This window comes from Excalfactoria chinensis (assembly GCF_039878825.1).
Source record: "Excalfactoria chinensis isolate bCotChi1 chromosome Z unlocalized genomic scaffold, bCotChi1.hap2 SUPER_Z_unloc_4, whole genome shotgun sequence".
NCBI lineage: Eukaryota > Metazoa > Chordata > Aves > Galliformes > Phasianidae > Excalfactoria > Excalfactoria chinensis.
Genome location: NW_027315575.1, coordinates 152,973 through 223,710, shown reverse-complemented (window position 1 = coordinate 223,710; position 70,738 = coordinate 152,973). Strand labels below are relative to the sequence as shown.

General features: G+C 49.5%; 1 protein-coding gene across 1 annotated transcript; it reads right to left on the bottom strand.

The window, feature by feature from the left end:
• Positions 1–44,312: 44,312 nt before the first annotated feature.
• LOC140264753 (DNA-directed RNA polymerase I subunit RPA49-like) lies at positions 44,313–53,458 on the bottom strand. Its single transcript, XM_072360663.1, has 6 exons — positions 53,335–53,458; positions 50,323–50,377; positions 49,524–49,657; positions 49,031–49,106; positions 48,045–48,176; positions 44,313–45,861 (listed from the first exon to the last, which is right to left on the bottom strand). The coding sequence occupies exons 1-6, from the start codon at positions 53,456–53,458 to the stop codon at positions 45,702–45,704; spliced, it is 681 nt and encodes a 226-aa protein (XP_072216764.1). The 3' UTR covers positions 44,313–45,701.
• Positions 53,459–70,738: the final 17,280 nt, after the last annotated feature.

The window sequence follows — 70,738 nt, the reverse complement described above, 5'->3', positions numbered from 1 at the left end:
CTGTTGCTGTTCCAATTTCTGCTTTGTGTGTGGAAAGGTACGTCTGGGTTTCTTCTGCTTGTTTTCTCTTTTTCTCACTTTTAAGGAGAAGGGGTGGAGCAAGGGGAGACCCACTGGTCATTTGTTACCTCAAGAACAGGACAGATTCTGCATTCACCGTGGAAAACCTGGGCTAGTAGCATGGGCGTGTTTCAGGCTGGACTCTTCTTTTCCTGCTAGGTTTCCTTTTGGCTACAGGGAGACAGCTGTCTAAAGGTGTGTTTTCAAAGCCACTCTACAAAACCATGTTTCACTGTTGCAGGTGGTTCAGTGTGCTCTTGCAGCATAGATGCTTTTGCTGTAGAATCTTAGTGTTCCTAGGGGAGGACTGGGAGGAGGTAGTGAGAAGAGCATTCAATGCCTTGGGTGTATCTTAGTGAGAAATGTTGGCATGAGGTGCTGAAAGTCTTCAGCTGTAAAAGGACAGTGAGGCTCAGACTACTTAACGTGCTGGAGCAGGGTGGAAGCAAGGAGTGGGCACTGCCCTCCCAAGCGCAGGCTGCACTTGGTTATGGTCTGCCAGGTCTCTGCTGCCCTGGGTTTCTTCTGAGAAGTTTGTTGGAGCTGCTTGGAGTAGTGAAGGGTGGGGAAGAAGTGCTGTTCAAGAGCTAAGGCTCTGCATGATAATTTTGGATGGATTGCACCACGGCGTCTGAAGACATAGTTTCCATCAGAATGATCCCAGCATTGTGCAAGTGTCTCAGCTGAACCCCCTGAGCAGGTGTCTGAGAGCACCCGCCTCCTCCAGCTGAGCCATAGGAAAGCTAACTGTGCCCAGGAATGACTGCTTATGCAGACTGAATATGCTTCCAAGTGTTTTCCTTAGTGATAAATGATGTCCCAGCACTCTGATATTCCATCTCTGGCACAATCTGGAGCATCTCTGCAAACCATGGGTACCCATTCCCACCACCGTTTCTTCCTCTCTCTCTTTAGAATCAGCGTGGTGCAGTTCCCTGCGTTTGTGAGCAGCAGCCAGCAGGCTGCAAGAGATCCAGTTGCACCTTTAGCAGACAGAGGGATGTGATGGGGACAGACTGTCCTTACCGCCATGCAGAAGTGAGTTTTTCCCGTCCTCTATCAAGAAGTATGAAAGAATAGAGTTTGAATGTTACTTCTGAGCAGGTGCTGCACGTACGTGTTCCCAGGGATGGTTTGCACACGTCTGTGAATGCAAAGGAGGGCACAAGATGCAGTGCATGGGGGTGTGCAAAGCAGGCAGGGTGGCGCACAGGTGGGCGTGTGCACATGGATAGGGGAAGGCTGGGGTTACAGGTTGACCTGTGCTGAGGTGAGTGGGGGCTCATGGTGTTGCTCAGTGGTAGATTTGTTCACACTGAGTGCTACCAGGAAACTCGCACACCCTTTTTGTTTCAGCTGTGCCAGTGCTGTGATCCCTTGCTGCTGGGCTGGGGTGTTGAAAGGATGGTGTGCGTGCCGAGCTCCCATCTCTCTTGCAGGAATCAAGCACAGAGCCAAAGGGATGTTTGGGTCAGGTGACCGCAAGAAGGCTGGCTGTTCTGGATGGTGGCAGCTGATGGAAACAGGTGTTGTTGTGACTGTTCAGCTTTGATCAGAAGTCAGGGGTTTTGCAGGAAGAATGACTTGGTTCTCAAATGGCTTCAAACGTGCACACCGAGTACGTCTGTCCTGCCGTGCCATCTCTGTTTCTTTTTGATGCAAGCATTTCTACTACCATGTGTTGGGCCTGTTTGCTTGTAGAAGGAGGAATGTTAGGTACAGTTCTCACCTGGAACGTCAGTGTAATTTGAATCATGAGTGTTAGCACAGTGAAGCGAAGGAGGGCCCTGGAAGCAAACTTGGTGCTGTGGAAGCACTGTGCGATGAGAAGGTGGGAGGTAACACATGCTGGCAGATGTGGAAACCACTTTGGGATGGAGGTGTGGAGGAAAGGAAGGGCGATGGCAAAGAGCTTCCTGGGGCGGCTTGGTGCTTGCTTGGGGATGGATCTGATCAACTTCTTGTGTGCAGGTGTCCAGCTGGGTTTTGGGGAGCAGTCTGCATCCCAGGTTTTGTTTGGTACGACTGGGACCTGGGCCAGGCCAGGGCGAATCCAGTCTGTTTTGCTCTCATTCTTAGTGCTTGTTTTTGCTCAGGAGGGCAGGTGGCAGTCCTCATGGACCAAGGCCTGCGGGTGCGGTATGCGGAGAAAGAGATCCTGCAGGCCTGGTGTGACACCCATGGAGCTGCAGCGAGGCTGCATCGGTGTAAAACACGAGAAATCCACAGAGATCTGAAGGTGGGTTGTGGGCTCGAGTTATGCCGGGGAGGATGCGCGTGCTCCTTTACGTGTGCGTTGTCTGCCTACTGTATGGCGGGTGGGCTTGGAAAGCTGGTAACGTGTTTCTGTTGTTGGGAGAAGCAGATATAAACTCTTCTCTCTATTGAAAAATTTAACAAAAGAGCCTCTACTTGCTTCTTAGCATATGAATCATAGAAGCATAGAATCAACAGGGTTGGAAAAGACCTGAAAGATCATCCAGTCCAACCATTCTCCTATTACTAATAGCTTCCACTAAACCACGTCCCTCAACACAGCATTCAGTTGTTCCTTGAACACCCCAGAGTCGGTGACTCCACCACCTCCCTGTGCAGTCCATTCCAGTGCTTGGCCACCCTTTCTGAGAAGTCCTATTTCCTAATGTCCAGCCTGAATCTCCCCTGCCGCAGCTTGAAACCATTCCCTCTAGTCCTATCAATAACAACACGAGAGGACAGGCCGTCCTCCAGCTCACTACAACCTCCCTTCAGGAAGTTATATTGAGCAATGAGGTCTCCCCTGAGCCATCTCTTCTCCAGGCTGAGCATTCCCAGCTCCTGCAGCCTTTCCTCATATGGCCCCATTGTGCTCCAGAGCCCTCACCAGCTTTGTTGCCCTTCTTTGAACACGTTCCAAAGCCTCAGTGTCTTTCTTGCTTTGAGGGGTCCAAAACTGGAAACAGAACTTGAGTTGCAGCATCACCAGTGCCGAGTACAGGGGGACAGTCACCTCTCTGCTCCTGCTGGCAGTGCTGTTTCTGGTGCAAAATGTATGTAAGTGTGACATGTGTGACATGATAGAGCTCTGTGACGGGAGTCCAATGGATTTGAGACCTGACTTGAAGCCTGTGGGCATCACCCAGGAGTTGGGGAGAGAGGATTAGGCCAGGGAACAGGAACCTCTTTGGTCATTATTAACTCCCACATTTTTTGGTCAGGAATCTACGCGTGTGTGCTGTTTTTTTTTTTCCTCATGTAAAGAACAGACTGAGTGTGCAGCTTGTGAATGAATTCATTCACCCCTGCTGATTGGTGCTGTTCTCTACAGGGAGCTGCAGTGGAAATGGACACTTGTGGTCCCCTGTCTGGCCCCCTCCCGCGTGCTCAGATCAGCCAAGTTGTCAAGGCCTGGCTCTTGGTTGGTGAGTTGTGCCGAGGTCAGAGAGTTGGATTTTCTGGGCTTTGAGACACGTCTTCCAGTGGCATGTTGTGTTATTTCTGATGTGCTGACCTGTTGAGCTGCAGCCCCAAATGAGGATTCAAGTCCTACCACGGCAGGAATGGTTGAGATTGGAATTGGAATGCAGAAGGCTGGAGCCAGCAGGAGCAGGGAATCCATCATCCCCCTGTACTCGGCACTGGTGAGTCCTCACCTTGAGTTCTGTGTTCTGTTCTGGGCCCCCTCGCTGCAATGAAATGCTGAGATGTGTCCAGAGGAGACCAGTGAAGCTGTGAGGTGTCTAGAGCACAAGTCTTATGGGGAGCTTCTTATGGAACTGGGATGATTTAGTCTGGAAGAGAGGAGGCTCAGGGAAAACCATATCACTCTCTGTGACTAACAGAAGAGAGGTTATGTGGAGGTGAGGGTTGTCCTGCTCTTCTCCCATGTAACTAGTGACAGGAGTGGAGGGAACAACCTCAGGTTGTGTGAGGGGAGATTCAGCTTGGATGTTAAGAAAACCATCTCCAAATGGGTGCTCAGATGCTGGAGGCATCTGCTGGCTGAGCGCTTTGTTGGGTGAGCATCACACTGCTGGAAAGCACGCAGCTGTTGTCTCTGCGAATAGCCCCATCCGTGGGGACTGGTGGCTTTTTCATGTTACCCTTGTGTTTCAAGTCCTACATCCAGTTACTCGTGCTGTTTGAAAGCACCATCTTAGAGGCAGCCTTGATTTCTCCAGCCCCGAGCTTTGTGCCACGAGAGCTCCCCTGCTTCTCCCAGGGATGGGCAACCGAATGGAAGGCCCAGCAGAAGTCTGGGTAGGTGATATCACTTGCTGCTCCTTTCCCCACCCGTGCCAGGAGAAGCAGGGAATGGGACTGGGGGACATCCCAGCGGTGGGATCCTGCCTCAGCAGAACTGAATGGCTGTTCTGATCCACGTATTTGAACCTGAGTGGATCTGACACTAACGACAGAAGCGAGGGGCCTGTGGGAAGAAACTGCATGTGCCACAATTTGTGGTGCAAGGTGTTCTCAGAACTGCTGCTTACAGTGCCCAGAAGGCTTCCTTTTTGACGGGGAGAGGATTAACTAGGTTATTTTAATGAATCTATTTCCTTTCTGTTCATTTTTCATACTACCTCTCATAAAACTGGCTGTGGATTCTCAAGTAGTATTACTTGCTAAGGAGAATAGGTGTGCAGCCTGTGCTTTTGTCTGCGCAAAGAATCTTCTAATCATCTCTGTCTGTGTTTCTTTTAGGCACTTAGGTGGAGCAGAGTGGAGCACAGACTTGGGTGCATCTCCATTCAGGAGCAGGGACACGCAATGCTCATCTTGGGTGTCTGGCTGACAACAAGAGCAGAGAGGTAAGTTTCATAGGGTCGCGTGCCCATTTTATTTTCTTTTTCATTCATGATGCATAGAGGCGTTACCCAGACAAAGTGACATTTGTCAGCTGGACTTGCTAGAAATGACCTAGGCAGTGAAATGGGTTTGAAGCATCCCAAAGAGCCCTGCAAAAGAATGCTGAGAGATAACCTGGCACCCTCCTTTGGAAACGTCAGGTGTCTGCCAGCTCTTCAGCTGTGCCCAAACACCTCCCATTGCGCTGCCACACCAGGACGTAATTCCAACCCCACCCTGAGTTCTGGAATGTTGTGGTGCCGTGTTGGAATCAGATGTGACCAGGGGGTCTTGCCTCCCCCCCTTGTGGGGGGTCATGGTGGAGCAGGCTGGTGGCTGTTGGTGATGTCATAAGCGGCTGGCATGTGGAGAGGAGTGGTGTGTTCTATGTTCCTTTGTGGGCGTGTAGGAGTTCGGAGTGGTTGGTTGGCTTGTTGTTCTTGTGCCTTTAGTGCCTTTGTTTGAGTACCATCGTGCGCAGCATCCTGTAGGTAAGCTGAGCCGGTGTGGGATGGACGGGTGAGCAGTGAGGTGTTGAGAAGTGCTGGCTGTCGGAGCTCCCAGCACCGTATTGCTTACTCTTGAGCATCAGACGTCATTTTCCCCCGGTACACATGTTCCAAAGGGGGTGTCCATAAAGGTGGCACCCGTCCCATGCTTCTTCAGCCGTCTTCTTTGCTCAATTGTGGAAGCAGAGTAAAGCTGCTGGGCGGACAGGCATCACATAGCCTGAGACTCAGCATGTCTTGCAGCAAGTGGATGGGACGATTGTGCTGTGTGCGTTATGCCATGGCTGTCTTAGCCCTGCTCACTGACCTGCTCTTTCTCTCTCCTCTGCCCACCCTCTGCCCACTGCCTTGGTGCAGCTTTTGCTCTCATAAGATCTGAGCAGAGTGACCAGGAACTGCTGCAGATAGCCTGAGGTGATCTCGTTGCCAGGTACGTGCCATGTTTTGTCCCACCACGTCGTTTTGCATGCTGTGGGTTTCTTCACTGCCCTCCAGCTCAGCCCTCAGAAGGGTGCTGTCTAATGCCCTGCTGTCGCACTGTCAGAGCGCTCTGGGCGAATGCATCTGCTGCTCTGTGCCAGAGTCCCCATCTGCTGGCAGAGGGATAGCAACTTGGTACAGCGCTGCCTAATAGGCTGTCACGTTTGAATTTACTGAAGCAAGGGGTAGTTTCTCGAACACTTGCCTATGCCGCAGGGTATGCAAGGGTAGCTCTGAAGAAGTCCCTCCATACTGTGCTGGGTGAATAGAGAAAACAGAAGTGTGTTTCTGCTCTGTTCCAGCTTGTCACACCTGCTGGGATGGGCAACGCATGCAGCGAGATCAGATGTGAGCCCGAGGTGGTGGGCACGGAGGTACAGTATGAAGCTCTGACTTGTCTTTGTTCCCTGTGTTGAGCTAGCAGAGGGAGCCGCAGATGTACTCTCCTACAGGAAAGAGTGGGCCAAAGGGGGCCAGGCCACCTGTCCACGCCAGTGCCATTGCTGATGAGTCTGTGTAGAGAGAGATGCATCTTTGCATGGCCTGGCGATCCTGCTGCATGCCAGGAAGAGAAAGTACTGTCGTGAGACGTGCAGCTCCTTCTGAAGTGCTCCTGAGCAGGAGGGAGCGCATTTCCTGCAGCTTTCTCTGCAGATGTGCTCCTCACCTTGAAATCCTCCTGGTTTGTCCTCAGCTCCTGACCACGGCCTGTGCTCTGTTTTGCAGGCTGATAACATGTGGAAGCCGCAGCTGGTGCGTGCGGAGTCATCTTTCAACGTGCCAGCGATTGCGGCAGCCCATGTTATTAAGCGTTACGTCGCCCAGGGGCCGGATGAGCTCTCCCTGGAGGTAAGCAGTTACAGGCAATCCTTGTTGTCATGCATGGGAGAGTCTAGGGTGTGAATGCCTCAGGAATATTCTCAGACACCTTCAGAATGTCTCGTGAGGTGAAGCTTCAAAGGTTTGGTTCCAGCTTAGACTTGTGCTGGGTTGGGAGCAGTTCAGCCATCTCTCCAGTATGGTTTGACTGGGCATTTGAACCTCCTGATCAAGCAGATCCTGCCCAGTATGGGAGCCTGGTCTCTGAGCAGCAGCAGACTGGGTGTGAAGTGTGCAGATGTGTTCAGAAAGCCCTGCTTAACTGATGCCCGTGGTTCAACTGGAGCTCTTGCGTAGCCTTTGGCAGAGAGCCTGCTGGTTTTGAGACCCGTTTCCTACTGCACGGCTGTATTGTGTATGTTGTGTAACTCCTGTACCTCCAAGTTCAGTTTTAGAAGGGAAAATGCCTTGGGGGCTGCATTGGTGCAATGGCTGTCAAGCTTTAGGATATTCTGCATCGCAGAAGAAGGCAGTTATTTGAGCTGTGTTTTCCTGCCAGCTGTGCTGAAGCTAGGGTTGCCGTTTTGATCTCTTGCAGGTGGGAGACGTGGTGTGCATTATTGCTATGCCACCAAAGGAGCTGAGCCCCTGGTGGAGAGGCAAGCATGGCTTTCAGGTAGGCACATGCTTCCAACAGGAGAGCACAACTTCAGTAGAGTCAGGAATCTCAGCTTGGAGCTGCTCTGCCTGCACAGGATGGCTTCCGGATGCAAACGGTTGCCCTGTGTCGCTGTCAGAGGACCTTCCCTTTGGCTCTGGGCTGGGGCTAATGCCCAGCTGTCTTTTTGTTCTTGTTACAGGTGGGATCTTTCCCTAGTGAGTGCGTGGAACTCATTAGCGGAGAAGTTCCTGAGTCCCTGGTCAATTCATTGCGAAAGCCAGGTACACATGTTACATTTGATACTGCGGGTTAGTAAGCTGGGGTCAGAGCGTGGCTTTCAGGGGTTTCGTTAATGCCCGAGTTGAGCAAGATTAGCAAGGATGACTGCATTAAGGTCCATGGGAACACGGAGAGATCTGGCCCAACCCCACTGTGTTTATTCCTGGGCTTGGGGAAGTCACAGAATTCTCCTGGAATGGCTTGGGGTTGGAATAGGCCTAAAGGATCATCAGGCTCCAAGGCCCCTGCCTCAGTCTGGGTGGCCAGCCTCTGCATTTTGTAGGAGACGAGAGCAGGCTGTCCAGGGCCCCTTCCGACCTGACCTTGGGGACTTGCAGGGATGGGGAAATACCGTTCCTGCGTGTCCTTGTTGGGAATGTTCTTCCCATTGTTACGTGCTCGGTCGAATGTGTTACGCTCGGCCTCGTGCAACCGATCCAAGCCTGAAACGAACTGGTTTCTCTGTTTTGTTGCGCAGTGCCGAAGAAACGGGGCAAGCTCCCACCCTTCCTTCGTTCGGTGGTGAAGGCCCGCCCCAGGAGATCGGAGCAGCCGGAGCCGGAGAAGGAAGGGGTGTTTGGGTGTGACCTGGGGGAGCACCTTCTCCGCTCTGGCCGTGATGGTAAGGAACAGCCCATTGCTGAGATCTTCCTCGGTTGGGCATCTGAAGATGATAGGTGGTGGCATTTCTGGAAAGCCAGGAAGACATCTCTGTGCAGTTTCCTCACAGCTGTCTCTGCCAGCTTTCTCCTCTAAGGAGGAAGCAAGCGGTGGCCCGGCTGGGCTTAGTGGCTGGGATGGGAGAAGAGCACAGCTTACTTACTTGAGTAAGAAGCTGAGCTAACCGCTGGCTCTTGTTCTGTAGTCCCCCAGGTCCTGCAGAGCTGCGCCGAGTTCGTCGAGCAGCATGGCGTGGTGCGGGGGATCTACCGCCTGTCCGGCGTGGCGTCCAGGATCCAGCGCCTACGGTAAGAGTGCTGCGACTGACACAGCTGTCAGCAGGGGCACGTGCCATGCTGCGGGCGTTCAGAGGAAGCCCTTCCTTGTCTTGACTGTATTTGGTGTGGCTTTGGACTTGCTTTCCTCTTTCTCAAAGCCCTCTGCCCAATCCTGTGTCCTTTTCTGCAGCCATGAATTTGATTCAGAGCAGGTGCCCGAGCTCAGCGTCCGTGACATTCACAGTGTGAGCTCCCTATGCAAGATGTTCTTCAGGGAGCTCCCAAACCCTCTTTTGACAAACCAGCTGTATGACAAGTTCACGGTAAGCACAGGGCAATGCCTTGCACTGCTTGGCCTTGATGACACAGGCTGTGTGCTGCAGTGTTCCCCTGATGCCTCTTGGAAGGCATCAAGTCTGCCTTGGTGCTGACCACCAGCACGCTATCCCCACGGTTCCCAAACCTGTGGCAGCTCTCTTGGCTGACTGGTGTCTGAATCCCTTCCTGCCTTTTTCCAGGACGCTGCCTGTGCTGGTACAGAGGAGGAGCGGTTGGTCAGGATGAAGGACGCCATCCAGCAGCTGCCCGCTCCTCACTACAGGTCAGTGCTGCGCTCGGTCTGCTGAGCTCAGCCCTGCTGCCTTTCAGAGGGCCACGATGCGATTCCAGGTGTTGCCTCACACCAGCAGCATCATGCGTCTGCACGCTGAAGCGGCTGAAGGCTGCACTGGGTCAATTCATTGGGTCAGTTCCTTGGCACGGGAGCACGGTTGGTGCAGCCGATGGCTGCGGCTGTGCTGTGCTGGGGCTTGGTGCTGCAGCATTGTGACACTGGGAACGTTTTATCTACTTCCTATTCAGGGACGGTAGCAATGACATCAACTAGTATGAAGTGAGGTTTGTTTAGGGCACTGCAGCACGGCTTGCTTTTTGGTGCTGAACATCTGCCCCTCTTGTTTTCCAGGACACTCGAGTACCTGATGAGGCACTTGGCGTCTCTCGCTGGCAGCTGCTCGGTCACCAACATGGACGCTCAGAACTTGGCGATTGTGTGGGCTCCAAACCTCTTAAGGTAAACCTCTTTTTCTGTTGAAGCACAACGCTTAGTTCTGCTCTCCAGAAAGAAAGCAATCCTCCCTTCTTCTTCCTCTTGTGTGCTCTTCTCCTGTAAAAGCTGTCAGAAGTGGCTGGCAGCAGAGGAGGAGCCTGGACTGCTCTCCCCCAACCCCAGGGGCACAATTTCTAGACGGCAGTTTCTGCTCCCTTGTTGAGCTGGGACTGCTGTGTCCTTGATCATCCGGGAGAATTTTGTCAGTGGCATCGCTGATTGCCCACTGCGGAAGTCTCCAGAGCCCAGTCTGACTGCTTTGGGCTGCAAAACTTCAGACCTGGGGAAACAGTCTTGCAGGAACGACTTGTAAAATCTGCCTTTTCTTCAGATCCCAGCAGAGCCAGTCTCCCTGCGCCAGTGGAGGAGCTGCCTGCTTGGAAGTGCAGAGGCAGACGGCTGTGGTGGAATTCCTGATTGGCCACACAGAAGTCCTCTTCTGCTCCAACGCCACGTCAGCCATGGGAGAGGGAGCAGGTGAGCGTCTTCCTCCATTAGCTTGATCTTGATCCAATCCAGGCCTTCTCCAAGATCTTTCAAATACGCTTTGACTCTCAACGGGACAGGAGGCTTCCGGGCTTAGATGAGAATATGGCACCCTCTTTCTGGATCCTGAGAATGTCCGAGGACAGACTTTACATGGAGAAAACCATCCCTGCCTTTAGGATGTTTTGAATGGGGGTGAAGCATGATTGATATGTGGCAGCAAAGCTTTCTGAGTTCCCAGATCCATTTTCTAGGGTTTTATTTGTTTTTGGTTTTGTTTTTTTATGCCTGTTTTGATACAGTGAGCAGCTCTTAATTATGACTGTGTCCTTTGCCACGAGCATACCTCTGAGCAGCCGGTTACTTTGAGCTCCTCTTCTTCCAGTGGCTCGGATAAGCAAGTCTGAGAGAAATGCAGAACTGGGATGGCTGTGCTGCTGCTTTCTGATCCTCCCTCTTACCTGTGGTTTTCCCTTGCAGGGCACAATTCTCCACCTGTGCCCAAGTCTGTGTGTGCCACAAAGCTGCTCACGCTGCAGGAGGCACAGGCTCTGAGAAGAGGCCAGAGCAGCTCTCCTGCAGTGACACCAGGCAGTGAGATTGAAGTGGAGGAAGGCCCCACAGCCGGACCTGGGAGATTCCACACAATCCTTGATTTTCCATCTGAAAGGTAAAGAGGACTTCCCTTTCCAGCCCCTATCATCATTGGTCAGGTGGTCTTTATTGGTTTACTTTTTGTCCACTATATCTCCGAGGATTCAACTAACACACAGTTGCCCGATGGGCTCAGTGGAGCCACACAAGGGTGCCTTTCCTTCCTGGTTGGGCAGGCAGTCACGAGATGCAGAAAGCCACGCTGACGTCTATCCTGGACTATGCTGGCTGTACCTGGAAACGTTGGGGTTTTCCAGATTTCAGGGCCACATGCCTGAAACCAGTTCCAGTTCTCCTCTAAGCAGAGCTGTTGGTCAGACTTGCTGGCACTAGAAATTAAAGATGGCAGTGAGCTGAGGCCGAGGAGGTGTTAGTGTAAGAGTCAGAGGTGCTTTTGAGCCGCCTTTATGGCTGCACAGTTCCTCAGAAAGCAGTTACTCCTGCCAGCTCCTGTCCTGTCCGGCTGCGGAGCCTTTGCTCACATGCTCTGCCTCTCTTCTTCAGTCCTCAAGCAGGACTTGAGGGCTGAGCTGTAGGAATGGAAGCGTCCTCTGCTGTTTGCAACAGAGCGCGTTTCGAAGCTGTGTTTCAGCAGAAAGCAGGCAGTGCCAGGAACAGGCAACTATTGGCAAGGGCTCGGTGTGACTCTTCCCTCACCCTGCACCACGACTGACAGCATGCTCTGTTTTCTCTCCAGACCACGTTCTCCCAGAAAGAGCAAGGAATCACCAGCTGGCAGCTGGTGGTCCTGCTTCTGCCTGCGCAGACCATCCCCTGTGGCCAAACGCCAACAGCAGCGCAGTGCCAGGGAGCCCACAGAAGCAGATCTCGTGGTCATGGCAGGTAAGGGTGCAAATCCAGCTTTCAAAACACTGCTTGTCAGCAACACAGGTAGAATTCATGCTTTCAGTGGGCTTGTACCTCCTTCTGGCATTCAAGCCCGTGCCTGACATCTTCAGCTGACCCCTGTTTTCCCAAAGGAGCCTCTCAAGCTTTTTGAAGCCTACTTGACAGGCAGCACCAAGCCTTTGCCCCCATGGGCAGAGAAAGTTGGACTCTAACCCCTGTGTGTCCACTCCTTCCTAGGTGAATCGACCCATTGTGAACCCAGAAGAGCCGAGTCAAGAGCTGATGGCTCAGAGCGTGCTTCCATCAATGGAAAGCTCACAGGAAGCACAAGTCGCTGCAATTCAAATGACAGCGTTCTGAGTGCCAGCAGCGACGGAGAGCGGGAGGTCATGGTTGTTCAGGCACTCATTTCTCCCAGCTGTGAAGAAGGGGCTGCCCTGAGCCTGCCAGAAACCACAGTCAACAGCATGGACGATGGCCCAGTGCCTTTCCAGTGCATCCCAGCCCAAACAGAGCCCGAGTGCCCCGACAGCGAAACCTCCAAGCAGGACCAGGTCATCGTCACTGAGGAGAATCCGAGCCTCTTGGAGGGGGACTTGGAGTCAGGCTGCAATTCAAATGACAGCCTTCCTTCTGACAGCAGCGACGGAGAGCAGGAGGTCATCATTGCTCAGGAACTCATTTCTCCCAGCTCTCCTGAAGGGGCTGACCAGAGCCTGCCAGAAGCCACAGTCACCAGCCTGGACTGTGGCCCAGTGCATTTGCAGGGCAGCCCAGCCCAAACACAGCCTGAGCGCCCTGACAGCGACACCTCCAAGCAGGAGCAAGTCAGTGTCACTGACGAGAAGCCAAGCCTCGTGGAGGGGGACTTGGAGTCAGGCCTGCAGTCCCAGGCACCAGGCAGCAACACAATCTCTGACCCACCCTCTCCTCAATAACAGAGGATAAGTCCCATCGTTTCCCGGAGCAACATAGTGAGTAATACAGAGTGAGTGTGAAACAGAAATGTGAACTTGATGAAAAAAAGAAAAACAGAAAAAAAGAAAAAAGAAAATAAAAAGAAAAAGAAAAAATACACCAAAAATAACTTAATGATATCCTTGGGCTGCATATAAGCAAGGTACTGCCAGCAGATTGAGAGAGACGATACTTGCCCTCAGTTCAGCATTGTTGAGACCACACATCGATCATCGTGTCCTGATCTGAGTTGTCTGTTACAAGAATCATACTTAAGGGAATCCAACAGAGGGCTCAGAAGATGATAAAGGGACTGCAACATCTCTCCTATAAGGAAAGGCTGAGAGAGCTAGGACTGTTAATCCTGGAGAAGATTCAGGGGAGGTCTTATCCATGTGCAAATGAGGATGCAGAGAATGGAGGATGCAGAGAATGGAGGTGATCTGGTCAGTGGTGCCATTGCCAGGACAAGAGACAGTGGCTACAGCCTCGGAGAGAGAAGGTTCCATGTAAACAATCAATAAGTGTTTGAGTGCTGAGGAGATGAAAGCATATGCTCTTGAAATGAAGAAGGCTCAAACAGCAGACTTGAGGGTGCTTTTCCAATGTTCTGGTTTGTGAAGACCCATTTTCTTCTTGGAGTAGAAACACAGACAGAAGCCAGCAGAGTGCATGAGATCCAGCAAGAGGGAACACAGATGAAGGCAAATAAAGCTGAATTCCTCAGGTGATCAATTCTGCCTGCCAGAAAGCACAGTCACCAGCCTGGACTGTGGCCCAGTTGAAAGCAGTGGAAAGAGGAGTTAATGAAGGCCCCAGCATTAGGACAATGGGGCAGAAGAGAACTGCACTGGTATCCCACACGGTCTCTCCAGTGCTGGAGGTGAAAGGGGGACATTGGCTTTCCCCTCAGAGATTTCTGAAGTATCAAGCCATTCTAGTGGAGCAAGATGATGGAGAAATAACAGTAACAAATATTGTAAATCCAGCTGCTTTTCTTAATGCAATTACAGGAGAACCTGTGTCTCACGACTGTTTAGGGACTATGAAAGCAGTGTATTCCAGTTGCAGAGACTTGAAAGAAGAACCACTGGAGGATGCGGAAGACGCCTGGTACACAGACGGGAGCAGCTTTGTTCGACATGGGAAGATGAAGATATGGACTGATTCAAAATATGCCTTAGTGCTGTTCATGCACCCATATCAGCAATATGGAAAGAAAGAGGACTGTTGTCAAGCCAAGGGAAAGGTCTGAAACACGCTGAAGAAATAGCCAGACTCCTGGAGGCAGTCCAACAGCTGGAGAAGGTTGCTAAAATGCACTGTTGATGCCAGCAAAGGGGAGACAGTGCTGAAGGAATGGGAAATGCGCTGGCTGACAGAAAGCAAAGCGAGCGGCAGAGGGTGAGGTGGTGGAGGCTTCCTTGATTCCAGATGGTAACATGCAGGTGGATGGTGAGCCAAAGCACTCCAAAGAGTATTGGAACTCGATAAATAATTATCAGGAAGGGCAGCTAAAAGAGGAAGGATGGAGCTTTCCAGCACAAGGGAAAAGAATGATTCCAGCAGCCATATGATGGGCTGTGGTGACTGAAGATAGGAAAACTCCCTGGGGAGCAGAAGCATTATATAAATATCTTGTTCAACGAGTGGTCACCCGAAATGGGTATACTGCCATTAGGCAAGTGACCCAGCAAGGTGAAGTTTGTTTACCAGATAATCCTAACACAGGCCACAAAGTTCAGTTAGGGCAAACAGGGAGAGAAATTAGCCAGGACAATAATGGCAGGTAGATTTCTCAGAGCTGCCAAGAAAAGGGGGGTACAGATGCATGTTAGTTTTAGCAGATACCTTTCCAGGATGGCCTGAGGCATACCCGTGCCGGACTAACCAGGCCAGGGAAGTAACAAAAGTTTTGTGACAAGAAATAATTCCAAGGTTCTGGGTGCCAGGAACAATCTCTTCAGATTGAGGCCCCCTTTTTATTGCTAAAGTGGTTCAACAAGTCAGTACTTTATTGGGAATCAATTGGCAGTTGCATACACCTTACATGCCACAGTCAAGTGGCCAGGTGGAAAAGAGGAACCATTTATCTAAGCTGCAAATACTAAAAGTTGTCCAAGAGGCTGGGATACCAAGGTTGCAAGCACTGCCTCTGGCACTTGTGAGAATTCGAAGAAAACCCCAACCAAGGAAGGATGAAGCCCATATGAAATTCTCTATGGGCGACCTGTGCGGTGCCTTTGCAGTGCAGCCCAGCCCAAAGACAGCCCGAGTGCCCCGACAGCGGCACCTCCAAGCAGGACCAAGGCAGTGTCACTGAGGAGAAGCTGAGACTCTTGGAGGGGGACTTGGAGTCAGGCCTGCAGTCCCAGGCACCAGGCAGCAACATGAGCTCTGAGCCACTCTCTCCTCAACAACAGAGAATGAGTCCCATCTTTCCCCGTCCCTCTCCCGTCCTCCTTTCTCCGATTGAATAAAGGCACTCTGGTGCTCAATCAACGCCTTGACTGTGTTCCAAGTCTTCATTCACAGGGACCATGATGAATGCAAGAAACAGCAAGGCAGCTCAGCTTGCAATGCTGTGACTGTGGGGTGCGTGCAGCAGAGCTCTGGGTGTGTTCCCATTTTGCCTGGTTTTGTGATGCCTGCAGCGAGAGCTCTGTTACCATTTTTTAGGGGAGCACATAGTCTCTGGCATCCTGGATGCTGCTCATGCAAACCCCAAGCTTCCTGGCTGTGGCTTTGTGATGCTTTTCAGGGCCTTTTGATGCTCTTCGCTGCCTTGGCTGCTCCCTCACACCTCTGTCCTCCTGCCGTGTCCATTCCCAGCTCCCACCTCTGAGCTGTCCCTGCCATCATCACGCTGCGGAAGAAGGAGCTCACCCTGACCAACATCAGGCAGTGCTGCCAGCCTCTCTCACTCTCTAGACCAAGTGTAACTACGCTGTCGTGCAGACAAATGCTTTCTGTCACATCCTCCATCCCCAAAGCCATTTACCAGTAGGTGGCTGTTGCAGAAGAAGAATCAAGCAGCAGAAGCTTTTGCTCAGCTACAGCACACAAATGCTACAAAAGCAGAAAAAACACACAAGCTCTGGGTCTGTTTGTCTTGCACAGGCTTGCACGGACTCTGTTTGATGGTACCCCCATCCTTGCTTTCCTTCCCTGCTTCTTGTCTGATGGCACTGCTGAGCCAGGAACAAGCTGCCCAGCGTGGCAGAGCGTGGTGCAGAGCTGTGCTGGGCCCTCCTCCCCTTCCTCTGCTGCAGCTTGGCGTGCAACCTCACCCACTTCTCTGACAGACCTGCTGATCCCACGCGTGCCATCGGGATGCTCTGGCACGGGATGTGCCTCCAACCCAAAGCTCCTTCCCACCTCCCAAGGGAAAGCAAAGCAACCCAAGCATCGCCAACAAACCTGCCCAGCAGACAGCAGGGAATGCAAACAGCTTCTGGCTGCTCCCCTGCACTCCCGTCCTAAGTAAGAGACCCCACGAGGACTGGCTGGGAAATGAGTGCATGACACACGTGAGTGTGCACAGGATTGTGCAAAGCAGTGGGGTTCCATGTTTTGTGTGTGTGTGTGTGTGGATTTGTGCACGGATGGTGTTGCACACATTTGTTTTTGTGAGTGTCCAAAGCAGTGGGGTTGCTCAGGTGTGTGTAGGTCAGTGGGTATGTGTGCAAGGATGAGCATGCACATACATGTGCGTGCACAGGGGTGTGCAGAGTGTTGGAGCTCCGCAAGGACATTGTGGTACCGGTGTGTGCGTGCACTTTGGGAGTGAAAGGAAGGGGTTACGCGTGTGTCTGTGTGTGTGCGCACAGGGCTGCACTAGGGGATGTGGACACGTGAGTGTGTGTGAGCACATGGATAGTGCGTGGACGCGGTGGCACCAATGTGTGCTTGCACAGGGGTGTGCTGAGGAGTTGGGTTGCACACAGGTGCACACACAGGGATGTTTACTGGTAGGTGTAGGCACATACGTGTTCCCAGGGATGGTTTGCACACGTCTGTGAATGCAATGGAGAGCACAAGGTGCGGTGCGTGAATGTGGGTGATCAAAGCAGGCAGAGTGGCGCAGGTGTGTGCGTGTGCACGTGGATGGGCGGATGGCTGGGGTGCAGGTTGACCTCTGCTGAGGTGAGTGGGGGCTCACGGTGTTGCTCAGAGCCATCTCTTCTCCAGGCTGAGCATTCCCAGCTCCTGCAGCCTCTCCTCATATGGCCCCATTGTGCTCCAGAGCCCTCACCAGCTTTGTGTGCCGGTGTGCTGAGGAGTTGGGTTGCACAGAGGTGCACACACAGGGATGTTTGTGGTAGGTGTAGGCAGCTCTGAGAAAGTTTTTCTGTGCATGTTCCCATCTCTTTTCCATTCCTTTGCCCCTCAGAACAGTTTTCCAGTGGCTCTTGTCCAGTAATTCTTTGAACAGCCTGCAGCTGACTCTCCTGAAGCTCAGGGTCCTGACTTTGCTTTTTGCCAGGCCTGCATTCCTTGAGATGAGGAACTCCAGGAGGGCATGGTCACTACAGCCCTGACCACCTCCAGTCTTAAGCCCTGCTGTGCACCGTGTCCAGTAATGCTTCCCTTCTGCTTGGTGTGCTCAATGCTTGGGCCACACAGTTCTTCTCAGTGCACTCCAGCAGTCTCTCAGACAGCTTGCAGCCAGCCATGCTGATTTCCCAGCCTGTCTGGAATCCCCCATCAAGTTGAGTCAGTGAGCGCGGTGCTTCTGGTAGCTGCAGTAAGCAGGGCCCGTCAACAGACCCTCAGCTGCAGAAGCCCATGATTGGTTCAGTCCCTAATTTGACCCACAAGTTCTCCATGTGATCCTGACTGTTCTTAGTCCTTTGCAGTCAGCTTCTTCATGTAGAGGGCCAATCCCTCGCCCTCCTTAATTCCATAGTAACAATCACGTCTGCTTTGTGTCAGGCTTTTGTTTTCATTTTATTATTATTATTAATATTCTTTTCCCATTTACTAGGTAGGAAAGCTACTTTCTGAGCCATTAGAAGAAGAAGTGCAACAGGCAACAATCTTCCTTGCACTGCGCAGTTTGCATGAGTAGCCAAGTGCTCCTCAGGTCATGTGTGCTGCAGAGCTGACCTTGGTGGCAGGGGCCGTGTCTTCATTTTCCACCTGTCCCGTGGGAACATAAGAAGACTATTCAGAGCAGGAGCTGCACAGCGAGATGAACGGCATGAGAAGGTAAGGCTGGGAACCAAGGACACCTCCAGAAAAAGAGAAAAATTGAGTCAAGTAAGCTGCGTGATGGCCACGTGATACTGACCATGACTGGAGGGAGAGTGCATGGCTAGGAATGACTGATGGCTGTGGTTGGATGAATGCCTACGTGCGCAGTGAAGGAGAGTTTGTTGGATGTTCTGCGGACATGTGATGGCTGGGAAAGTTAAGAGAGAAAACGTGTCAATGCATAGAAGGGATGTTAGAACCCAGAATTAATCATTTGGGTCATCCACATCTGAGTCCATTCCAGATTGCCGCACTGTCAGAACTTGAGGCCTGGGATTTTCCTTTAGGAGTGCCAACTACCTCTTTTAAATAATAAAAGATATTACTAAACATAATTTCCCTCCTTGTATGGGAATAACATAGGGATGTTTGATATTTCTGTCTTTGCATTCCTTTAGCACCCAGGGCATTGATGCAGCTGCAAGAATCTGCTGTGTTGTCCTCCTTTTTTGCATAAAAGAATGGTAAAATAGCAATCTCTGGGTGAAAAATTGTTAAAGCATTTTACCTTCTTTGCCCCTAGGAAGCAATGGCTTGGAAATGGCAATGTCACCCAGGAACCCGCACGGCAACCCAATATCTCATTTTTTGGGTCTGTGAAAAACCACCACGATGACAAAAACATGTCTGCATTGTTTCCGTGCTGTCAGCGCAGCCCTGAGGAGTGGTGTGGGCATGGCATGGAAGAGAGAAGGCATTTCCCTTCTGATAGGAGAGTGCCTGTTCACATGTTGGTATGTAACCACTCCATGCCCTGCCCCACGTGCTTCTGGATGGGCAGCTCAGCTTTTGTGTCACTCACCCACCTGTGGCAGAGATCAGACTTTCTGCAGGTGTGGGAAATCATCCCACTGCTTTGTGTCTTACAAGGAGTTGAGAAGCTTTTCTTGCTCAAGTCCTACTTCCAAGCTTAACCACCTACAGTGAAGTAGATGTCATTTATCTTGTGTCCTTCAACTCTGTGTCCATCTGTTCCCAAAAGCAAAAGAATGTGGAGGTAACCAGCTACAGTTCAGTGAGTGATTTCAGTGCTAATTCTGATCATTCTTGGAACCAGCTGATTTTAAGTCCTTGCCCTAGTCAAGGGTCTAAATTGCGTGTCAGAAGAAAGCTGGGAAAGTGGTTCTTGCTCATTATTTTTCATTTGCTGCTTCTTTCTTTAGGGTTCCTTTTCAAAAGGAGATTTTGGTGATGGAAGCAGTTGAAGAAGGAACAAAACCAGCTCTTGCCAGGAGTGCTTGAAGTCCCTGTGGAGAGAAGCAAAGAACCTGGGCTTCCTCTGGGATGCTCCCCACCATGTCTCAGGAGGGAGACAGTTGCTGTTGCTGTTCCAATTTCTGCTTTGTGTGTGGAAAGGTACGTCTGGGTTTCTTCTGCTTGTTTTCTCTTTTTCTCACTTTTAAGGAGAAGGGGTGGAGCAAGGGGAGACCCACTGGTCATTTGTTACCTCAAGAACAGGACGGATTCTGCATTCACCGTGGAAAACCTGGGCTAGTAGCATGGGCGTGTTTCAGGCTGGACTCTTCTTTTCCTGCTCGGTTTCCTTTTGGCTACAGGGAGACAGCTGTCTAAAGGTGTGTTTTCAAAGCCACTCTACAAAACCATGTTTCACTGTTGCAGGTGGTTCAGTGTGCTCTTGCAGCATAGATGCTTTTGCTGTAGAATCTTAGTGTTCCTAGGGGAGGACTGGGAGGAGGTAGTGAGAAGAGCATTCAATGCCTTGGGTGTATCTTAGTGAGAAATGTTGGCATGAGGTGCTGAAAGTCTTCAGCTGTAAAAGGACAGTGAGGCTCAGACTACTTAACGTGCTGGAGCAGGGTGGAAGCAAGGAGTGGGCACTGCCCTCCCAAGCGCAGGCTGCACTTGGTTATGGTCTGCCAGGTCTCTGCTGCCCTGGGTTTCTTCTGAGAAGTTTGTTGGAGCTGCTTGGAGTAGTGAAGGGTGGGGAAGAAGTGCTGTTCAAGAGCTAAGGCTCTGCATGATAATTTTGGATGGATTGCACCACGGCGTCTGAAGACATAGTTTCCATCAGAATGATCCCAGCATTGTGCAAGTGTCTCAGCTGAACCCCCTGAGCAGGTGTCTGAGAGCACCCGCCTCCTCCAGCTGAGCCATAGGAAAGCTAACTGTGCCCAGGAATGACTGCTTATGCAGACTGAATATGCTTCCAAGTGTTTTCCTTAGTGATAAATGATGTCCCAGCACTCTGATATTCCATCTCTGGCACAATCTGGAGCATCTCTGCAAACCATGGGTACCCATTCCCACCACCGTTTCTTCCTCTCTCTCTTTAGAATCAGCGTGGTGCAGTTCCCTGCGTTTGTGAGCAGCAGCCAGCAGGCTGCAAGAGATCCAGTTGCACCTTTAGCAGACAGAGGGATGTGATGGGGACAGACTGTCCTTACCGCCATGCAGAAGTGAGTTTTTCCCGTCCTCTATCAAGAAGTATGAAAGAATAGAGTTTGAATGTTACTTCTGAGCAGGTGCTGCACGTACGTGTTCCCAGGGATGGTTTGCACACGTCTGTGAATGCAAAGGAGGGCACAAGATGCAGTGCATGGGGGTGTGCAAAGCAGGCAGGGTGGCGCACAGGTGGGCGTGTGCACATGGATAGGGGAAGGCTGGGGTTACAGGTTGACCTGTGCTGAGGTGAGTGGGGGCTCATGGTGTTGCTCAGTGGTAGATTTGTTCACACTGAGTGCTACCAGGAAACTCGCACACCCTTTTTGTTTCAGCTGTGCCAGTGCTGTGATCCCTTGCTGCTGGGCTGGGGTGTTGGAAGGATGGTGTGCGTGCCGAGCTCCCATCTCTCTTGCAGGAATCAAGCACAGAGCCAAAGGGATGTTTGGGTCAGGTGACCGCAAGAAGGCTGGCTGTTCTGGATGGTGGCAGCTGATGGAAACAGGTGTTGTTGTGACTGTTCAGCTTTGATCAGAAGTCAGGGGTTTTGCAGGAAGAATGACTTGGTTCTCAAATGGCTTCAAACGTGCACACCGAGTACGTCTGTCCTGCCGTGCCATCTCTGTTTCTTTTTGATGCAAGCATTTCTACTACCATGTGTTGGGCCTGTTTGCTTGTAGAAGGAGGAATGTTAGGTACAGTTCTCACCTGGAACGTCAGTGTAATTTGAATCATGAGTGTTAGCACAGTGAAGCGAAGGAGGGCCCTGGAAGCAAACTTGGTGCTGTGGAAGCACTGTGCGATGAGAAGGTGGGAGGTAACACATGCTGGCAGATGTGGAAACCACTTTGGGATGGAGGTGTGGAGGAAAGGAAGGGCGATGACGGAGCTGATGGCAAAGAGCTTCCTGGGGCGGCTTGGTGCTTGCTTGGGGATGGATCTGATCAACTTCTTGTGTGCAGGTGTCCAGCTGGGTTTTGGGGAGCAGTCTGCATCCCAGGTTTTGTTTGGTACGACTGGGACCTGGGCCAGGCCAGGGCGAATCCAGTCTGTTTTGCTCTCATTCTTAGTGCTTGTTTTTGCTCAGGAGGGCAGGTGGCAGTCCTCATGGACCAAGGCCTGCGGGTGCGGTATGCGGAGCAAGAGATCCTGCAGGCCTGGTGTGACACCCATGGAGCTGCAGCGAGGCTGCATCGGTGTAAAACACGAGAAATCCACAGAGATCTGAAGGTGGGTTGTGGGCTCGAGTTATGCCGGGGAGGATGCGCGTGCTCCTTTACGTGTGCGTTGTCTGCCTACTGTATGGCGGGTGGGCTTGGAAAGCTGGTAACGTGTTTCTGTTGTTGGGAGAAGCAGATATAAACTCTTCTCTCTATTGAAAAATTTAACAAAAGAGCCTCTACTTGCTTCTTAGCATATGAATCATAGAAGCATAGAATCAACAGGGTAGGAAAAGACCTGAAAGATCATCCAGTCCAACCATTCTCCTATTACTAATAGCTTCCACTAAACCACGTCCCTCAACACAGCATTCAGTTGTTCCTTGAACACCCCAGAGTCGGTGACTCCACCACCTCCCTGTGCAGTCCATTCCAGTGCTTGGCCACCCTTTCTGAGAAGTCCTATTTCCTAATGTCCAGCCTGAATCTCCCCTGCCGCAGCTTGAAACCATTCCCTCTAGTCCTATCAATAACAACACGAGAGGACAGGCCATCCTCCAGCTCACTACAACCTCCCTTCAGGAAGTTATATTGAGCAATGAGGTCTCCCCTGAGCCATCTCTTCTCCAGGCTGAGCATTCCCAGCTCCTGCAGCCTTTCCTCATATGGCCCCATTGTGCTCCAGAGCCCTCACCAGCTTTGTTGCCCTTCTTTGAACACGTTCCAAAGCCTCAGTGTCTTTCTTGCTTTGAGGGGTCCAAAACTGGAAACAGAACTCGAGTTGCAGCATCACCAGTGCCGAGTACAGGGGGACAGTCACCTCTCTGCTCCTGCTGGCAGTGCTGTTTCTGGTGCAAAATGTATGTAAGTGTGAAATGTGTGACATCCTTTCTGATAGAGCTCTGTGACGGGAGTCCAATGGATTTGAGACCTGACTTGAAGCCTGTGGGCATCACCCAGGAGTTGGGGAGAGAGGATTAGGCCAGGGAACAGGAACCTCTTTGGTCATTATTAACTCCCACATTTTTTGGTCAGGAATCTACGCGTGTGTGCTGTTTTTTTTTTTCCTCATGTAAAGAACAGACTGAGTGTGCAGCTTGTGAATGAATTCATTCACCCCTGCTGATTGGTGCTGTTCTCTACAGGGAGCTGCAGTGGAAATGGACACTTGTGGTCCCCTGTCTGGCCCCCTCCCGCGTGCTCAGATCAGCCAAGTTGTCAAGGCCTGGCTCTTGGTTGGTGAGTTGTGCTGAGGTCAGAGAGTTGGATTTTCTGGGCTTTGAGACACGTCTTCCAGTGGCACGTTGTGTTATTTCTGATGTGCTGACCTGTTGAGCTGCAGCCCCAAATGAGGATTCAAGTCCTACCACGGCAGGAATGGTTGAGATTGGAATTGGAATGCAGAAGGCTGGAGCCAGCAGGAGCAGGGAATCCATCATCCCCCTGTACTCAGCACTGGTGAGTCCTCACCTTGAGTTCTGTGTTCTGTTCTGGGCCCCTCACTGCAATGAAATGCTGAGATGTGTCCAGAGGAGACCAGTGAAGCTGTGAGGTGTCTAGAGCACAATCTTATGGGGAGCTTCTTATGGAACTGGGATGATTTAGTCTGGAAGAGAGGAGGCTCAGGGAAAACCATATCACTCTCTGTGACTAACAGAAGAGAGGTTATGTGGAGGTGAGGGTTGTCCTGCTCTTCTCCCATGTAACTAGTGACAGGAGTGGAGGGAACAACCTCAGGTTGTGTGAGGGGAGATTCAGCTTGGATGTTAAGAAAACCATCTCCAAATGGGTGCTCAGACGCTGGAGGCATCTGCTGGCTGAGCGCTTTGTTGGGTGAGCATCACACTGCTGGAAAGCACGCAGCTGTTGTCTCTGCGAATAGCCCCATCCGTGGGGACTGGTGGCTTTTTCATGTTACCCTTGTGTTTCAAGTCCTACATCCAGTTACTCGTGCTGTTTGAAAGCACCATCTTAGAGGCAGCCTTGATTTCTCCAGCCCCGAGCTTTGTGCCACGAGAGCTCCCCTGCTTCTCCCAGGGATGGGCAACCGAATGGAAGGCCCAGCAGAAGTCTGGGTAGGTGATATCACTTGCTGCTCCTTTCCCCACCCGTGCCAGGAGAAGCAGGGAATGGGACTGGGGGACATCCCAGCGGTGGGATCCTGCCTCAGCAGAACTGAATGGCTGTTCTGATCCACGTATTTGAACCTGAGTGGATCTGACACTAACGACAGAAGCGAGGGGCCTGTGGGAAGAAACTGCATGTGCCACAATTTGTGGTGCAAGGTGTTCTCAGAACTGCTGCTTACAGTGCCCAGAAGGCCTCCTTTTTGACGGGGAGAGGATTAACTAGGTTATTTTAATGAATCTATTTCCTTTCTGTTCATTTTTCATACTACCTCTCATAAAACTGGCTGTGGATTCTCAAGTAGTATTACTTGCTAAGGAGAATAGGTGTGCAGCCTGTGCTTTTGTCTGCGCAAAGAATCTTCTAATCATCTCTGTCTGTGTTTCTTTTAGGCACTTAGGTGGAGCAGAGTGGAGCACAGACTTGGGTGCATCTCCATTCAGGAGCAGGGACACGCAATGCTCATCTTGGGTGTCTGGCTGACAACAAGAGCAGAGAGGTAAGTTTCATAGGGTCGCGTGCCCATTTTATTTTCTTTTTCATTCATGATGCATAGAGGCGTTACCCAGACAAAGTGACATTTGTCAGCTGGACTTGCTAGAAATGACCTAGGCAGTGAAATGGGTTTGAAGCATCCCAAAGAGCCCTGCAAAAGAATGCTGAGAGTTAACCTGGCACCCTCCTTTGGAAACGTCAGGTGTCTGCCAGCTCTTCAGCTGTGCCCAAACACCTCCCATTGCGCTGCCACACCAGGACGTAATTCCAACCCCACCCTGAGTTCTGGAATGTTGTGGTGCCGTGTTGGAATCAGATGTGACCAGGGGGTCTTGCCTCCCCCCCTTGTGGGGGGTCATGGTGGAGCAGGCTGGTGGCTGTTGGTGATGTCATAAGCGGCTGGCATGTGGAGAGGAGTGGTGTGTTCTATGTTCCTTTGTGGGCGTGTAGGAGTTCGGAGTGGTTGGTTGGCTTGTTGTTCTTGTGCCTTTAGTGCCTTTGTTTGAGTACCATCGTGCGCAGCATCCTGTAGGTAAGCTGAGCCAGCGTAGGATGGACGGGTGGGCAGCGAGGTGTTGAGAAGTGCTGGCTGTCGGAGCTCCCAGCACCGTATTGCTTACTCTTGAGCATCAGACGTCATTTTCCCCCGGTACACATGTTCCAAAGGGGGTGTCCATAAAGGTGGCACCCGTCCCATGCTTCTTCAGCCGTCTTCTTTGCTCAATTGTGGAAGCAGAGTAAAGCTGCTGGGCGGACAGGCATCACATAGCCTGAGACTCAGCATGTCTTGCAGCAAGTGGATGGGACGATTGTGCTGTGTGCGTTATGCCATGGCTGTCTTAGCCCTGCTCACTGACCTGCTCTTTCTCTCTCCTCTGCCCACCCTCTGCCCACTGCCTTGGTGCAGCTTTTGCTCTCATAAGATCTGAGCAGAGTGACCAGGAACTGCTGCAGATAGCCTGAGGTGATCTCGTTGCCAGGTACGTGCCATGTTTTGTCCCACCACGTCGTTTTGCATGCCGTGGGTTTCTTCACTGCCCTCCAGCTCAGCCCTCAGAAGGGTGCTGTCTAATGCCCTGCTGTCGCACTGTCAGAGCGCTCTGGGCGAATGCATCTGCTGCTCTGTGCCAGAGTCCCCATCTGCTGGCAGAGGGATAGCAACTTGGTACAGCGCTGCCTAATAGGCTGTCACATTTGAATTTACTGAAGCAAGGGGTAGTTTCTCGAACACTTGCCTATGCCGCAGGGTATGCAAGGGTAGCTCTGAAGAAGTCCCTCCATACTGTGCTGGGTGAATAGAGAAAACAGAAGTGTGTTTCTGCTCTGTTCCAGCTTGTCACACCTGCTGGGATGGGCAACGCATGCAGCGAGATCAGATGTGAGCCCGAGGTGGTGGGCACGGAGGTACAGTATGAAGCTCTGACTTGTCTTTGTTCCCTGTGTTGAGCTAGCAGAGGGAGCTGCAGATGTACTCTCCTACAGGAAAGAGTGGGCCAAAGGGGGCCAGGCCACCTGTCCACGCCAGTGCCATTGCTGATGAGTCTGTGTAGAGAGAGATGCATCTTTGCATGGCCTGGCGATCCTGCTGCATGCCAGGAAGAGAAACAACTGTCGTGAGACGTGCAGCTCCTTCTGAAGTGCTCCTGAGCAGGAGGGAGCGCATTTCCTGCAGCTTTCTCTGCAGATGTGCTCCTCACCTTGAAATCCTCCTGGTTTGTCCTCAGCTCCTGACCACGGCCTGTGCTCTGTTTTGCAGGCTGATAACATGTGGAAGCCGCAGCTGGTGCGTGCGGAGTCATCTTTCAACGTGCCAGCGATTGCGGCAGCCCATGTTATTAAGCGTTACGTCGCCCAGGGGCCGGATGAGCTCTCCCTGGAGGTAAGCAGTTACAGGCAATCCTTGTTGTCATGCATGGGAGAGTCTGGGGTGTGAACGGCTCAGGAATATTCACAGACACCTTCAGAATGTCTCGTGAGGTGAAGCTTGGAAGGTTTGGTTCCAGCTTAGACTTGTGCTGGGTTGGGAGCAGTTCAGCCATCTCTCCAGTATGGTTTGACTGGGCATTTGAACCTCCTGATCAAGCAGATCCTGCCCAGTATGGGAGCCTGGTCTCTGAGCAGCAGCAGACTGGGTGTGAAGTGTGCAGATGTGTTCAGAAAGCCCTGCTTAACTGATGCCCGTGGTTCAACTGGAGCTCTTGCGTAGCCTTTGGCAGAGAGCCTGCTGGTTTTGAGACCCGTTTCCTACTGCACAGCTGTATTGTGTATGTTGTGTAACTCCTGTACCTCCAAGTTCAGTTTTAGAAGGGAAAATGCCTTGGGGGCTGCATTGGTGCAATGGCTGTCAAGCTTTAGGATATTCTGCATCGCAGAAGGCAGTTATTTGAGCTGTGTTTTCCTGCCAGCTGTGCTGAAGCTAGGGTTGCCGTTTTGATCTCTTGCAGGTGGGAGACGTGGTGTGCATTATTGCTATGCCACCAAAGGAGCTGAGCCCCTGGTGGAGAGGCAAGCGTGGCTTTCAGGTAGGCACATGCTTCCAACAGGAGAGCACAACTTCAGTAGAGTCAGGAATCTCAGCTTGGAGCTGCTCTGCCTGCACAGGATGGCTTCCGGATGCAAACGGTTGCCCTGTGTCGGTGTCAGAGGACCTTCCCTTTGGCTCTGGGCTGGGGCTAATGCCCAGCTGTCTTTTTGTTCTTGTTACAGGTGGGATCTTTCCCTAGTGAGTGCGTGGAACTCATTAGCGGAGAAGTTCCTGAGTCCCTGGTCAATTCATTGCGAAAGCCAGGTACACATGTTACATTTGATACTGCGGGTTAGTAAGCTGGGGTCAGAGCGTGGCTTTCAGGGGTTTCGTTAATGCCCGAGTTGAGCAAGATTAGCAAGGATGACTGCATTAAGGTCCATGGGAACACGGAGAGATCTGGCCCAATCCCACTGTGTTTATTCCTGGGCGTGGGGAAGTCACAGAATTCTCCTGGAATGGCTTGGGGTTGGAATAGGCCTAAAGGATCATCAGGCTCCAAGGCCCCTGCCTCAGTCTGGGTGGCCAGCCTCTGCATTTTGTAGGAGACGAGAGCAGGCTGTCCAGGGCCCCTTCCGACCTGACCTTGGGGACTTGCAGGGATGGGGAAATACCGTTCCTGCGTGTCCTTGTTGGGAATGTTCTTCCCATTGTTACGTGCTCGGTCGAATGTGTTACGCTCGGCCTCGTGCAACCGATCCAAGCCTGAAACGAACTGGTTTCTCTGTTTTGTTGCGCAGTGCCGAAGAAACGGGGCAAGCTCCCACCCTTCCTTCGTTCGGTGGTGAAGGCCCGCCCCAGGAGATCGGAGCAGCCGGAGCCGGAGAAGGAAGGGGTGTTTGGGTGTGACCTGGGGGAGCACCTTCTCCGCTCTGGCCGTGATGGTAAGGAACAGCCCATTGCTGAGATCTTCCTCGGTTGGGCATCTGAAGATGATAGGTGGTGGCATTTCTGGAAAGCCAGGAAGACATCTCTGTGCAGTTTCCTCACAGCTGTCTCTGCCAGCTTTCTCCTCTAAGGAGGAAGCAAGCGGTGGCCCGGCTGGGCTTAGTGGCTGGGATGGGAGAAGAGCACAGCTTACTTACTTGAGTCAGAAGCTGAGCTAACCGCTGGCTCTTGTTCTGTAGTCCCCCAGGTCCTGCAGAGCTGCGCCGAGTTCATAGAGCAGCATGGCGTGGTGCGGGGGATCTACCGCCTGTCCGGCGTGGCGTCCAGGATCCAGCGCCTACGGTAAGAGTGCTGCGACTGACACAGCTGTCAGCAGGGGCACGTGCCATGCTGCGGGCGTTCAGAGGAAGCCCTTCCTTGTCTTGACTGTATTTGGTGTGGCTTTGGACTTGTTTTCATCTTACTCAAAGCCCTCTGCCCACTCCTGTGTCCTTCTCTGCAGCCATGAATTTGATTCAGAGCAGGTGCCCGAGCTCAGCGTCCGTGACATTCACAGTGTGAGCTCCCTATGCAAGATGTTCTTCAGGGAGCTCCCAAACCCTCTTTTGACAAACCAGCTGTATGACAAGTTCACGGTAAGCACAGGGCAATGCCTTGCACTGCTTGGCCTTGATGACACAGGCTGTGTGCTGCAGTGTTCCCCTGATGCCTCTTGGAAGGCATCAAGTCTGCCTTGGTGCTGACCACCAGCACGCTATCCCCACGGTTCCCAAACCTGTGGCAGCTCTCTTGGCTGACTGGTGTCTGAATCCCTTCCTGCCTTTTTCCAGGACGCTGCCTGTGCTGGTACAGAGGAGGAGCGGTTGGTCAGGATGAAGGACGCCATCCAGCAGCTGCCCGCTCCTCACTACAGGTCAGTGCTGCGCTCGGTCTGCTGAGCTCAGCCCTGCTGCCTTTCAGAGGGCCACGATGCGATTCCAGGTGTTGCCTCACACCAGCAGCATCATGCGTCTGCACGCTGAAGCGGCTGAAGGCTGCACTGGGTCAATTCATTGGGTCAGTTCCTTGGCACGGGAGCACGGTTGGTGCAGCCGATGGCTGCGGCTGTGCTGTGCTGGGGCTTGGTGCTGCAGCATTGTGACACTGGGAACGTTTTATCTACTTCCTATTCAGGGACGGTAGCAATGACATCAACTAGTATGAAGTGAGGTTTGTTTAGGGCACTGCAGCACGGCTTGCTTTTTGGTGCTGAACATCTGCCCCTCTTGTTTTCCAGGACACTCGAGTACCTGATGAGGCACTTGGCGTCTCTCGCTGGCAGCTGCTCGGTCACCAACATGGACGCTCAGAACTTGGCGATTGTGTGGGCTCCAAACCTCTTAAGGTAAACCTCTTTTTCTGTTGAAGCACAATGCTTAGTTCTGCTCTCCAGAAAGAAAGCAATCCTCCCTTCTTCTTCCTCTAGTGTGCTCTTCTCCTGTAAAAGCTGTCAGAAGTGGCTGGCAGCAGAGGAGGAGCCTGGACTGCTCTCCCCCAACCCCAGGGGCACAATTTCTAGACGACAGTTTCTGCTCCCTTGTTGAGCTGGGACTGCTGTGTCCTTGATCATCCAGGAGAATTTTGTCAGTGGCATCGCTGATTGCCCACTGCGGAAGTCTCCAGAGCCCAGTCTGACTGCTTTGGGCTGCAAAACTTCAGACCTGGGGAAACAGTCTTGCAGGAACGACTTGTAAAATCTGCCTTTTCTTCAGATCCCAGCAGAGCCAGTCTCCCTGCGCCAGTGGAGGAGCTGCCTGCTTGGAAGTGCAGAGGCAGACGGCTGTGGTGGAATTCCTGATTGGCCACACAGAAGTCCTCTTCTGCTCCAACGCCACGTCAGCCATGGGAGAGGGAGCAGGTGAGCGTCTTCCTCCATTAGCTTGATCTTGATCCAATCCAGGCCTTCTCCAAGATCTTTCAAATACGCTTTGACTCTCAACGGGACAGGAGGCTTCCGGGCTTAGATGAGAATATGGCACCCTCTTTCTGGATCCTGAGAATGTCCGAGGACAGACTTTACATGGAGAAAACCAGGATGTTTTGAATGGGGGTGAAGCATGATTGAAATGTGGCAGCAAAGCTTTCTGAGTTCCCAGATCCATTTTCTAGGGTTTTTTTTGTTTTTGTTTTTGTTTTTTTATGCCTGTTTTGATACAGTGAGCAGCTCTTAATTATGACTGTGTCCTTTGCCACGAGCATACCTCTGAGCAGCCGGTTACTTTGAGCTCCTCTTCTTCCAGTGGCTCGGATAAGCAAGTCTGAGAGAAATGCAGAACTGGGATGGCTGTGCTGCTGCTTTCTGATCCTCCCTCTTACCTGTGGTTTTCCCTTGCAGGGCACAATTCTCCACCTGTGCCCAAGTCTGTGTGTGCCACAAAGCTGCTCACGCTGCAGGAGGCACAGGCTCTGAGAAGAGGCCAGAGCAGCTCTCCTGCAGTGACACCAGGCAGTGAGATTGAAGTGGAGGAAGGCCCCACAGCCGGACCTGGGAGATTCCACACAATCCTTGATTTTCCATCTGAAAGGTAAAGAGGACTTCCCTTTCCAGCCCCTATCATCATTGGTCAGGTGGTCTTTATTGGTTTACTTTTTGTCCACTATATCTCCGAGGATTCAACTAACACACAGTTGCCCGATGGGCTCAGTGGAGCCACACAAGGGTGCCTTTCTTTCCTGGTTGGGCAGGCAGTCACGAGATGCAGAAAGCCACGCTGACGTCTATCCTGGACTATGCTGGCTGTACCTGGAAACGTTGGGGTTTTCCAGATTTCAGGGCCACATGCCTGAAACCAGTTCCAGTTCTCCTCTAAGCAGAGCTGTTGGTCAGACTTGCTGGCACTAGAAATTAAAGATGGCAGTGAGCTGAGGCCGAGGAGGTGTTAGTGTAAGAGTCAGAGGTGCTTTTGAGCCGCCTTTATGGCTGCACAGTTCCTCAGAAAGCAGTTACTACTGCCAGCTCCTGTCCTGTCCGGCTGTGGAGCCTTTGCTCACATGCTCTGCCTCTCTTCTTCAGTCCTCAAGCAGGACTTGAGGGCTGAGCTGTAGGAATGCAAGCGTCCTCTGCTGTTTGCAACAGAGCGCGTTTCGAAGCTGTGTTTCAGCAGAAAGCAGGCAGTGCCAGGAACAGGCAACTATTGGCAAGGGCTCGGTGTGACTCTTCCCTCACCCTGCACCACGACTGACAGCATGCTCTGTTTTCTCTCCAGACCACGTTCTCCCAGAAAGAGCAAGGAATCACCAGCTGGCAGCTGGTGGTCCTGCTTCTGCCTGCGCAGACCATCCCCTGTGGCCAAACGCCAACAGCAGCGCAGTGCCAGGGAGCCCACAGAAGCAGATCTCGTGGTCCTGGCAGGTAAGGGTGCAAATCCAGCTTTCAAAACACTGCTTGTCAGCAACACAGGTAGAATTCATGCTTTCAGTGGGCTTGTACCTCCTTCTGGCATTCAAGCCCGTGCCTGGCATCTTCAGCTGACCCCTGTTTTCCCAAAGGAGCCTCTCAAGCTTTTTGAAGCCTACTTGACAGGCAGCACCAAGCCTTTGCCCCCATGGGCAGAGAAAGTTGGACTCTAACCCCTGTGTGTCCACTCCTTCCTAGGTGAATCGACCCATTGTGAACCCAGAAGAGCCGAGTCAAGAGCTGATGGCTCAGAGCGTGCTTCCATCAATGGAAAGCTCACAGGAAGCACAAGTCGCTGCAATTCAAATGACAGCGTTCTGAGTGCCAGCAGCAACGGAGAGCAGGAGGTCATGGTTGTTCAGGCACTCATTTCTCCCAGCTCTGAAGAAGGGGCTGCCCTGAGCCTGCCAGAAACCACAGTCAACAGCATGGACGATGGCCCAGTGCCTTTCCAGTGCATCCCAGCCCAAACAGAGCCCGAGTGCCCCGACAGCGAAACCTCCAAGCAGGACCAGGTCATCGTCACTGAGGAGAATCCGAGCCTCTTGGAGGGGGACTTGGAGTCAGGCTGCAATTCAAATGACAGCCTTCCTTCTGACAGCAGCGACGGAGAGCAGGAGGTCATCATTGCTCAGGAACTCATTTCTCCCAGCTCTCCTGAAGGGCCTGACCAGAGCCTGCCAGAAGCCACAGTCACCAGCCTGGACTGTGGCCCAGTGCATTTGCAGGGCAGCCCAGCCCAAACACAGCCTGAGCGCCCTGACAGCGACACCTCCAAGCAGGAGCAAGTCAGTGTCACTGACGAGAAGCCAAGCCTCGTGGAGGGGGACTTGGAGTCAGGCCTGCAGTCCCAGGCACCAGGCAGCAACACAATCTCTGACCCACCCTCTCCTCAATAACAGAGGATAAGTCCCATCGTTTCCCGGAGCAACATAGTGAGTAATACAGAGTGAGTGTGAAACAGAAATGTGAACTTGATGAAAAAAAGAAAAACAGAAAAAAAGAAAAAAGAAAATAAAAAGAAAAAGAAAAAATACACCAAAAATAACTTAATGATATCCTTGGGCTGCATATAAGCAAGGTACTGCCAGCAGATTGAGAGAGACGATACTTGCCCTCAGTTCAGCATTGTTGAGACCACACATCGATCATCGTGTCCTGATCTGAGTTCTCTGTTACAAGAATCATACCTAAGGGAATCCAACAGAGGGCTCAGAAGATGATAAAGGGACTGCAACATCTCTCCTATAAGGAAAGGCTGAGAGAGCTAGGACTGTTAATCCTGGAGAAGATTCAGGGGAGGTGTTATCCATGTGCAAATATGCTGAATGGAGGATGCAGAGAATGGAGGTGATCTGCTCAGTGGTGCAATTGCCAGGACAAGAGACAGTGGCTACAGCCTCGGAGAGAGAAGGTTCCATGTAACCAATCAATAAGTGTTTGAGTGCTGAGGAGATAAAAGCATGTGCTCTTGAAATGAAGAAGGCTCAAACAGCAGACTTGAGGGTGCTTTTCCAATGTTCTGGTTTGTGAAGACCCATTTTCTTCTTGGAGTAGAAACACAGACTGAAGCCAGCAGAGTGCATGAGATCCAGCAAGAGGGAACACAGATGAAGGCAAATAAAGCTGAATTCCTCAGGTGATCAATTCTGCCTGCCAGAAAGCACAGTCACCAGCCTGGACTGTGGCCCAGTTGAAAGCAGTTGAAAGAGGAGTTAATGAAGGCCCCAGCATTAGGACAATGGGGCAGAAGAGAACTGCACTGGTATCCCACACGGTCTCTCCAGTGCTGGAGGTGAAAGGGGGACATTGGCTTTCCCCTCAGAGATTTCTGAAGTATCAAGCCATTCTAGTGGAGCAAGATGATGGAGAAATAACAGTAACAAATATTGTAAATCCAGCTGCTTTTCTTAATGCAATTACAGGAGAACCTGTGTCTCACGACTGTTTAGGGACTATGGAAGCAGTGTATTCCAGTTGCAGAGACTTGAAAGAAGAACCACTGGAGGATGCGGAAGACACCTGGTACACAGACGGGAGCAGCTTTGTTCGACATGGGAAGATGAAGATATGGACTGATTCAAAATATGCCTTAGTGCTGTTCATGCACCAATATCAGCAATATGGAAAGAAAGAGGACTGTTGTCAAGCCAAGGGAAAGGTCTGAAACACGCTGAAGAAATAGTCAGACTCCTGGAGGCAGTCCAACAGCTGGAGAAGGTTGCTAAAATGCACTGTTGATGCCAGCAAAGGGGAGACAGTGCTGAAGGAATGGGAAATGCGCTGGCTGACAGAAAGCAAAGCGAGCGGCAGAGGGTGAGGTGGTGGAGGCTTCCTTGATTCCAGGTGGTAACATGCAGGTGGATGGTGAGCCAAAGCACTCCAAAGAGTATTGGAACTCGATAAATAATTATCAGGAAGGGCAGGTAAAAGAGGAAGGATGGAGCTTTCCAGCACAAGGGAAAAGAATGATTCCAGCAGCCATATGATAGGCTGTGGTGACTGAACACAGGAACACTCACTGGGGAGCAGAAGCATTATATAAATATCTTGTTCAACGAGTGGTCACCCGAAATGGGTATACTGCCATTAGGCAAGTGACCCAGCAAGGTGAAGTTTGTTTACCAGAGAATCCTAACACAGGCCACAAAGTTCAGTTAGGGCAAACAGGGAGAGAAATTAGCCAGGACAATAATGGCAGGTAGATTTCTCAGAGCTGCCAAGAAAAGGGGGGTACAGATGCATGTTAGTTTGAGCAGATACCTTTTCAGGATGGCCTGAGGCATACCCGTGCCGGACTAACCAGGCCAGGGAAGTAACAAAAGTTTTGTGACAAGAAATAATTCCAAGGTTCTGGGTGCCAGGAACAATCTCTTCAGATTGAGGCCCCCATTTTATTGCTAAAGTGGTTCAACAAGTCAGTACTTTATTGGGAATCAATTGGCAGTTGCATACACCTTACATGCCACAGTCAAGTGGCCAGGTGGAAAAGAGGAACCATCTATCTAAGCTGCAAATACTAAAAGTTGTCCAAGAGGCTGGGATACCAAGGTTGCAAGCACTGCCTCTGGCACTTGTGAGAATTCGAAGAAAACCCCAACCAAGGAAGGATGAAGCCCATATGAAATTCTCTATGGGCGACCTGTGCGGTGCCTTTGCAGTGCAGCCCAGCCCAAAGGCAGCCCGAGTGCCCCGACAGCGGCACCTCCAAGCAGGACCAAGTCAATGTCACCGAGGAGAAGCTGAGACTCTTGGAGGGGGACTTGGAGTCAGGCTTGCAGTCCCAGGCACCAGGCAGCAACACGAGCTCTGAGCCACTCTCTCCTCAACAACAGAGAATGAGTCCCATCTTTCCCCGTCCCTCTCCCGTCCTCCTTTCTCCGATTGAATAAAGGCACTCTGGTGCTCAATCAACGCCTTGACTGTGTTCCAAGTCTTCATTCACAGGGACCATGATGAATGCAAGAAACAGCAAGGCAGCTCAGCTTGCAATGCTGTGACTGTGGGGTGCGTGCAGCAGAGCTCTGGGTGTGTTCCCATTTTGCCTGGTTTTGTGATGCCTGCAGCGAGAGCTCTGTTACCATTTTTTAGGGGAGCACATAGTCTCTGGCATCCTGGATGCTGCTCATGCAAACCCCAAGCCTCCTGGCTGTGGCTTTGTGATGCTTTTCAGGGCCTTTTGATGCTCTTCGCTGCCTTGGCTGCTCCCTCACACCTCTGTCCTCCTGCCGTGTCCATTCCCAGCTCCCACCTCTGAGCTGTTCCTGCAGATCGTCTCCGGCCCTGCCATCATCACGCTGCGGAAGAAGGAGCTCACCCTGACCAACATCAGGCAGTGCTGCCAGCCTCTCTCACTCTCTAGACCAAGTGTAACTACGCTGTTGTGCAGACAAATGCTTTCTGTCACATCCTCCATCCCCAAAGCCATTTACCAGTAGGTGGCTGTTGCAAAAGAAGAATCAAGCAGCAGAACCTTTTGCTCAGCTACAGCACACAAATGCTACAAAAGCAGAAAAAAAACACAAGCTCTGGGTCTGTTTGTCTTGCACAGGCTTGCACGGACTCTGTTTGATGGTACCCCCATCCTTGCTTTCCTTCCCTGCTTCTTGTCTGATGGCACTGCTGAGCCAGGAACAAGCTGCCCAGCGTGGCAGAGCGTGGTGCAGAGCTGTGCTGGGACCTCCTCTCCTTCCTCTGCTGCAGCTTGGCGTGCAACCTCACCCACTTCTCTGACAGACCTGCTGATCCCACGCGTGCCATCGGGATGCTCTGGCACGGGATGTGCCTCCAACCCAAAGCTCCTTCCCACCTCCCAAGGGAAAGCAAAGCAACCCAAGCATCGCCAACAAACCTGCCCAGCAGACAGCAGGGAATGCAAACAGCTTCTGGCTGCTCCCCTGCACTCCCGTCCTAAGTAAGAGACCCCACGAGGACTGGCTGGGAAATCAGTGCATGACACACGTGAGTGTGCACAGGATTGTGCAAAGCAGTGGGGTTCCATGTTTTGTGTGTGTGTGGATTTGTGCACGGATGGTGTTGCACATGTTTGCGTTCATGAGTGTCCAAAGCAGTGGGGTTGCTTAGGTCTGTGCATGTCAGTGGGTATGTGTGCAAGGACGAGCATGCACATACATGTGCGTGCACAGGGGTGTGCAAAGGGTTGGAGCTGCGCAAGGACATTGTGGTACCGGTGTGTGCGTGCACTTTGGGAGTGAAAGGAAGGGGTTCCGCGTGTGTCTGTGTGTGTGCGCACAGGGCTGCTCTAGGGGATGTGGTTGCGTGAGTGTGTGTGAGCACATGGATAGTGCGTGGATGCGGTGGCACCAATGTGTGCTTGCACAGGGGTGTGCTGAGGAGTTGGGTTGCACACAGGTGCACACACAGGGATGTTTTCTGGAAGGTGTAGGCACATACGTGTTCCCAGGGATGGTTTGCACACGTCTGTGAATGCAAAGGAGAGCACAAGATGCGGTGCGTGAATGTGGGTGTGCAAAGCAGGCAGAGTGGTGCACATGTGTGTGTGTGCACGTGGATAGGGGAATGCTGGGGTGCAGGTTGACCTCTGCTGCGGTGAGTGGGGGCTCACGGTGTTGCTCAGAGGTAGATTTGTTCACGTTGAGTGCTGTCAGGAAACTCGCTCAACACTGAAGGCCTTGCAAAAGTCTGGCTGAGGGATGTCAGTTGCTTTTCCTTTTTCCCACTCCACTGTAGAAGGCCCCCAAAGCAACCAGGCTGCATGTCTCGGTTTCCGCTGTCTCTCCATTTCCTTCTTGTTGCTCCCTGTGACCAGCAGGTTCAGCCGTGCTGCTTTCCTGCCTCCTCTGCTGTGGTCGGGATCACAGAATTGTAGGGGCTGGAAGGAACCTCTAGAGATCATTGAGTCCAGGCCCACTATGGCAGACTGCACAGGTAGGCGTCCAGGCGGGTCTTGAATATCTCCAGAGAAGGAGAATCCACAACCTCCCTGGGCAGCCTGTTCCAGTGCTCCGTCACCCTCACCATGAAAAAACCTTCAGTTGTCTTTAAAAAAAATCTAGTGTATGCAATTCAGGATTTAGGTCGTGATTTTACAACTTGAAACACGTCTAATGTCTCTGTAATGTCTCTGGCTCTAGCACATTTTATGAGACTGCCCAGTGCTGAGGTCTCTAGAAAGACCTTAGTGAGCCTTTAGCCCTTACAAGAAAGTGCTAAGGATGGTGTAAGGATAAGCTTGTTTACTGATAGGGCTACAAAATGCTATGTGATTCCTGATCAGTCCAGTAGCACAAACCTTCACAATATTTAATTACTGCAGTTTATTTAAATATATGAATGTTTTCTGCAATGCATGCCAGAGTTGGATGCTCTTAGCAGATATACTGTGTACTAAAAGTGAATGGATACCTATATTGCTCTTGTCGTCAATATTGTGTGTCTGGCACAATATATTATAAGCCACTTGCTTGAAGATGTATGATAAGGTGTTTAAATAGCCATAATATCAGTTTTAGTAATATAATATTGTATCTGGCTAAATGAGTCAAACAAGTCAACAAAGCTTAATTCCTCAGATCAAGCAGAATTAATTTTGGTACCTGTCATGGCCCAATCAGATGAGAGTTGTTGAGATTTTGACACTCCCTTGGTCTAAATTAAGGTGAAATGACACCAAACAATCAGTTAAATGTTTATTTGTATCCCGCTACAATACTTAGCATAAGATTCTGGGATATATATTTATATATCCATACCTCATTGGTTATAAGCTGATAATACGCTTTGTGTTACATTCTAACCTAGCATGAAAAAGGAGATTGGATAGATGGGTAAGGAAGATCTGCGTCATCACTCTTAGTTCTGCTGTAGTCTCTGGTCTAGTAATATTAGGGTGGCAAGTGCACACCTGATCATTGAGTCATAGTTCTTTTTAGTTATTGCAAAAAGGAGATGCATCACATATGTGCCTGTTGTTTGCATGTGAGGTGGGAGTGGGTGGGATTCAGCATTTGAGCATTTGCGGATGGGGGAAGGGTGGCACCAACCCTTTCTTCTCCAGCTGAGTCAGGGTTTGTAAAAAACCCATTCCTTATGACATCGATCAGGTTGGCATCACTTGCCAATGGAGAACTTGCCCTGACTTCCACAAGGATGTAGGGCTGTGCATCCTCTGTTATATTCTGTGCTCTCATAGAATGATGGAATGGTTTGATTTGGAAGGGACCTTTAAGATCATCTAGTTCCAACTGCTGTAGGCAGGGACACCTCCCACTAGACCTGGTTACTCAAAGAGCCATCTGACCTGGCCTTGAATGCCTTCAGGGTGGGGTCATCCACAACCTCATTGGGCAACTGTTCCAGTGTCTCACCACCCTCCCCATAATTAATTTCCTCTTAATATGTAGTCTAAATCTCACCTCTTCCTGTTTAAAGCTATTTCCCCTCATCCTGTCCTGGTATAAAGCCCGTCCCCAACTTTCCTGTAGGCTCCCTTCTGGTACTGGAAGGCTGCTGTGGGGTCCCCCCAGAGGCATCTCCAGGCTGAAGAGCCCCAGCTCTCTCAGCCTGTTCCCTTAGGGAGATGCTTCAGCCCTCTGATCATCTTTGTGCCCCTCCTCTGGAATCCCCTCTAACAGCTTTATTTCCTTTTTGTGTCAGGGGCTCCAGAACTGCATGCAGAAAGTCTTCTGCAAGTGCTTCTGATTCCCTACTCCAATTGCAAACTTAAGCACGCAATTTCCATTAATTCTTTGCAGTTAAGCAATGCCCCAGCAGCTGGGACAATGAAACAGTTGCCCTGTGTCAGCAATAGGTGTACTTTCTGGTTTGACTGAGTCAGTTGTGTCAGTGCAGCTGGTGGTCCCTGAAGCAGAATTTCATGGTGGGTTTTGTTCCTTATTCCGGTATTGCTTGAGTTGTGACAGTTGGTTCAGTTTTCTTATCTATCCAGCTAGCGTCTTTGATCTCCTGAGGTCATCAGCTCCTCACCTATCAGATGATTTCTGCTGATACAGCTCCAGAAATATCACAGTATTTTAACGCAAATATCTTTCAGCAGCTTCCTGGCTGCCTAGATTGACTGAGAATCTAGCATCAGTTTTTAATTTATTGTCCAATTGCACAATGTTGTAATGGTTCTCTGGTGCCTACTGAGTTGACCCATCTGAATTCATGCACAAGCAGCCTTTAAAAGTGATTCCTGTATGCTTTTTAGTCACAAAAGCGACAAGCTTAGCAAGTGAGCTAAATCTTGTTATTTCTTTGGAGAATAACAATGAATATGATCTAATTACAGCTTTCCAGGCTCGATTTTTGAGGAGGACCTTAGTCGTGTTGTAATTTTGAAACTGCCTACCTACAGCAGGATGTACATAACAAGACATTCTGAAGCGTTAAGATAAACCTCCAGTGTGAATCTTTGGAACTTGTAACTATGCCAGGACTATGATGGCTCCAGTACTCAGTGTATTTTTTTTTAATACCAGCAAACAATCCTGTTTGGTGCCATGCCAATTTTCAGCTATTGAAGTAATTAAGATTTCTAACCATCGCCCTTGGCAGTAGTTTGTCTCTGAGGATGGGCCGTAAAGAACAGCCCTGTAATTTAGCCTGATATTATCTACCTGTGCCTGATTACTGGATCTGAAAGCTTGTTTAATTATGTAGAACTCATTCATAGTGACATCCCACAAAGCTTATGTGCAGAATTTAAAATAAATACAATTGCAGGCTGCTGAGGCATATATTAAGAATTCTGTTCCTAGTGGAATGGAATATTCACCATGATGAGCATGTTAGAGCAATGTAAGGGTTTGTACTTTGGTCCTCAGTTTGGTCCTCGTAGCTGGTGGTTTGTTTCAGAGTCACTTACACTAAAAATATTTTCCCTTCTTAAAAACTAACAAAGAAGCAACTTGAGTACTTGAGAAATAAAAATGCCCATAGGAAATGCATTTGAATCTCATTTAAGGACAGTAGAAGCAGGAAAACTTGTATGCATTGTTACATGTACACGTGAAGTTGTGATGTTGGCCTCGTATTTATTTTCTGCCTGTGGGATTGAATCCAACACAGGAGATCACAAGGTAGCATATGTTTGCACAAGGTAGCATATGTTCGATGGATGGAGCTCAGAGCAGACCCTCACCTCCAGAAGCCCATGATTGGTTCAGTCCCTAGTTTGACCCGCAAGTTCTCCATGTGATCATGGCTGTTCTTAGTCCTTTGCAGTCAGCTTCTTCGTATAGAGGGCCAATCCCTCGCCCTCCTGAATTCCATAGTGACAATCACATCTGCTTTGTGTCAGGCTTTTGTTTTCTTTTTATTATTATTTTTATTATTATTATTATTATTATTCTTTTCCCATTTACTAGGTAGGAAAGCTACTTTCTGAGCCAGGAGAAGAGAAGTGCACGTAGAGACAGAGCTTTGGACCCCCTTGGTAAAGATCACCCTGTGAGAGCCTGTCAGAAGCACTGCTGTGGTGTGCATGTGAGCTGGGCGCAGCTTAGGCTGAGCAGAACGAAGAGGTGAGCTGGGTTTGGTGCTGGGTGGTTGCTGGGAGGTGTCTCAGCAGAAAAGCCGGGCTGGGGTGGGCACGCTGCGTCAGTCCTCATCCCAGCTGGCAGTGAGAGTTGGAGGAGGGTGATGGGTGCTGCCTGCTCTCGCTGCTGCACCGAATTTGTGGCACAGCAGCACAGTGGTGAGTGAGCTGGGAGGGGGACGGACTGCTGCTGTGCATGGCTAGGCCAGAGCTGGAGGTTTGTCCAACACGTGAGTCATGCTGGTGCAGCCATTGCAGCTGCAGCAGGAGTAGAAGACAAAGAGGTTTTCTTCATGAGAGCAACACAAATGATTTGATTCAAATGTATGACTGCTATGAAGGTGGTGAAGAACAGATCCACCTCAAAGACATGCTTGATCCCATCAGGAAAGAGCATGTGATCAAAGACGACCAGCGTGGCTTTCCCAGGGGAAGGCCATGCCTAACCAGTCTGGTGGCCTTCTGTGATGGAGTGGCGGCATTTGTGGACAAAAGGAAGGAAACAGATGTCAATTACCTGGACTTGAGCAAGATCTTTGACATGGCCCTCCACCACATCCTTCTCTCTAAATTGGAGGGATGTGGATTTGACAGGTGGAGCACCTGGTGGTGAAGGTATTGGTTGAAAGGCCACAGACAGAGGGTGGTGATTCATGGTTCTGTGTCCAGGTGGAGGCCGATAACAAGTGGTGTCATCCAGGAGTCTGTCTTGGGACCAGTGCTTTTTTACATCGTTATCAGGGACACCAATGATGCAATTGAGTGCGCCCTCTGCTGTTTGCTGAGGGTGCGGCTGACACAGCGGAAGGAAGGGACGCCATTCAGAGGGACCTCGCCCGAGAGGTTGGCCTAGGTGAATCTAATGAGGTTCAACACAGCAAAGTGCAAGGTTTTGCACTTGGGCTGGAGGAATCCCAGGCATCCCTACAGACTGGGAGGAGCGGTCCTTAAGAGAAGCCCCGCAGAGAAGGACCTGGGGGTCCTGGTGGATGAAAAAGAGAAGGTGAGCCATCAGCGTGCTCTTGCAGCTCAGAGAGCAAATGGTACCCTGGGCTCCATCAGAAGAGGGGATGGCCAGCAGGGACAGGGAGGTGATTGATCTTCATGATCCTTGAGGTCCCCTCCAAGCCGAGCCGTTCTATGGATCTGTGATTACACTCGCTGTCAGAAATAATGGCAGCTGTACAGAAGCTGGATATATGTGGGGACAGCTCTTGTAAGCAGCTGATTTTAAGACCTTGCCCTAGTCAAGGGTCTAAATTGCGTGTCAGAAGAAAGCTCGGAAACTGATAATTGCTCATTATTTTTCATTTGCTGCTTCTTTCTTTAGGGTTCCTTTTCAAAAGGAGATTTTGGTGATGGAAGCAGTTGAAGAAGGAACAAAACCAGCTCTTGCCAGGAGTGCTTGAAGTCCCTGTGGAGAGAAGCAAAGAACCTGGGCTTCCTCTGGGATGCTCCCCACCATGTCTCAGGAGGGAGACAGTCGCTGTCGCTGTTCCAATTTCTGCTCTGTGTGTGGAAAGGTACGTCTGGGTTTCTTCTGCTTGTTTTCTCTTTTTCTCACTTTTAAGGAGAAGGGGTGGAGCAAGGGGAGACCCACTGGTCATTTGTTACCTCAAGAACAGGATGGATTCTGCATTCACCGTGAAAAACCTGGGCTAGTAGCATGGGCGTGTTTCAGGCTGGACTCTTCTTTTCCTGCTTGGGTTCCTTTTGGCTACAGGGAGACAGCTGTCTAAAGGTGTGTTTTCAAAGCCACTCTACAAAACCATGTTTCACTGTTGCAGGTGGTTCAGTGTGCTCTTGCAGCATAGATGCTTTTGCTGTAGAATCTTCGTGGTTTCTGTTCCTAGGGGAGGACTGGGAGGAGGTAGTGAGAAGAGCATTCAATGCCTTAGGCGTATCTTTTAGTGGGATATGTTGGCATTAGGTGCCAAAAGTCTGTTCTCCCCAGGTGTAAAAGGACAGTGAGGCTCAGACTCCTTAACCTGCTGGAGCAGGGTGGTAGCAGAGTGTACAGTACCCTCCTGCAGGCTGCACTTGGTTATGGTCTGCCAGGTCTCTGCTGCCCTGGGTTTCTTCTGAAAAGTTTGTTCTAGCTGCTGGGAGTAGTGAAGGGTGGGCTAGAAGTGGTGGCCAAGAGCTAAGGCTCTGTACAGTAATTTCAGATGGATTTAACAGGGTATCTGAAGAGAGTATTTCCATCAGAATAATCCCAGCACTGTGCAGGTGTCTCAGCTGAGCCCCCTGAGCTGATATGAGCCATAGGAAAGCTAACTGTGCCCGGTGATTATAGCTTATGCAGGTGTTGTGAATATGCTCCCCAATCATTCCTTTAGTTAATTAAGAATGTCTCAGCGCTCTGATATTCCATCTCTGGCACAATCTGGAACCTCTCTGCAAATCTTGGGTGCCCATTCCCACCACCGTTTCTTCCTTTCTCTCTTTAGAAGCAGGGTGATGCGGAAGTGTGGATCTGCCTGGGGGTAGTGAGGCCCTACAGAGGGATCTGGGCAGGCTGGAGAGCTGGGCTGAAGCCAATGGGATGAGGTTTAACAAGACCAAGTGCCGAGTCCTGCACTTTGGCTACAACAACTCCTGGTGATTAGGAAATATTACTTATCAGAAAGTGTGGCCAGGCACTGGAATGGACTGCCCAGGGAGGTGGTGGAGTCACCGACCACGGGGGTGTTCAAGAAATGTTTGGATGTTGTGTTGAGAGATATGATTTAGCTGAGAAGTATTGGTGATGGTTGGACTGGATGATCTTTCAGGTCTTTTCCAACCTTGATAATTCTGTGATTCTATGATTCTGTGAAGGGAGAGTTGGCACAGTTTACTAGAAACCCACAGAATCTCGGTGTGCCTCAGCCCTTTGAGAGTGATTTCTTGGCTGCTGGATTAATGACCTGCCTTCCCTCTTCTCTAGCAGTGCTGGGTGGTGTTGGGTTTCACAGAACCACAGAATCACCAAGGTTGGAAAAGACCTACAAGATCATCCAGTCCAACCATCCACCCATCTCCAATAGTTCCCACTGAACCATGTCCCTCAACTCAATGTTTCTCTGTGCTCTCCTCTTGCTCGCTTGAATAAGTGACCTTCCTTTGCTTTAATTCTCTCCACACGTGCACTGCAGTGCAGTAAGATACAGTGGCCTTTGCTCAGGCATCGTGGTCCTTGGCAGAGAAAAAGGCATCATCTGTAGCAATCGGATCTAAGGGAATAAAAAACCTGACATTTATATTCTGCATAATGCAAAGCCTGCAGTGGGGTATCTTAGCTGGTATAATGGGGTGGGGTGTCCTGTCTTCATTCCTTCTTATCTACATTGAGTTGTCCCTTGGCCAGGAATGCTGGGGACGGCACACGGTGATTCAGCTGCAGCATGGGGCCTGATTAATGTTCCCTGGTAGTCCTTCCCAGCGTGGCACTGCCTGTGCTCCTTCCACCTTGTTCAATGTTGGCACCATTGCTGGCTGCCTGTTTGTTTTGCAGCTTCTCTATCCAATGCAGAGCTCCAGCTGCTACTCCCTGCTGCTCCATCATGTTTTTGTGGGGGCACATACCTCTGCCCCACACTGCTGCCCCCCAAAGTACAGACACCACAGGGTTGCTGCAGGTGATCCACCACCTGCTGAGCCTGCCCAGTGCACAGCCCTCTTGCTGCGGGATGCTGTGAAATACAGGCAGATAGGACAGTCTGAAGTAGGAGGTAGTTTCAGTTCTAAGGAGGTGCGGAGTCCATCAGGTGCAGCTTTAAGCAGGAGTTGGGTAAGAGGTGGAGCAGAGAGGCCATGCTGCAGCAGGCAGTACCATGTACCCCATCTCCTTACATTCCCTGTGCGTGCAGATGCAGCTGCTCACCACAGTAGACAGGATACTGAGTGGGCATACAGATTGCCCAACCTGGTGGCCACGAGTACACGAGCCCCTTTTGCTTTTCCAGTGGCTGTTATTTCGTGTTTCCCCTCACCTCTTCTGTGCTTTTACAAACGTATGTAATTGCCATCATCAGGCTCACTTGCAAATGCCTCTTCCATGTCCACACAGAGATCAACAGGTTAAGCTCAAAGCCATTCAAAGCCATTAGCAGTTCTACACAATCACTGCCTCCGTCATGGGTGTCAGGCACAATAAAAGTAGACAAAAAAACCTCCACCAACAGTATGTTACTTTTTTAAATAGACAGTGAGGGATGGAGAAACCGCATTTTATGTGGCTGCCAGATCCCTTCCAACACAACCATGTGGTGATTCCATGAAAGCTATGTTGCCTTCAACAGCAACAGGAGTGACAACTAGGAAATGCAAACTGGGAGACTGTTATACCTGGCATCACTCAAGAAACACAACAAGATAATTTTGGCAATCAAATAAACAGACAGAACACTTGGGAGAAATGAACTGGCACAACAAAGACACTTTTGTTCCTCTATCTGTGATCTGCCCTCTTCCATCCTCATTCACTGCAATTCCAGCAGCCAGTCCCTGCAAAATGGGGTTCCTTCCAGGTAGAAGAAAAGAAAGCTGCCACCAGAAGTGATGCCTACCTTTGCACAGTTCATACTGGTGTAGATCAGAACGAGTTGTTTGCCCCCAAAAAAGTAAACAAGGCAAACAGAAATCAACTGTTAAAAGTAAATATAAGAGAGAGAGTTCTGAGATTTGGTTCTGCCTGAGCTGCACAGAAGGGGGCTGATGGATCCTCAGGATTCCATTCAGAAGGTCCTATCATGACAGAAGAACCACAGTTACTTTCAGGAACAGAAACAGTTCTGATCTTCCTGGCAGAGCTTCCAAGATCTCAACAGATATGACCTGAAGAGAGAAGCGAACAGGATGAAGAGACATTGCACTGGGGTTATTTTATTTTTTAAGTTAAGCCTCGCTAATGTGGAGGTGACACAGTAAAAGGCATGCCTGTATGTCCATGCTTTGCTGCTGGCCCGCCAGAAGGAGCTCTACCTCTGCAGATCCTCTCTGCCTTCTGGAGGGATGTTGCAGGGCTCTAAGTCACTCATTTTGTGCTCCCTTTTTCTCACTGGCAGCTAATGGAATGCACATCAAGAGCAGTGAAGCGCTCAGCATCCTTGCTGGTGTCCCTCAGAACCACTGCAGCAGTGGGGAAAGGGTCCAGCAGAGGCCTGACAGGAATGTGGCCAACGAGGTGAGATGGAGGGAGCTGAGCTTGACTAGTACAGCAAAGCCCTCAGCTGTCTGAAGGGCAGTCAGAGCCAAGCCCTTCTCAGCACTGTCAGGCTCAACAGAGCAAAGGGTCAGCAGCATGAGCTGCAGTGCTTCCCGGCCTGTGGGAGGTCCAGCTGAGAGATGAGGAGCATTCTTGCCTTGGGGCAAGCTCCTGGTGGAGTGCTGGGACAGCTCTCAGGGAACTGCATGGCCACCATCCTCAGGGTAACCTCCAAGATCTCTGCATTTGTGTCACAAAGGGGTAAAACCCGCCTGAAGTACGCAGTCAGCACAGCACCTACAATTCCTAACAACAGGATTTTGTTCTGGCACATTGTACATCTTTCTCCCCTCAGACAGGAGGAAAGACAAAGGGTTGATACATTTTCTAAATACGTAAGAAAGGTAAACAGTTTAATGAAATAACAGCTGTTCCCGTCAGCACAGAGACTTCAACAGGGCTGTGCCATGATGCTGGAAAGCCAAATCCAACAGGCAAATGCATCCCCATGATGCTGTGTGTGCAGAACAACTGTTGAGAACGGAACTGTTCCACCCCTGCTCACACCTCCCAGATTCTCAGTTCATCTTTTTGCGCTTCCTCTGGCTCCCTGATGCTTTCTGCACAGGCAAGGGGAGAGAAAGGGTGCCAAGCTTGTGATTTTGATCCTTCTCAAGTCCTGGCATCCCCTTTGCCTTGGAGACCTTCAACCGCATGGCCCTTGCAATGTCCATCAACCTGAAAAACAACAGAGAAACATTGTGTTAGTGGGGTAGAGTGGTCTTCTGGGAAAGACACTGCAGAAATGAGCAATAGCTTGTTCACCTCAGGAGGGAAGCTAGGAGGCAGAAGCAAGCAGGATGTCTGCTCTGCATCCCAACACAACCACCAGAACGCAAACTGGAAGTATTTAAATACTACAAGGCAGGGAGCCTTGCTGGAAAGGCTAGAACACTACCAAACTGGGCACGAGCACCCCAGAGAGTATTAAAAACCCACGGTGCCTTACTCAGTGTACAGCAATCTTGGAGAAAAAAAAAGCAAGCAGCCCGTATTTCCAACAGAATCCTATACCATGAGTGACAGGATGGAAAGAACCTAATACAGAGAGCAGCTCCTCTTAACTGCTGAAATACAGCAGTCCTAGATGTAAACACATTTTGGATGAGACTGGTACTGAGCAGGGCTTGATCAAGATGTCACCAGCCAGAACACACCTGGAGACTTGTCAAACACAGAATGAAGCATGTTTGAGCAAACGCAGCAAGGAAATGAAAGTCCTGCCTCATCTGGGGCCATGAGAACACACCTCAGAATCCTCTCAGCTGACATTACGTCTTTAAAAGAAAAACAGATTCAGATGGCAAGAGATATCTGGTGCTATTCAAACAAACCTCCCACCATAAGCAATGATCATTCCATGGCTAAATCAAGAGCCTCACAGCCATATGCCTCATCTTTGTTTTTCCAACACTTTTTTCTTATCACCACGCTACAGTCTATGCTCCCAGCTCCAGTAGAGCACTTAAAAGCAAAAACTTTGGTGTTTGTTGCAGAAAAAGAGCATGTCTTTTATTGAAAAGCTTACTTCCAAAGCAATAGAATTTAAAAAGGTGGGAAACCAACATTAGATTATACTGTTAATGCCACTATTAGTCAACAAAGAGCAGAACTGGAGGCAAAGCCCAGAAATCTTTACATCAAATCTGACTACAGAGCTCACAAAACCAAGGGCTGGTAACAGCCCCGATAACTTCCAGTTACTCCAGAATCTTGATATTAAATCCTTCTAGGAGAAGCCCCAACATATTCTAGAATGCTTTTCAGTGGTACTGAAGGAGTTCTGTCCTTTTGCAGTTCCTTCCCAGCTGCATCACCTCTAAACAACCCTGATGGGAAAGATCCACGTAGTGGAATCAGGCAGCAAATGTCTTTAGAGTCACCACATCTTGCAGAACAGAAAAGGCTGGGACAGCAATCACACACAGCTGAGCAGCTATTAACAGGGCAACCTGACCCACTCCCAGGTAGCAATAACAAGCTGCCTGATCAGCTAATGTCTGCTGGGAGTCCTCGCTGTCAGAGGAGCTGTCAGGCTCTGCCAGACACCTGCAGGTTTAAGCACATCCGCGCAGCTAGCAGTACAGAGACATCACTTGGCAGAAGAACAGTAGTTTCTTCACAGAAAATTGAAGCCTAGGAAGAAATTTCTTCAAAATCTATCATGACAAGCATTGTTTGCCTGGATGCTTATACTGCACACTGTTCTCCACCATTCATCTTCACTGAGTTGGCTCCTCCTCCCAGTGCCAGAGGGCTATGCTGACATCCAAACAGACTCTGACAAACTGAAGAGGTAAGGCGAGCAGAATCTTATAAAGTTAAATTGTGAAGTCTTGCATCTGGGGAGGAACAGCAACTACATGCTCACAATCTGCCTGTGAGAAAGAAAATCTGTTTCTAGTTTTCCAGTTACAGTCAGATACAAATCTGCACTTGCATCCAGACTGGTACCGAGCTGACACCAGATCTCTGCTGAAAGAAGGGATTCAGTGAGGAGCAACATGACTTGGCAGGCAACACACAGCACTGGGTAGCACCTGGATAGGTTTTCTGCCATTTTGATGCTGCCTGCCTCGAGTTTTTCCACTTTCAGATGGACAAAAAGCCTCACAGTGCACCTGAGCAGGTTTGTGAAAAGCACTCTTTCAAAGCTTTGACACATAGAACTACCCCATTAGACGTAGCAGGGCTTGAATATAAAACTTCAACACACTCAGAGTCTAACTGCAACATAGGGAACTCACAGCGGGTATCGCTGTACTATTTGGGCACAGAAGAGGCTCCAGAGCCCTCTTCCCCAGGGACTGCTTGCACGAGGACCACAGGCATCTTAACAGGCATAAGCAAACATGACTCACCTACTTTCGTGGAGCTTCAAGTCATTCTGCAGGACAGTGAGGTCAGCTTGGAAGTTTTTAATGTGCAGAGCCAGTGCAATGACATATGCTGCAATTTTAGTCTTCAGCGACGCAGAGATTAAATTCTGAACACTGAACAGCAAGTGTGAGAACAGATGAAAAGCAGAGAGTCAGCAAACCCAAAACACAACCACCCACCAGGTGCAGACAGAACTGGAGCCCCAGTTAGCTATGGCAAGCATTTCCGAGACATGAAAAAAGAGCTTTAAGAAACACAGGTCCCTGATCACAGGGGCCTCAAGGTCTTCCTCAACAACTGCCCATGTTTCTGTTCAAAAGTGCAGGTCTCTGGAGATGTTTACAGGTTTACAGACTTGACTGAATCACTGTCTACAAACACTTCTGTCTCTGTGGCACACTGGCAAGATGACAGCGAGGTGAAGCTGATCTGAAGGTACTCACTGCAGCCATACACAACACACAGAGCAGGTCTGAAAGCATTTATTTTTACTGTTCACCCCTGGTCTGAGTCTTTATAAACAAATGCACCCTCAATGGCCCACACGGGTTCAACCTCTCTGTTAACCTCCAGTTCACAGCAAACAGCAGATAGATGATGGCTGAGCAATGGCAGTTATGCTACGCAGAGGCTGTTGGATTCTTGAGAAAAGGCACTGTAGCAACAAGTACAAATCTTCTCACTCTTGCTGATCAAGTCAGCCTGGTGAGCCTGGCTAAATTCACAGGCACAGGCTTGTTTAAGCACACGTGACTCTGCCTCTCCCAGTTACGTTTCAGACTTCCATTATTCATGGATGAACATCAGCCATAACAGAATATTTTACCTGGCCTGGCCTGCTACTCAAGAGAAGCTTCTGCTGTTCCCGTTTTGGTGCAGTGCTATTTGATAATGACTCTGTGGCCCTTCAAGCTGTTTTCTACATCCTCTGAACATCAATAGCATCAAAGCAATCACAGTTCCTTACCGCCATTGTTGTAGGTCAGTGAAGTTCTTCATAAGCTTCCTGCTAATGATGTGGGGGCATTCAGGACCCATTGGATCTAGAATAGAAAGGGGTTTCACAGTGAGCACCAAGACTGGTTATATAAAATAATGGATATAAAATGTTTTCAGGTACAGAAACCAGGAACTGTCTGTAAGCAAAAAAGGAATCTCAAACTCAGATGTAAACTATTTTATCTCCTACAAATAGGATCTCACTGCAGGACCCTGATGTATGACAGTTAGAAAAGGACTGAAGAGAATGACACACGTATATCCCAGTAGGTGCAGATCTAAAACTCCACAATGGCACGGAAATACTGAACCTCATCACGAAACAAGCTGAACTGTAACTGCTGCACGTAGCCATTTATCAAACAGGTAACTCTGGGAAGCTTCATTGTTTGCTATTATGGTAACTACAAATCAAGTCCCAGCAGGCAGCTGAAAAGGGTAAGAGTTGAAAATTGTCTTACGCTTCTTCTTGATTATTTTCAGGAAGCTGAACTTAATAAGGATGTCCAGGAACCAGAGGCATCGAGCTTTGCGGTCCCTGCTCTTCTCATCAGCAGGCAGGAACTGCAGCTCTTCTAAGACAAAGGAGCAATGGCTGAAGAGGAAAGAGGGAGCATGAGGACCAGAGAATCAGGGACTAGCTTTCTTATTAGAACACATCCTTAAGTCCACTGCACAGCTCTTTTAGGTTAGAATAGTTTCCTGAACACTAATACAAGAAAGCTCACAATGCTGCTCTGTGAGCACATTTTCTGTCCACCACAGTCAGCACATTTCTGCACGTGGCACTACAGAGGCCCCTGCACTGCAGAAACCACAAGTTCAGAGCTCGCTTCTGCTTGCTGGTACCAAATGCCTCAATGCACAAATCCACCTGTGTATAACACAGAAGCAACGACAACACACTGAACTCAAGACACTTTGCATGCAGGAAGAATACCCAGATAACCACCGCTTGTTCTACATGTATGTTTTTAAAGTAATTCCAAACATAACGCTGGGTACAAACAAAGCATACGACAAAGAAATGCAAACGGGCATGTTTTATCTGGAACTGTAGACAAGTCTAAAGTATTTAGGAACATACTGCTAAGCTAGACACGAACAACATGCTGTCTCAAAAACCATCAGTGCATAGAAAGAATGCTGACCCTGCACAAGTTTGTCCTGCAACAAATCAAACATCTCAGTTTCAGACAAGTATTCACCACTGTCTGCTGGATAACTACAGCACATTATGATATCAGGTTTCAACCTTACCTTTCCCTGTAGGATGTATTCTGATAGTCCCTTGTGTCATCAGGAATTAAATTATCTACAAAAGAATAAAAATTAGTATGCTTGGCTTGCAGCAGGCAGGAAAGTGCATGTATTGGGTACCCCTTTAGCTCTAATCAATTACAGAAGGACTAGGCACACCACTTCAGGGTCTTCTCTACAGGATTTTGTTAATAAAATACACTGAATGTGAAAGATTATGTACCTAAAATAAAGAGGGACAATTTTTGCTACAAAATCTAAAAGCATAATGCACAGGTTGCAGCAATACTAAGCTCCCGTTGCCTAAAAAAGAAAACAGTTCCTTAAAGATCATATTCTTAGGATCATTTCCACTAGATTCAGTAATAAAAAGCAGTTCTGCTGGGGAAAAGCTGTTTTCTTTTTCAGTGAACGATTCAGTCTACTAACTTGATTATTTCCAAGCCTCCCTCAGCAGGAGAAGGGCTGCAATTATCCTAAGCAGTGACAACTCTATTTCTAACTCTGGTATTTCCACCCTCCCACACCCGAGCTCTCTGCTTAACTCTTCCCCTGACTATCAGCTGTGATTCTGCTTCATTCTCCCTTTTTTCATTCCATACTGCTCCCCAGGCGTGGACAGAGTGATGTATCCTCCTTCCCTCATTCTAAGGCGGCACAGCAGAAATAAGAGTAGGAGGAAACAGGGCAATGCTGTCAGTAGCCAATTATTCGGTTTTGAATGCATACATATTTCCAAGACATTGTGACCTCGGCACCAGGGTTAAATACAGAACTGTCCTACCTGACAGTCAAGGTTGCATGTTGAATATTTCAGCATTATAGACTTCCATTGGCCCAGAATCCTTGTTTAAAACACCAAGAAAATACCTGGGGAGAACAAGTGCAAGTGATAACCATTGACAGTCTCAGAGCTGAGAAAAATTAACTTGAAATCTATAGAACAGGTTAATTTCTAGCAAGTCATTTTTCATGTCACACTTCAGAGGAGCAAACCCAAATAGTCTGTGCTGCTCCTCACCACAGAATCATAGAACAGACTCACAGAATCCTTAGAGTTGGACCTTTAAACATCATCCAGTTTGTATTTGGAGAGAAAAATTTAACCATCTATATCACGACCCTTTCAAAAGAACCAGCACAAGGACATTAAATGGCTGGAAGCACCTCGTCTTAGCAGTTTCTGCAGTTCTGTTTACGTTGTGTCACCCCACTTCTACTTTAAGTAACCCCCGTGGTCAGAGTAGAGATAAACCACGAGCAAACACTGCAGGACAAATGTAGCGCGTTCACGGGGCACAGCACTCACTAACAGGAGCCTGACACACACACCAAATGTACTTCAGAGCTCTGTAGGTTAGCCGTGACAAAGTAAGATGATTTTACACTTGGTTTCCACTGATACAAGAGGTTCTTCTACCAGAGGATGGGAACGATCCCCCACGCAAAATAGTTCTTAGGAATTCATGGGAGCTGCCTCGAGGCTACAAAGGTCACCTTCTAAAACCAGCACGTGTGAAAACTGGTGATTTCACCAAGGCTTCCCATTACAGCACGAGGCACAGACAAGTTCTTAATTCATACAGCACCTCCGGACTGTGGCCCAGAAGTTCAATGGTGACCAACGACCCCCTGGTTTCCTGGTACTGATCTTGGCAGCTCAGAAGGAATAATGCTGTTGTGCCCAGGTTTCAGCTCCGTGCAGACACCTTCTCACTCTTCTCCTCCAGCAGATCTAAACTCCGCTTATGTGTAAGATCACAGCTCCCGAGGAAGCAGCGTGCAAAATGGTGCGGCTGCCAGATGACATCAGCTGCCCAGCTCCTCCCCATTCGCACCACGGCCTCAATGAGAACTCACCAGTCACCTTGACAGAAGGCTACAAGGCCATTTCATTTGCGCAGCTCCTCTGCTTTCACCTTCTTGTTTCTCGCACAGTGTGGCCAGCTCCCCATACCTGCACAGGGAGCTGCATGTCATGGCTCCGCTGCTGAAGTTATTCCCCACGTATGAAAGCCTTTCAGCTTCTGACACCTGACAGACAAAGAACCATGACTTGAAGAGCGCATGGTTTGAAAGCGCACGTTTTGCTGCACGTCCTCCCGTGGGCTGCCGCCGTCTGTCCCGGCCCCGCCGCCCGCCTCGCTGTCCCGGCGCTGAAGGAGGAGCCTGGAGCGGGGCTCGTCGGGTCTGTAACGGCGGCGGTGCGTAAGACCGGCCCCCTGGGGGAGGGGCGCAGCGCGGGCTGGGCCGTGAGGGTCTCCCGGCGGGCTGCCTGGGCGGTAAGGGAGCCGCCCGCACACAGCAGCCCTTCCTGCCCATAGAGGCGGTCCAGGCACGGCCCGGATACCCGAGTCACCCCGAGGGGCACGCAGCAGAGCGGGCCCTCCTGCCTCACCTTTGTGCCGGTACCGCGTTGCTCGTCGTAGCCGAGCTGTGCAGGACGGGACTTGGGTGGGGGGGTGCTGACTCGGGTGCTGACTCTGACTCAGCCCCGCCTGCTGTGCCTTGCTAAGGGCGTGAGGCATCTGTTAGGCCCAGCCTGCAGCTGGTGGCTTGTCTCGTAAGCCTGTCTGTTACAGGAGAGAGCTCAGTCGGCACTGATGTCTGTGTCAAGCCCAGAACGCAGCTCTGTCTTGGAGCTGACCAGACGTGCTTCATTTCTTCCTCCGCCCTTTAAGAATCGCTCAGGGGTTTCATTCAGCACCCACGCTTGAAAATCGTGGCAATTGTCGTTTAATGAAATGTTTCCGTTTCGCATCGTTGTGCGTGCTGCATAGGTTGCTCTGAAAGTAATGCCTCCTGTTTATTCCTGTGCAAACTACAACTGATGGATCACTTGGTAGAGCACAATGCTCCATGGCCAAGCGCCGTTTTTCAGCATGGTAACCACCATTAGCAATGCATTCTCATTGGTGACGAGCGAGGGCCTGCGTACCACCCTCATATAAATCTGCACCAGCAGAGGTGACATCTGTCACCACTGCAGAAACACGGCATCCACCACCTCACCGTGCTCACATCTACTCTTTGTGCTCCACAAGAGTTGATCAATGTCGTTGGGTGCTGGTTTTTCTGCATGCAGGAATTCAGCAACTCGTTTCTGCTTCATACGCGCTTCCACGTCAGATGCCATCTTGTCATACTGGCCCTCTGCTGCCGTCTGTCATATGGCCCCAGCAGAACGTTGGTGTGAAGATTCAACCTCTGCTGCCATCCCGCCAACATCCACCTCTGACGTTGTGGGCCGACATAACAAAATAGAAGGCATTACTTTTGGAGCAGCAGTCATCAAACACGCAGAGCCTTGTAAGTCATTTGTGTAGACTGACTTCCTTCTGCGTGTGGAATGACGGGGTTAGAGTTTTTCCAGTGAGTTTTGGGTAACCGTAAGCAGATCGTTCAGCCGTTCTCATATAAAGCAGCACAGTGGTGGGTTGAATCAGCCGTGTGGATGTAGTTACTTCCTTAGGTTGAAGAGAAGGTACTAGTGCAGTCTTTGTGGAGGTGACAAGTAGTCCCTGTTGTTCTGTTACAGCCACTTCTGTGGCAAAAACAATTTTCTTCAGCAATAGTTTCTACAAAGAGGTTTGTCGTGGTTTTGTGCTGTTGCTGTCAGTATTCTACATCATGACATCATGTGCAGTATGAATCATTAACTGAGGGTACAAAGAGTGGCAAACTGTTTTGGTGGTATAAGAAAGTGTAGTTGTTAATGGCACACAGAAGTGTAACAGAGGGTATGTGCAAGTGTAACAGAGGGTATGTGCAAGTGTAACAGAGGGTATGTGCAAGTGTAACAGAGGGTATGGGCAAGTGTAACAGAGGGTATGTGCAAGTGTAACAGAGGGTATGCGGAAGTGTGGAAGGTTCATGCTCCAGTTCTGTGGAATGGCAGCATCCCGAGTACTCAGCTCTTGGAGGAGAACTACATATCCCAGGGGACGACGCGGCCAGAGACGCATCATGCCAAGGGCACTGGATAAGTGAGCAGCTTGAGATCTGCACATTTACGTGATACTCACGGTCTTAGACAATACTTGCTTAGTGAGGTCACATTGAATGAAAGCAAAATGTCAGATGAATGAAAATATACACAGGAGAAGAAGCCTCTGAGGCTTCTGGAGTGTTATTCCCAGAAGACATCAACTCTGTTAAAGCAAATGTTTCTCTCTATTCTTTGTGTTATTCCAGGGAGGCCTTGATTACCGCCTGAGCACATGCTGTGGAAGCCCAGCTTCTTCAGCACCAGAGCTAATCCAGGGCAAAGTGGATACTGGCTCAGAGGTATGTAGACCGGTGTTTGTTTTACCCTCTTTCCCTCCCCTCTGCACGGAGCATTTAAACGCAGTGGAGCTCAGGTAGGCTCTCTTGGTTTCCCTTCTGGATTCTGCTAGGCTGCATTGCTTGGTAGCTCTCAGAAGCTGTCAGTGGCCGCAGACTAGAGAAGTGCAATTGGTCTCAGTTCACACAGCTGGCTGGTTTGTCTCTGGCTGATCCTGAACTGTCTCAAGCGACTGCTTTGGGGCTCTACAAAACAGCAGCTTCAGATAATTGCACTGTGAGGCGTGTGAACCTTGTTGTGCCTATACATCAGTAGAACAGCAGCAAAGCCTTACAGGTGACTGTGCTGACAGCTCTCGTAGCCAGTAACACACAACTGTGCTAAATCCCTTGTGATGGCTTTGATTTCATTTGTGCCAGTGAAATCCTGGTCAAAGGAACTGCAGCAGTGTGATGAGCTAAGATGAAGATACTGGTTTTAGTAGCGCTCTAAGTTGAGTGGAAGAACAATTGAATGAGGGTTACGTGCTTTCTCTGGGACTGTAAGGTTTTTTTTGCTGAGGGAAAGAGCCAGCTTTTCATGGGCTGTGTGTGGGCTTTGGCAAGGACAGACAATGCAATCTGTCAGTAAGCCATTTTGGGTGCTTCAGGTTTGTAAGCTTGTCTTTTTGTTTTTCAGGCGGATATTTGGAGCATGGGTGTACTGCTGTATGCTCTGCTGTGTGGGTTTTTCCTTTGGACGATGACAATACGATGGCACTCTACAGGAGGATAACATTGGGTATCAGTTGTGCTAGAATACACTGAGAAGGGAAATAGCTGAGCTTGACAAGAGGCCTTGCTGTTCAGATGGCAGAACATGCTGAGCTGTGGGTAGAAAGGCCTGTCTGTACACTGAAACTTGGTCCATTTGTGAGCAGGACTTTGTCCATTTCTGCAGGGCAGCAGAAAACTCTTTGTGTTCATCATTATGCCAAGAAGCCGAACGCGGCACATGGCAGATGATCCAACTGCTTCAGGTGTTCGTTCCCTTAGAGTTGTGAATAGTTTTGGACTGAGAGTTTGCAAGCAGAATGGAGCTCTTAGAGCTGTCAGAGATCATTTCTGCACTGTTCAGTTCTACCTGCCTCACATACACAGGATCTCAGAGCTGCATTGCTTGAATTGGTGGAACTTGTGTAAGTGAACTGGGATGAGCAAGTTTTAGAACTTAATCAGACTGCAGTAAAAAAGTGGATAATCTTACGGGTATTAAGATACAGGCTTGCTATTTCTGCACTGAATTTGCTTTTATCTTACGTGGCTGTGATCTGAAGGTTGCTTGAAACGCAGGCACCTGGGCACTGTTGTGTCACTGAATTTCACACATTATAGACCCTGAAATGTCCTGGAATCTAAAACTCTGACTTGTTTTAAGCCCGCTGCTTGAATCTAATCAGGGTCATCGTGTCTGTGCGCAGTGTTTCTGTGATGCTCCACATCATTTCATGTTGGGAATGCTGAAGGACTATGTGCCACAACTGTGGTCAGAACAAAGTATGTCTGGTGTGATCTCATGCATTTTGCAGCTCCTGTGAGCAGTTTGCCTTCTAGCATTGCCCTCAGCCAAGCACATCTTCATTTCACCATTGAATTTATTCAAGTGAGTCTTAAGGCTGATTTTGCATATGTCTGTTCCTACATTTGGAAAGTAAAGAGATGTCAGTACCATCCAAATAGTTGTTCAAGGTTCATTCTAAATCCTCTTTTATTTTAGTTATTTCATTTTCATTAAACTGTTTTATTGCAGAGAGGAAGATACGCTGCTCCCAAATGGCTTTCACCTCGCAGTACCCTGCGAGTTCACCAACTGCTACAGGAAAAAGAGCCGCTTCTGTTCAGATGGATCTACAAAATGCTGTTGCAGGAGCTCAAAGCACTGGAGGAGTACCTGGAAATTATTCAGTGTTTGAACAAGTTAAATTGTTCCATGCCATGAAGAAAAGGTGAGCGTTGCCTTGTGCTGAAATTCTCAAATAAAAACATGGTACTAGTTACAGGTAATAGAAATAATTACTATTTTAGTAATTAAACAGCCTTCAAGAAGCTTGCTTGTTCTTAATTGTGCTGTAGAACTAAAACCGGTCTGTAAACCAAAGATGTCTCATAAAGAAAGCTGAACATACTCAGTGTGCATTTGAGCTATATCTGGGCAGTCTCATAAATACAAAGTGCTCGTGGAACGTTTGCTGTAACCACAGGTTCTGTAACTGCTCTTCCCAGCTCAGGTGTTTGACCTTCCTTTAGGTGAAGTGATGAAATACTGCTGGTTTCTGTTTGTGCTTCTGGGCACCTCGAAGCTCTCAGGAATAGAAGAATTGTCTCCAGTTCTTTTCAGTGCTGTAAGTAACAGCTCGAGTGTTTCTGCCCACTAGGTAGACCCAAAGAAGCGGACTGCAGTTAAACAACTGTTAAGTCACCCTTGTCTCGTGCAAGGTCCTTCTGATGCTGTTCACTGGTTCAGTAAGTGCACGTGTGGGGAGATGGTTGCTGCAGATACTGGGAAGTTGCCGTGTATTTGCAGGCAATGGCTGCCGTTGGTCACTGGGTGGCGCTGTTTCTCTGCAGAACAGCTGTGCTGTGCGTGCCGTGTCACTAGTGATGAAGAGGAGACAGAAGCGTCACTTCTGCTCTAGTCAAAAGTCTCATCTGCTGACAGGTTTTGTACTTGAATTCAGAGCTCAGAACCTGTTGCCACAGAGGGACTAGTTGCTGAAGTTGGATGGCTCTTTCTGTTTGCTCCTTGCAATAGGTAGCCATAACACTAACTGCTTAGAAAAGCATCTGAAATCATGGCTAATTACTGACTGCTGCATAGCAGAGCACTATCACGGTGAGACTGGGCTGTGAGATGACTTGAAAGCTGCTTCCTCAGTATAGGTCTTATTCTTGTAGCTGGGACGCCTCGATGAAGACTGTGCAACAGAGCTTTCTGTGCTTCACAACAGGAGAAGAGAGAGTCTCTCAGCATTAACATCAGAGGTAATAAACGTTCACATTTATTCTTTTTTCTCCTTTAATTGTGTCTTCTCAGCCTTTCTATGTTATTTATATGTTCTGTTCTACCATGCTAAAATCCTTATGGATCTCTGGAAGTCCAGGCAGACTCAAAACAGAAACTTATGGACGAACAACAGATGTCACATGCTGGCTTAACTCACATTAGTGAAATGTTTCACTAAGAGGTGGAAAATATCAACACGTGGCTCAGAGAACCAAGCAAGTTTGGGGAATTACAGTTCACAAATACTTAAAGAAATAAATTCATTCCTGTAACTTCTGGAAATAAATGAGGAAAGCTGAACTGAGCGCTTCTGGAGATGCTGTACTAATGTTAACAATGGCATTCCAAGCTTTCTGTATAACTTCAGTAAGAATAGATGTAAAATGTAAGTTTTATCTAGGAGAGATCATCTGTGGAGTCACTGTTACTTCTTTTTAGGTACAGGGAATAAAGAGAACAATCTACCTACAAGGGGAAAAAGTGCTTCTCTTCAAGTCTGTGATATTTTCTCAGTCTTAATTCAGAGGACTTCTAATGACTTGTAAGTAATTCAAGCCTATTATACTACACTGAGTCTGTCAAGCATTGTACCCATGGTTCTCATAGTAGTCAAAATATCCAAATCCACCTTCTTCTGGTTTAAAGCCATTTCCCCTCATTCTTTTGCTACCTGCCCCATCCCTCTCAGCCTGTCCACATAGTAGAGGTGCTTTCAGCCCCCTCTGATCACCTTCATGGCCCTCCTCTAGACCTGCTTGAGCAACCCCAAGTCCTCCTTGTGTTGAGGGCTCCAGAACTGCATGCAGTACTCCAGATGGGGTTTCAGTGAGAGGAGTGTGGAGGGGCAGCACCACCTCCCTCCACCTGCTGGTCATGCTTCTACGCTTTAAGGCTGATGCTGTAAGGTCCTATATGCTTTAAGGTTTAGATTAGCTCTAAATCTTTTGGTACCTTACTTGTTCTGTTTGGCTTAGCAAGGAAGGTCTTCTCCTGAAGCATCCTCAGTCTTTGTCTGGGCAGCATCCTTAGAAATTACATGGACGTTACGTGAGTGGGTGCTCCAAGGGGGGAAGAACTCACCTTTCTGATCTGTTTCCTTTTAGGACACAGTCCTGGAGAGGATCAGGTGCAAGCCCACTGAAAGCATGAATCCTACCTGTGCTGCTGACAAGCAGTGTTTTGAAAGCTGGATTTGCACCCTTACCTGCCAGGACCAACACTTCTGCTTCTGAGGGCTCCCTGGCACTGCTCTGCAGTTGGCGTTCAGCTGCAGGGGATGGTTTGCCCAGGCAGAAGCAGGAACGCCAACTGCCAGCTGCTGACTGCTTCCTCGTGCTGGGCACGCTTGGTCTGGAGAGAGAAAACAGAGCATGCTGCCAGTCGTGGTGCAGGGTGAGGGAAGAGCTGCTCCAAGCCCTTGACAACAGTTGCAGAGGACGCTTCCATTCCTACAGCTCAACCCTCAAGTCCTGCTGGCTACACTCCTCTCAACCATGGCAAGCAAGATGCGCAGCATAGGAGCAAAGGCTCCACAGCCGGAAAGGACAGGAGCTGGCAGGCTCATATATATAAAATGGACAAAAAATGAACCAATAAAACCCACCCGACCAATGATGACAGGGGCTGGAAAGGGAAGTCCTCTTTACCTTTCAGATGGAAAATCAAGGACTGTGTGGAAGATCCTCAGATCAGCTGTGGGTCCTTCCTCCACCTCAACATCGCTGCTCTGCGTCGCCGTGGGAGAGCTGCTCTGTCCTCTCCTCTCTGCCTGTGCCTCCTGCAGCGTGAGCAGCTTTGTGGCAGGAGGAGAATCCCACACAATCTTGGGCTCGGCCAGAGAGCTGTGCCCTACAAGGGGAAACCACAGGTAAGAGGGAGGATCAGAAAGCAGCAGCACAGCCATCCCAGTTCTGCATTTCTCTCAGACTTTCTTATCCGAGCCACTGGAAGAAGAGGAGGTCAAAAGAACCGTGTGCTCAGAGGTATGCTCGTGGCAAAGGACACAGCCACAATTAAGAGCAGCTCACTGTATCATAACAGGCAAACAAAAACCCTAGAAAAACTAGCGGACTGGGAACTCAGAAAGCTTTGCTGCCACACTTCTATCAAGCTTCACCTTCTTGCAAAACATCTTAACAGCAGTGATGGTTTTCTCCATGTAAGTTATGGGTTTGGACACTCAGGACCCAGGAACTGGGCACCATATTCTAATCTAAGCCCAGAAGCCTGCTGTCTCTTCAACAGTAAGAGCATTTTCAAAGGTCTTGGAGAAGATCCAAGGCAGCTTGGATCAAGGTGTCAGATCAACATCAAGCTAATGGAGGAAGACACTCACCTGCTCCCTCTCCCACGGCTGGTGTGGATTTGGAGCTGAAGAGGACATCTGTGTGGCTAATGATGAACTCCACCACAGTCGATTGTGTCTGCAGCTCCATGCAGGCAGCTTCTCCGTAGGTGGAGGCAGACTGGCTCTGCTGGGATCTGAAGAAAAGGCAGATCTTACAAGTCATTTCCCCAAGATCATTTCCCCCAGTCTGAATTTCTGTAGCCAAAAACTGTCAAACTGGGCTCAGGAGACTTCCGCAGTGGGCAATCAGCGATGCCACTGACGAAATTCTCCTGGATGATCAGGGACACAGCAGTCCCAGCTAAACAAGTGACTAGAAACTGTCATCTAGAAATTGTGCCCCTGGAGGTTGGGGGAGAGCAGAACTAAGCATCGTGTTGAAACGGAAGAAGAAGTTTACCTTAAGAGGTTTGGAGCCCACACTATGGCCAAGTTCTGAGCACCCATGTTGGTGACGGAGCAGTTCCCGGCCAGAGACGCCAAGTGTCTCATTAAGTACTCCAGCGTCCTGGAAAACAAGAGGGGCAGATGTTCAGCACCAAAAAGCAAGCCGTGCTGCAGCACACAAAACAAACCTCACTTCATGCTGGTTGTTGTCATTGCTACCGTCCCTGAATATGAAGTAGGTAAAACATTCCCAGTGCCACCACGCTGCAGCACCAAGCCCCAGCACAGCACAGCCGCAGTCATCGGCTGCACCAACCGTGCCCCCATGCCAAGGAACTGACCCAGTCAACCAACCCGACGCAGCCTTCAGCCGCTTCAGCGTGCACAGGCATGATGCTGCCAGCGTGAGGCAACACCTGGAATCGCATCATGGCCCTCTGAAAGGCAGCAGGGCTGAGCTCAGCAGACCGAGCGCAGCACTGACCTGTAGTGAGGAGCGGGCAGCTGCTGGATGGCATCTTGCATGCTGAGGAGCCGCTCCTCCTCTGTAGCTGCGCAAACAGCGTCCTGGAAAAAGGCAGGAAGGGATTCAGACACCAGGCGGGAATAGCAAAGGGAAGGGAATTCTTGCAAGCGTCGTGAATGGTTTAAGTAAGCACCTCCTGGCACCACCAGAAGTGGCATCAGCCAGAGGCAGGAGGTGGCAAAGACATGCCTCGTGGGGCTAACAGAAATAAGACCTCGGAGCTGGGGCACTGCTGCAACCATCAGCCAGGACGCCCAGGGAAGAGGTACGTGTCATTTCCAAGACATTGCCCTGAGCTTACCGAGAACTTGGCATACAGCTGCTCGGTCAGCAGAGGGTTTGGGAGCTCCCTGAAGTACATCTTGCACAGGGAGCTCACGCTGTGAATGTCTCGGACGCTCAGCTCGGGAACCTGCTCCAACTCGAATTCATGGCTGCAGAAAAGGACACAGGATTGGGCAGAGGGCTTTGAGAAAGAGGAAACCAAGTCCAAAGCCACACAGAATACAGTCAAGAAAAGGAAGGGGTTCCTCGGAACGCCCGCAGCATGGTACGTGCCCCTGCTGACAGCTGTGTCAGTCGCAGCACTCTTACCGTAGTTGCTGGATCCTGGACGCCACGCCGGACAGGCGGTAGATCCCCCGCACCACGCCATGCTGCTCGACGAACTCGGCGCAGCTCTGCAGGACCTGGGGGACTACAGAACAAGAGCCAGCGGTTAGCTCAGCTTCTTACTCAAGTAAGTAAGCTGTGCTCTTCTCCCATCCCAGCCACTAAGCCCAGCCGGGCCACCGCTTGCTTCCTCCTTAGAGGAGAAAGCTGGCAGAGACAGCTTTGAGGAAACTGCACAGAGATGTCTTCCTGGCTTTCCAGAAATGCCACCACCTATCATCTTCAGATGCCCAACCGAGGAAGATCTCAGCAATGGGCTGTTCCTTACCATCACGGCCAGAGCGGAGAAGGTGCTCCCCCAGGTCACACCCAAACACCCCTTCCTTCTCCGGCTCCGGCTGCTCCGATCTCCTGGGGCGGGCCTTCACCACCGAACGAAGGAAGGGTGGGAGCTTGCCCCGTTTCTTCGGCACTGCGCAACAAAACAGAGAAACCAGTTCGTTTCAGGCTTGGCTCCGTTGGATGAGGCAGAGCACGTAACAATGGGAAGAACATTCCCAACAAGGACACGCAGGAACGGATTTTCCCCATCCCTGCTCTCGTCTCCTACTAAATGCAGAGGCTGGCCACCCAGACTGAGGCAGGGGCCTTGGAGCCTGAGGATGATCCTTTAGGCACCTTCCAAGCCCAAGCCATTCCAGGAGGATTCTGTGACTTCCCCAAGCCCAGGAATAAACACAGTGGGATTGGGACAGATCTCTGCGTGTTCCCATGGACCTTAATGCAGTCCTCTTGCTAATCTTGCTCAACTCGGGCATTAACCAACCCCCTGAAAGCCACGCTCTGACCCCATTTTACTAACCCGCATTGTCAAATGTAACATGTGTACCTGGCTTTGGCAATGAAGCGACCAGGGACTCGGGAACCTTTCCGCTGATGAGTTCCACGCACTCACCAGGGAAAAACCCAACCTGTAACAAGAACAAAAAGACAGCTGGGCATTAGCCCCAGCCCAGAGCCAAAGGGAAGGTCCTCTGACAGCGACACAGGGCAACCGTTTGCATCCGGAAGCCATCCTGTGCAGGCAGAGTAGCTCCAAGCTGAGATTCCTGACTCTACTGAAGTTGTGCTCTCCTGTTGGAAGCATGTGCCTACCTGAAAGCCACGCTTGCCTCTCCACCAGGGGCTCAGCTCCTTTGGTGGCATAGCAATAATGCACACCACGTCTCCCACCTGCAAGAGATTGAAACGTCAATCCCAGCTTCAGCACAGCTGGCAGGAAAACACAGCTCAAATAACTGCCTTCTTCTGCGATGCAGAATATCCTAAAGCTTGACAGCCATTGCACCAATGCAGCCCCCAGGGCACAGTCCTGGAGAGGATTTGCTTTACTTGTTTCCTGGAGACTTGGATTCTCAGATGGCTTTGACTGCAGCAATTTCTGATGTTCAAACTCTGTTTTTCAGGTTTTGTTAACTTACTGCTGTGCATTTTGTTTGCCTTTCACAAATGGAACTTTGCAAAATAAATCACGGGTACTCAAATGAAGTGCTGCTGTGCCTCCTGTGCTGGAAGATTAATGACCTATGTAACTTCTTTGCAAAGTATAAGTGCAGCGTGCATTGCAAGATGCATTAACTGCAGCGTGAGAAAAATCAGTCCTGTCTAATTCTCATTTAGGAGATAGGAAAGCCTAATCCAAAAGACAAACAAACCCCAGAACCTGGAGACTTAATATCCAACAGGTGAACAGGTAGGATTAGGGTCACCCTAGGAAGTAGCAAGTGCTGCAGGTTGGTTTGCTTAGCTCTGAACCACAGAGAGGCACCACGATGTGAAGGGCAAACGGCATGAAAACACATGCACAGGCGCTCCGCATTCAAAGCGTTTTGGTTGCCCAGGACTTTGTCAAGGAAGCCCTTCTTGCCCCTCAGCCCCAGGAGTCTGACTGCATCACCCTGTGATGGACTGAACAGCGACTGCAGTCACACACCTGAGAAAAACCCTGATCTCAGTCCCTCACAAGAGCACTTAGAGCTGCTGTCCTGTGAAAGTCCATCCCTGTCCAACTCTGTCACAGCACTCTGTGTTACTGTGTGTCTGAGCGGCAGCTGGCCCACCTTCCAGCACTGCACACAGATGGCACTGTCCCCCCTTATTCAGTCAGCCTGTTTCCTCTGAGCACACTCGGCTTCTCCTCACACTGCTGGCAGTAAATATTCACCTGGAAATAGGACAAAATAGGTTTTGAACACAGGCAGAAATGGCTCCATGCAGGATTGAACCTGTCAGTTGCGCTGTATCTTTGTGGCCCCTTCATTAATTAATGCCCAGAACGCAAGCGAACGGACACACTTTCCTCCTGTAAAGCTGCCTCTGCACCAGTCGGGTCTATAAAAGTCTGCTCTTAGTGCGAGGGCTCCTAGGAACTCAAAGCAGGACCGAGAAGTGGAAGTTACAGACTGATGCTGAGATCCTAATGAGCGCAGTGAATTACTGCTGCCCAACCAAAGCAGCCGTAAGAGCCAATCCTTAGAGCACAGTGCACATGATGAAGGACAACCTGTCTGGCTGTCCTGACATCCAGAAGGGCCAACAGCAAACAGACGGCCAGACCTTCATCACACACTGCCACGCACTCTCGTGTTTGCACTGTTACTCCCTGCACGTGATTCTTGTCTCCGACTGCTGAACACCTCACAGCCCTTCGTGCCTGTAAATGCGCTCCCACCGCACACAGGTGGGCTCGTGGAACAGAGCCACCTTCCCTGTCTTGAGTCTCATTGCAAACTGCTGCCCAAATACACGGCAGCTAAAAATGGAAGTGAAAATAAAGTGTTCTACAGAGAGTTATTTGGATTCTGAGATTTAAAGGTGCTCACACCAACGCAAACCCACCGACAGCTTAGCAGAGTAAATGCATTTATTCAGCTGCTGCTTTTGTGCTTGTTTGTTTGCAGATGCAAACACATGCGCACGTATGACATGCTATTACACATGTTTACATACGTGTACCTAAACACACTCACATAATCAACCATGGCACATATATATATGCATACAGGAGTCCCAGAGTTTCTGTAACCCGAAGTTCTGTACAAAGCTCGTTTTCTGCAAAACCCCATTCGGCTGTAACACAACAGCAGCAGTTCGCTCAGACACCTCAACGCTGCAAGTGCGGCACCTGCAGGCACCCTAACGAAGCCAAAGTTCCGCACTAAGCCAGGCGTCTCCTCGCCCTCTTCAGGCGGCGCCTTGAAGCTCATCCCGCACGAAGCATCAGCAGCGGAGATTTGCCGCACAGAGGAGGCGGCAGCAGGTGGCGGTGCGCCGACTCCCCGAACGAGGCACGGCGGCTGCGGGTGGCTCCGCACAGCGCCGGAGGGTTCACTCGGGGACGCCGAGGAGCAGCGCTCGGGCGCTAAGGCGGCCGGAGGGGAGCCGGGCGGCACGGCCCAGCCTACCTGCTAGAGGGGGGAGCGCGGCGGCACGGCGGCGCACGGCGGCACGGCACCGGGCACAGCACTCCCCCCAACGCAGCCAATGCACGGAGGGGCCGGGCCGGCACCCGCGCCAGGAAAGGGCGACAGAGCGGGACGGACGCAGCTCGGAGAACAGACTTTATTCACAGCATTTACACCTACAGGACGCCACAGCTTCCTTGCAAACAGAAAGCACGGCGGCCATTAGACAGCCGGCACGAGTCCCGTCCAGATCCCGGCGCACAGCTCTTCCGAGCAAGCAGACCTGAAACACGAGGAAAATGCTTCAAATACAGCTGCCTCCAAGTAGCAAATCCTTCAAGCAAGCTCACTGTGGTTAGATTCAGTTGTTTGCGCTGCTCTGAATAAGTGCAACAAAGGACATCCCTGCAGACACACACACCTACGTGCAGAAAGAAGCAGCAGCAGCATCTGACCCCTTTGTTTTCAATGCAGAATTTGTCCTGGTTCCAGCTGAGACAACGTTGACAGCACAAATGTGGTTCTTGCTGAGAGATGTTTGCAGTCCCAGGGCTCAGTCGGGAAGCGCCTATAAAAGTATATTAAAATAATTGGGAATCACTGGAAAAAGGAAAACGAGTAGATTCCTCTCTCATCCTCTGCTGACACCAGGAATATTTCTGCAGCAAAAGCTGATCAAGATTTTGAGATGGACCGCGTGCTGGGCAGCGCTCGTTCCCTTTTGTTTGACTTCACATATTGCTGTGGGTGTCAGTTTAAACAGAACTATTGCTACAAGGCAATCCAAAGTCATAACACTTCACGGGACAACCATCTTGTACCTACACACACAAGCACAGTGATCAGCAGCGGCCCCCACAGCTTCAACTCGGTCCTGAAGGGACATACAAACCTTGTGCAACTTCTGCACAAGTAGAAAAATGGGCTACAACTTCCCGAGAACCCAAAATGCTCATAGATAGACGTGCACAGAGAAGGCTGCTCTGTTTCCCTTTTAAGTTTCCTAGACATGCACCAGTCAGAAACCATTCCCTGCAGCAGATCAGTCTCTCAGAACCTGAACACAGCATGCCCCCCTGCTCACCTGGAAGCGACTAATTCGTTGTTTCTCACAGCTCAGAAATGCAAAGACATTCAGAAGCAAACATACCATAACTACAGCATCAGCAGCTACGTTGTCATACTCCACAAATGACGATGTGCTTCTAGAGGGAAAGGAACAAGATTCCCCATCATCCTTATTAGAGGGAGTTGTTTCCTTCAGACTTTGCTTTGTGGTCCCCATCTGTGGTTTTGGGATCTCTCCTCTCCTCCTTTGCATTTCTTCTGCAAGTTCAGAACTGCTTTTTCTGCAAATTAAAGATAAAAATCCCAATGGATTGTTACTGACTATTCTGGCACATGGGAGTTTATGAAGCGTTAAAGGAACACTGAACAACCTCCACCCTTGAGCACAAGAATATGTAACTCGTCTCTGAACTAGAGCCTGTAACTACCAGATGTTCAGAGCGGTTTCTGAGAGGAACAGAGACACAGACCTGCAGGAAGAACTCAGAAGAGCACACGTCACGTCATCAGTGGGGAAAAACAATATAACACCATATAATATAAACATAATGTAACATCAGAAGGCACAGCAATGAAGTAAGGATAGAGGAGGTACAAACTGTATCAAAGCAAGGATTCTTAATTTCAATTCATCGTTTCCCAGCTGCTGCAGATATACCAGATACAAATAACAGTCAGAAACAGTGTGCACAAGTACAACAGAGAGAAGAAACTAAAGCATTTAAATACTGTAGAATGGTATATTAAAACAAGAAAACATAATTCAGATAGCTGGATGGACAGATCAGAACAATATCCTCTGAGCTGTCAGGCTAGAAAGTCCCACGGGGAAAAGACAAAATTAGTACTTGTAGAAACATGGCGAGTACTGCATCAAAACCAAATCTTATTGGCAGGAGGCCGAAAATCGTAACAAATGGATGGGTGCATATCTAAGCATTAGACTGAGCTAGGAAAAACAATGACCCCAAGTCTGTCTTACGGCCTCACGGATGTCTGTATCAGAAGGGGCATCTGTCAGTGCCTAAACAGATCGTACATCAGTAGCATCATCCCTTGGTCAATCTGCCTATTTAATGTCTAAAACACTCCAAATTTCAAAGGAGACAGTTTGATCCTTTTCAATTTCTGAGGACAGACCTATAATTCTTACAGGTCACAGAGGAGAGCAGTGCTGCTCTTGTAGTACTAACTGGAAAGAGGATATCAATGACTCAGTATGGAAAAACATCTAACAGAAAAGGCTGACAGAAACATTCTGTCAATACCTGAGTAATGGAGCTTTAGAAGATTCTGTTTGGCTTTCAGTACATTCCAACTGTGCTGCTTCGTGTTTATCTCCCGCTTTTCCTTGTTCACCTATTTCTGTTTTCCTGCTGGAGGTTAACCTGCACATCACCTCCTCTTGGCTGGACGCTACATTGTGAAACGATGCTTTCCCTGAATTCTCTCAAGTTTCACACTGGCTTCTCTCATCTCCTGCTGTAATAGGCTCAGGCAGCAGGGCAGCAGTAAGAACATTTGTATTTGTTGAAGCCCCTTTTATTTGGAAAGGATTACCTGTAAGAGAGTTGAGAGTCATTAAAAAACTTCAGTGATTCCCTTTCATTGATAACACCATAGTCCAAAATTAGTTTATAGCAGAAACTATGAAATGGGTATTAGGGAGTTACAGGAAACATTTCTTTTTACTTTGAAGTTAGTTGCAGACAGGACCACTCGGGATAACGACAAGCATTAAACTGTGCTGTACCATGCATTTAGGTTAGTTGCAATTTGCATTTACAGGTTTAAATTTACCTACTAGAATTTCTTGTTTGAGTATCTGTGGATTTACTCGAATACCCCTGAATTAAAACACAAACAAAAAAGTTATTTATCTCAGTATTCAAGAGACAAGAAAAGCTGACAGAGGCAGGTCATGCACGTACACTTCTAAGAACAGGAGTGATGAAGAACAGATCTTCAGTAGAGGATAATTCACCATTTAACTCCTTCCCTGAGCAGGTTTTCAAGATGTTCCCATGAAAAATGATTCAAGATGAGGATGTCAAGATGAGAGGTCAATGAAAAAGGAGCAGCCTTATCCAGTCCTTCCAAGAAAAGCTCTCTGATTCATATGTGAAATTACTGCTCGTTCCCGGACATTCACACTTTGAAGTCCTAGCTTGGTCACAGAAACTAATGGTAGTAATTCCAGCAACCTGGGTCGCTTTCCAAAAGCACAGCAGGAAGCCCAAACAGGCTGGCCAGTCTTTCTTTGCAGGTATTCTTTTAGACTAGTGCCCACTAGGTCAAAAATGTTATGACACATCTAACAGCTTCTTTCTGTAACAGACACCAGCAGGAACCATCATGTCATCCAGTTAATCTGCACAGTCTGCCAGTCATCCAGCAGTTTTCCCTCCTGCAATGCTGTTGTCAGAAAGGCTGTGGCGAACAAACCAAATCATAAGATGTATTACCAGCCCGCATACTAGAAAGCCTAATACAAATATCCAAGAGCAAACAGATTCTCAGGAAAACAAATCTGAATCAACAGCCTAAAACCTGTTTTATCATTCAAAGTAAAAAGCAACCTACAGATGTGTATTTGCCTTTGAAACTGTACAGATTAAGTCACTTTATTCCACCTGCACAGACAGTTAAAATGCTCTACTATACATTAAGTCTTAAGCACCTCAACTACACATAGAGGCACTGCTACCAAATGACCTTCTCACCTGACAAGGGCCTTCCACGTTACTCTCCGCTACAGTAGATATGGTTTTCTTGACAGGAGGAATATCGTTCTCTGCAGGCTCAGCAGCTGGCCTTTTTTGAGCTGTCTGCACCAAAGTCAGAACAGGCTCTACTGAAGCACTCCGTTGTTGTTTGGTTTCCGTACTGCTGTTTGAACATTCACCAAGTTCATCAGCTGCAGTTGTCGAAGATCCAGTGCTGTTTATAGGAAGTCATTACTGTGCTTTGTTAGTGTTTAACCTGGCCAGCAGGTTATGCAAGTGGCACTGCACAGCCATTTGCTCCCTCCTCCCCAGGAGCATGGGCAAGAGAATCAGAAAAAAACCCAAAGCTCATGAGTTGTGACAGTGAGTATTTAATAGCACAGAAAAGGAAGGGAAAATAATAGCAGTAGTAATGAAAGAATGTACATAGAAAGCGATGCACGATGCCTACTGAGCCACTTCCAACTGACTCCCGCAGTTTTATCTGACAGCACGGGACAGCCCTTCAGCCAGTTTCAGTCAGCTGTCCTGGCTGCATTTTCTTCCAGGTCACTGTGCACCCCAAGACTACTTGCTGGTAAGGCAGCACAAGCAGCAGAAAATGCCTTGTCCCTTTACACACTGCTCTGCAACAACTCAAACATCAGTGTGGTGTCAGTGTTGATGTCACGCTAAACCCAAAACCCAGCCTTACACCAGCTACTAGGAAGAAAAATTGCCTCCACCCCAGCTGAAACCAGGACATGACTGTAGAATAAGCCAAAATTCACCTTGTAGAACATTAGTGTGGCTATTATGCATGGATCTTTGATAATACTCATTCCTACTTAGAGTCGGTATAGGCCTCAAGTGTCCTGTTTTACCATCAAGAAACATTTTGCTGCACTATCTATCCTAAGGTAAGTTAGAGAAATGATTTTTCTAGTTGCAGTCAAAACTAATCCCTTTAAAGCTGTTCTATTTGAACTCCATTTAATACTTCCACAAACGAGTAGACTAACTGCCCTAAATAGTTCCAAAATACAACACTACTTGTACATGTGGCTAAACCTTGATTCTCACCCTCTCCTTGTCCCTCCTGGTATGATCCCAGAAAGACTGTGACATCTCAGGAAGCAGCACAGATAGGGAAATAGTGTAAAGCAGTAAGGGAACAGTGACACAGAAGACATATCCTAACTGTGCCTGTCAGAAATTCTGCTTATCACCAGTAGTTCCACAGCACTTAGAATTCTTACACTGTGTGGCCAAAATTCACTCTTAAACATCTATTCAATCAAAGGGCAAAGCCCTCTGCACTGCTGGAGCATCACACCTGCTATTTTTACCTGAGAACTTACATAGGTATAGCAGTACTCTTTAAAGAATTGCAGCACTTACTGTACTTCAGAATATTTTCCTTTGATTTTCCCCCCTTCTTCCCAAGCTGAACAGATTTCATTCCAACCGTAATGTTGAAATAATTCAGTTACCTTGCATTGAGGAATACTCCTACTCTAATGTACATTTAAAGTCAAAAATAAAGTATTTACCTCTCCACTTCAGTCAGGCTGGTTCCACCAGATGTCACTGGGCTGATAAGTATCGGTGCTGGTAGTAATGGTTCTGAAGTCTGTTCCTGCAAAGCAGATGTATCGAACCCTCCTGAGTCAGCAAGGATTTCCACCAGTGTTAAAATGAATGTCTGTTCTTCTTCCTCCGGACATCTACGATCATCATTCACTACCATCATTTTCCAGGGAAATAAAAACGTAACAGAAATCTGTTATTCAAGTTCCCCACATTGAGTAATGAGCATGCAGATCTCCATGAAAGTAGGCACTGGGAATATCCTTCACACAACATCCTTGCTTTCTTCTGAGACAAGATACACATCACTCTGGAGTTCTTCCACTGCACTAGAATCCTTATTATCCCTCAGGAGAAACAATATTAAGAATGCCTGGTAGGGATGAAGCT

What these genes read in the sequence shown, in the direction of transcription:
- LOC140264753 (XM_072360663.1), bottom strand. Translation starts at nt 53,458, where the DNA reads ATGGCATCTGACGTGGAAGCGCGTATGAAGCAGAAACGAGTTGCTGAA. An exon ending in GAAAATAATCAAGAAGAAGC is followed by an intron (nt 49,107 to 49,523) that starts GTAAGACAATTT and finishes TTTCTATTCTAG; the next exon opens with ATCCAATGGGTCCTGAATGC. An exon ending in TTGAAGCTCCACGAAAGTAG is followed by an intron (nt 45,862 to 48,044) that starts GTGAGTCATGTT and finishes GTTGTTTTTCAG; the next exon opens with GTTGATGGACATTGCAAGGG.